This window comes from Bos indicus x Bos taurus, chromosome 17 (genome assembly GCF_003369695.1).
Source record: "Bos indicus x Bos taurus breed Angus x Brahman F1 hybrid chromosome 17, Bos_hybrid_MaternalHap_v2.0, whole genome shotgun sequence".
NCBI classification, from domain to species: domain Eukaryota; kingdom Metazoa; phylum Chordata; class Mammalia; order Artiodactyla; family Bovidae; genus Bos; species Bos indicus x Bos taurus.
The window spans coordinates 9,878,402-9,931,835 of NC_040092.1; the positions used below are offsets into that span (position 1 = coordinate 9,878,402).

The window sequence follows — 53,434 nt, forward strand, 5'->3', positions numbered from 1 at the left end:
CAAGATCATGGGAGCAGGTGGCAGATACCTCCAGAGGGGTGAAGGGATATCCTGGCCCCTCAGCCTAAGCCGCAAGCACAGCCAAGAGCATCAGGACCGCTTCGCAGGTCCACACCATGCAGACTGTCACTGCCTGGTCATAGAGCCAGATCCCAGACTTCCGCTGTGATTAGCTTGTCACTGTCAACGAGAGGTTCAGCCACAGCCATTAAGGCATGCCAAGGCTAGTTCTCCATTCCCCTTTCCTTGAGAGGGAATCACGGAGGCATGAAGACACATGGGAGAGAGGGATAGGGGAAAAAGGAATAACAACACAATAGTAACAAAAATAGCATAAACATGTACCAGACTTCCTGTGTGCCAGGCACTGTTCCAAGGGCTTCGAGTACAGTAGCGTGTTTTATCTTCAGAACAACACTGTAACATCATCCCCATTTTGCAGATGAGGAAACTGTGGCCCAGCGTGGGTTTTTTTTTCAGCCACATCTTGAGGCCTGTGGGATCTTAGTTCCCTCATCAGGGATGGAACCCATGTCCCCTGCAGTGGAAGTGCAAATTTATTCTTTTTTTTTTTTTAATTTATTCAGATTCATTCTTAACCACTGGACCACCGGGGAAATCCCCAGAGGATCTTATAACTTACCCAAAATGACACAGCTTGTAAGTGGCAGAGCTGAGATTTGAAAACTAGTGGCTGACTTCTGAGCTCATACTTAAAAAAAAACACCAAACTTTTATCGTAAAATAAGAAAAACTGAAAAATACCCTGGCATAAATGTACAACTAAGTGAGAGACAAACAACCTTGTAACTACCATATGGATCAAGAAATAGAACTTTGCAGACTTCTCTGGTGGTCCGTGGCTGAGACTCCTTGTGCCCAATGCGTGTCCGGGTTTGATCCCTGGTCAGGGAACTAGATCCCTCATGCTGCAGCTAGGACCCAGAGCAACCAAATAAATAAATAAGTATTTTTGAAAAAACAGAAGTTTGTCAGACTCCCCAGAAGCCCCTCTCTGTGCGTTGTCCCAATCACAGTCCCTTCCCTCTCTCTCGCTAAGTGTGTTAATTGGGCAATTGTGTCCGAATCTTTGCGACCCCATGGACTCTGCTAGGACCCCTCTAGGCTCCTCTGCCCATGGAATTTCCCAGGCAAGAATACTGGAGTGGGTTGCCATTTCCTTTTCCGAGGGATCTTCCCCACCTAGGGATTGAACCCACATCTCCTGCATTGCAGGCGGATTCTTCACTGTCTGACCCACCAAGGAAGCTCGATCACAGTCCCCTCCCTCTCTCTCTTCCTAAAAGGAACCACTATTCAGACTTTTACAAGAATAATTCTCTTCTATTTATGTTTTTTTTTTCCAACTCAAGTGCACATCTCTAAAACTGTCATTTATTTAGGCCCACTTAAAAAAACCAAAAACTTGACACTTTTTAAGTCTCTTTTCATCTACAAGTCCTCCGTCCATCCCTTTCTTTTTCTTGTCATTTATATGTTGAAGCTTTTGAGCCCTTTGACCTGTGAAGCTTCCCAGGTCTGAATTTTGCTGACGGAATACTCACGGTATGTCTCAACGTGTTTTTCCGTACTCCGAATTTCATGCCACTTGCCTGCTGGAGCTAGAGGCACACTCCGGCTCAGCTCGGCTCCGGCTAGGGTTCTTTCCTCTCAGCAACACCCCCAAGGGGTGTGTTCTTCTATTAAGGGCACGGGATGCCTGTTTTTCTCCGTCTTTTGGTCAGAACCAGACTCTCAACCATGCTGCTATAAGGATACTTCCTGGCAGCCTCTGGCTGCCCCCGAGCTGCCCTGTGAATTTGTTCCATGCTCTGGACCTATCTGTTAAATATGGGCCCTTTCTAAGCTAAGCACCAGGTATTCTGTTGCCGTGGGCCTGGCTCACACAAGGATGCTGCCCCTCATAAGTCCCCCCTGAGCCCTGTCCCAATCAAGCTCCACCCTCCAAGGTCTGGGTGGGATCAGGCCTTTCCTCTCTGACCAGCATCATCTCTGCTCCTTCCTCCAGCCCTGTACACCAGCCAAGTGGAATTCTGCTTCATTTCCCGAAGAAGCCACACTCTCTCTTATCCCTGGGCCTTTGCTTCTGCTGTTCCCTTAACTAGAAACACTCCACTCCTCACCTCAATTCCTCTGACTGGGCACAGCTGATTCTTCAGGTCCTAGCACACCTGTCCCTTCCACCCCACCAGATTGGTGGGTAGATTCTAGTACACTCACTCCTCCTAGGCTAACCTCATAAGTAAGCTGGTAAATAGCACTTCTACCAGTACATTAGCCTTGTCTGCCTTCTTATTCGTTTCCTCTACTAGAGTCTGAGCTTCTAGGAGACAGGGACTCAGGCAGAGGACCTGGTGCAGACTAGGTGCTCAATAAAAATCAGTTGAATGCATGCTTGAATGAGTGAATGTATTGGACTTTACAGGTCCAAGGAGGCAAATCCAGGCTCAGTTTCAGACCTCACAGACAATGAGAACTCTTCTAAGATGACAAACCTGCCTGGGAAGAACATATAGAAAGAGTTCCTGCCTGGGATAGGGTTCATCTAGGAAAGTGAGCCTCGGTTCTTGGAAAGGAAGAGAACCTCTTCTTCAAATGATCTTATTAGGAATGCCTAGATATACAACAAGTTCAAGGGGTTTCAGCACTGGAGGAGGCAGAAGCCCCGCCTCTGGGCTTCCCCTGGTCCTGGGCATGAGGGCTCCTCTGAACAGTGGTCTGACACCTTCTCAAGTCCGTTTATCATAGCCGCTGTGTCTGTGACTCTAGCAAACCACAGAACTGAGGACAGTGTCCTCAGTTGACACCCTAACTCTATTTTCTCCCTGTGGTGCCCTCAGTTGACACCCTAACTCTATTTTCTCCCTGTGGTGCCCTCAAGGGCTCATCCCTGTCAGCTGACAGGGATGCCCCCCAGACACGCTCTTTCTACAAGTGGCTCTGGGCCATTGGATTTCTGAAACAGTGTGGATCTGGAGTCTCTGGGCAGAGCTAGGTACAGGAGCAGGCAAGGCTGCAGATCTGCCCACCAGGGCACAAAGCCAAGGGCTTAGTCTCCGAATTGGATTATTCCAGTGAATTTGGAGCTCCCAGCCCCTCTGGCTCTGGGGATTTGGGGATTACCCAAGCCTCTAGGGGGTGGAGCCGGGGTGGGGGGTAGCCCACCATCCTCTAATGGATCTGATAACACGGATCCTCTCTCAGTGGCTACAGAAAGGCAGGGGAGTGTCTACTTACCTCCCGCTTCCAGCCTGCAGCCCACAGCCTCCACTAGCTACGTCCCGTGTGTCTGGGATGTTCAGTTGTGTTATTCCCATTGAGGTCCTGAAAGCATCAGCATCCCCTGGTAGCTTGTGAGAGATGCAAATTCACAAAGTCTGTCCCAAACACTGGATCTGAATCATTGGGATGGGGGTGCCTAATAAACCCTCCAGGTACTCCTGATGCGCAAACTCAAGTTTGAGAACCCCTGGCTTGGAGTCCATGGGTCCATCCCACACACCAATCAGATTATGCCTCAAGCCTATCAAAAGATTCTGGGCAACTTCTGCCCACAAACTTCTCCTTCAGACTTCTTTAAGCCTTCAATTATAGAAATTAATAACAGTGATTACAATGGATCCTGTTTAGTAATGCCACCTTGCACTATTTCGAGGCCTCTGGAGGTGGGCACTGCAATACCCCAAGATCATTTACAGTGGACTTTATTATCCCCTTAATGCACATGAGGAAACTGAGGTTCAGAGAGGGGATGTGGCTGGCCCAAAGTCACACAATGAGCATAATAAATCCAGGACCCAACACTATCCTGCTTCTCGCTCGGCGGAGAGAATGAAGGCTGATTCTACATCTGTCTCTTCACACACTCTGGGATTTCCTCCTGGGCAAAAACCGTGTTATCACTTCCTCAGGAAAGCCTCTCCTGACCTCCCGGGAGAGTAGTCCAGACCTCCTTATTCTACCCCACCGAAGGTCCCCGCATTTTTCCTTAAAAGCAGGATCACAATTTGTAATCACATATGGATGTGATTAACTCCTGTCGGTCTCCCCAACCAGTGTGAAAGCTCCAGGGAGGTGGGAAGTGAGGCAGACCCCGTTCCAGGGCTTGCACAAGCCGTATCCAGTCTCCTTTCCTTACAGAACTTGACTGTTTGGGGCAGCGGTGCATTCAGCTACATCTGTATATGCCCCAGTCTCCCTTTCAGTTAAAGGTACCAGGTTCTGGCTTCTGAGATGAGTGTGGAAGAGGCTGGGGACCTCATGGAACTCAACACAAGGCGAGGGCAGGGAGGTTTTTCAGCCAGTTCCCTGTGTGCAGCTGGTACTCAGGAAATGCATGTACCCATCTAACCAGGCAGGAGAAGCAAAGAACCCCCAGAGCCACCTTCCTCTTGGAAATATTTTTATTGGTTCTGAGATAACAGGGCTGAGGCGAGCTGGAACGGGCACAGAGCTAAGGAAGGTGGTGAGAGGCTCTGCCCTGGGGCAGACATGCTGTGTGGGCCCCCCGACCCCAGCCAGCAGCGGCTTGGTCCCTGGCACTCGGCGCCCGGCCTGACCTCTGCCGGCCTGGCATGGTGGCCTCCTCGTTGGCGGGCGCCACCCCCCTTTCCAGTTGCAAGAGTCGTGAGTCTTTTTCACAGTGCGGAGGGGTGGGGGTCCGGGGTGGGCACCTCCCCGGGGTGCAGGCAGGCCCCGTCCGCCAGTACATCCTGGGCTCTGGGCGGCGGCGGCGGCGGTGGCGGCGGCGGCAGGGTGAGGCGAGCTCAGGCTCTTCTTCTCCCGCCCCGCGGAGTTTGGCGGTCCTGGAGGGGCCCTGGCGGCCTCAGCGGGACATCATCCGGACAAACTCTGCAGTGGGGGCGGGTGGGATGGGCGGGGGTGGGGAGAAAGCAGCAGTCAGGGTCCAGGACACTGCGCCTCACCTTCCTCAGATTGATGCCTCCCTCCCGGTCTGTGGCCACCATCTCTGACCCGTGCTGGTCCCCAGTGTCGATCCGGAATTTTTTCTTTTTGGTCTCACCCACCACGTGGCATGCAGGATCTTAGTTCCCTGACCAGGGATTGAACCCAGGCTCCCTGCAGTGGGAGCATGGAATCCTAGCTGCCCCAACCACCAGGGAGGTCCCCCATCCAGCATCTTCCAATCCCTCTTCTTTGCAGCAGCCAGCAGGATCTTTCTATCTGTACGTGTGACCCTTTCAAACCTCTCATGGTCCCCACAGGACAATGGGCACAACCCCAAGGCCTTCCTGTTCTGGCCCCAGCTGACAGCTCCAGCCTCACCTGTCACTACTCACCTCCCACCACGAAGTTCAACTCCATGGAGGTGGAGCTGACTTCCCCCTCCCCTCCCGTCTTAGCTTTCCTGCAACCTGTCCCGCTCCCTTCTCTTTTAACTAGACTTTGTTTTTTAGAGCAGTTTTAGGTTCACAGCAAAATTGAGCAGGAAGTCCAGATTTTTCCATCTACCCCCTGCCTCTATACACACACACACACACACACACACACATACACAGCCTCCTCCATCACCAACATCCCTGAGCAGAGTAGGATGTTGCTTACAGATGAACCTATCTTGACTCATCATTATTACCCCACGTCCATGGTTACATTAGGATTTATCCTTGGTGTTGGAGACTCTCTGTGCGTATGCATGTGCTAAGTCGCTTCAGTCGTGTCCAACTCTGTATGACCCTATGGACTGTAGTCCCCCAGGCTTCTCTGTCCATGAGGATTCTCCAGGCAAGAATACTGGAGCGGGTTGCCATGCCCTCCTCCAGGGGATCTTCCCCAACCAGGGATCAAACCCGCCTCTCTGAGTCTGCTGCATCAGCAAGCAGGTTCTTTACCACGAGCACCACCTGGGAAGGCCTGGAGGCTCTATGGGTTTGGACAAATGTATAATGACATGTATCCCTATTATAGTATCACACAGAATAGTTTTACTTGCCTAAAAATCCTCTGTGTTCCCCCTATTCATCCCTCCTGCCACGAACAACTCCTGGCAACCACTGATCTTTCCATTGTCTCCGGTCTCCATAGTTCTGCCTTTTCCTGAATGTCATATCGTTGGAATCACAGAGTATGCAACCTTTTCAGATTTTCTTTCGCTAACTGTGCATTTAAGTTTCTTCCATGTCTTTTCATCACTTGATAGCACATTTCTTTTCCAACACTGCATAATATTCCATTGCCTGGGTATACCATAGTTTTATTTATGTATTCACCTAGTGAAGGGCATGTTGGTTGTTTCCAAATTTTGGCAATTATAAGTAAGGCTGCTATAAACAGTAAATCTGTTTGTAGGTTTTTGTGTAGATATGAGTTTTCAATTCCATAAGGCAAATATCTCTTCCTTCTTTTTCACCTGGTGACTCCTACTTGTCTCTTAGGGCTCTGCTTACTTACAGCCTCCTCCAGGAAGCCTTCCTTAATCCTTGCCACTTTGGCAAAGGTGCCCCCACTGTACGCAACAGCCTGCTGTACTTTCCCCCAAATGGCATGGACTGTACTGCCGGCTTCTCTTTTCCTTGCTGGTCATGGGCTCCTCAAGGTGGGGATCAGGTCTTGGCACACAGCTGGTGTACAACACATGCTGGTAGAATGAATGGGAGATACTGGGCTTTCAGGGAAGAGCTGTCATCTATGGCGGTCACTACCTGGACGCAGGGTACCTGAAATGTTCAGCTCTGGTGGTAGCCAAGCCTTTGGTAGCCAAGCCTCTCCATTGCCACACTCTCCTGACCTTGAAGATCAAGATGAAGATCTGGGACCTTGAAGGCCTCAGAAAAGGCCTCCCAGCCTTTGTGTTCTGGACATATTCACAGTCTAGCTCATGTTTATCTTGCCTTTCTGCTCAGCATGCAAGTGCATGGAGTTTAGAATCAGTGTTTTGCTGTGTTTTTTTTCCCCCTGTATCCCATGGTGCCTTGGATGCTGTCATGAACAGTATAATGTATGGAATGGCTGAGATTCCAGGCCTGAGTTCATGACCCAGCTCTGCTTCTCTGTAAGAGAAGCAAGTTATCTTACTTCTTTGAGGCTCAGTTTACTCAATTGTAACATGAGGTAATAATAGTGCAGTCCCTGGAGTCATTGTAAAAATTAAATGGCATAATACATGTAAAGGTACTTAGTACAGTGACTGGTACATAATAAATGTTCAGTTCAGTTCAGTTCAGTCGCTCAGTCGTGTCCGACTCTTTGCAACCCCATGAATCGAAGCACGCCAGGCCTCCCTGTCCATCACCAACTCCCAGAGTTCACTCAAACTCACGTCCATTGAGTCAGTGATGCCATCCAGCCATCTCATCCTCTGTCATCCTTTTCTCCTCCTGCCTTCAACCTTTCCCAACATCAGGATCTTTTCCAATGAGTCAGTTCTTCACATCAGGTGGCCAAAGTATTGGAGTTTCAGCTTCAGCATCAGTACTTCCAATGAATATTCAGGACCGATCTCCTTTAGGATGGACTGGTTGGATCTCCTTGCAGTCCAAGGGACTCTCAAGAGTCTTTTCCAACACCACAGTTCAAAAGCATCAATTCTTTGGCGCTCAGCTTTCTTTATGATCCAACTCTCACATCCATACATGACTACTGGAAAATCCATAGCTTTGAATAGATGGACTTTGGTAGGCAAAGTAATGTCTCTGCTTTTTAATATGCTGTCTAGGTTGGTCATAACTTTCCTTCCAGGGAGCAAGCGTCTCTTAATTTCAAGGCTACAGTAACCATCTGCAGTGATTTTGGAGCCCAAGAAAAGAAAGTCTGTCACTGTTTCCATCGTTTCCCCATCTATTTGCCATGAAGTGATGGGACCGGATGCCATGATCTTCGTTTTTTGAATGTTGAGCTTTAAGCCAACTTTTTCACTCTCCTCTTTCACTTTCATCAAGAGGCTCTTTAGTTTCTGCCATAAGGATGGCATCATCTGCGTATCTGAGGTATTTGATAATTCTCCTGGAAATCTTGATTCCAGCTTGAACTTTATCCAGCCTGGCATTTTGCAATGATGCACTCTGCTTAGAAGTTAAATAAACAGGGTGACAATATACAGCCTTGACGTACTCTTTCCCCAATTTGGAACCAATCTGTTGTTCCATGTCTGGCTCTAACTCTTGCTTGTTGACTTGCATACAGATTTCTCAGGAGGCAGGTCAGGTGGTCTGGTATTCCCATCTCTTTAAGAAATTTTCACAGTTTGTTGTAATCCACACAGTCAAAGCCTTTAGCATAGTCAATAAAGCAGAAATAGATGTTTTTCTGGAATTCTCTTGCTTTTTCCATGATCCAACAGATGTGGGCAATTTGATCTCTGGTTCCTCTGCCTTTTCTAAATCCAGCTTGAACATCTAGAAGTTCATGGTTCATGTATTGTTGAAGCCTGGCTTGGAGAATTTTGAGCATTACTTTGCTAGCGTGTGAGATGAGTGTAATTGTGTGGTAGTTTGAACATTCTTTGGAATTATCTTTCTTTGGGATTGGAATGAAAATTGATCTTTTCCAGTCCTGTGGCCACCGCTGAGTTTTCCAGATTTGCTGGCATGTTGAGTGCAGCACTTTCACAGCATCATCTTTTAGGATTTGGAATAGCTCAGCTGGAATTCCATCACCTCCACTAGTTTTGTTCATAGTGATGCTTCCTAAGGCCAACTTGACTTCACACACCAGGATGTCTGGCTCTAAGTGAATGATCACACCATTGTGGTTATCTGGGTCATGGAGACCTTTTTTATATAGTTCTTCTGTGTATTCTTGCCACCTCTTCTTAATATCTCCTGCTTCTGTTAGATCCATACCATTTCTGTCCTTTATTGTGCCCATCTTTGCATGAAATGTTCCCTTGGGATCTCTAATTTTCTTTAAGAGATCTCTAGTGTTTCCCATTCTATTATTTTCCTCTATTTCTTTGCATTGATCACTGAGAAAGGCTTTCTTATCTCTCCTTGCTATTCTTTGGAACTCTGCATTCAAATGGGTGTATCTTTCCTTTTCTCCTTTGCCTTTTGCTTCTCTTTTCACAGTTATTTGTAAGGCCTCCTCAGACAACTATTTTGCTTTTTTGCATTTCTTTTTCTTGAGAATGGTCTTGATCACTGCCTCCTGTACAATGTCATGAACCTCTGTCCATAGTTCTTCAGGCACTCTATCTGATCTAATCCCTTGAATCTATTTGTCACATCCACTATATAATCGTAAGGGATCTGATTTACATCATACCTGGTCTAGTAGTTTACTCTACTTTCTTCAATGTAAGTCTGAATTTTACAATAAGGAGTTCATGATCTGAGCCACAGTCAGCTCCCAGTCTTGTTTTTGCTGACTGTATAGAGCATGTACAGTTAGGATGATCACTAATTATGATTATTACTATTTTAAAAACACTTTTACTGAGCATTCGCTATGTGTCAGGTACTGAGTTCTGTGGGAATCTCAGAGATAAAGTAAGTAGGGTTCCTCTTTTCTCCAAAAGTTCAGAATTCAGTGGAGATATAACTAGCGCTTAGGGGCCAGTGTGAAGAACGAGGGTAAGCCTGAGGTGCTGTGAAAGCCCAGAAAAGAGGAAGCTCAGTCTGGGGACGGAGGGAAGTGGCCCCACTGCTGGGTCTTAAAGATGGAATAGACTTTAACCCCAGGGAAGAATAGAATACAAGGCATCCTGACAAAAAGAATAGTGTAATCAAATGAGAGCTTGGCAGGCTTTTGGATCACCTGTGGTTTTAAGGTGGAGTGTGAGTGAAGGAATGGTGAAAGCTGTGGCCAGAGAGGTGAGTTGTGGATAGATCTTAAGGGGTCTGAGTGTCAGGTTGAGGAATGTGGTGTTCAGAAAATAACTCCATGGATGGATACAGGAGAAGGTGGGCCAGTAGACATGGAATGAGATGAGTGGGGGCAGAGGGACACAGGAGTGGACAGACGGGTGATTCGATGGATACAGATGGGGAAAGGCCTGTGCACACAACCAACAGGTCCATGGGAGTACGGGTGGAGATACCGGCGGACGGGTAGAGAATAAATGTGTGAATGGACGTTGATGCATGGATAGATGGGAGGAGGTATACGGGTAGATGGAGGCATGGGTGAATGTACAGAATGAATAGATGCCTGGATGGCTAGGTAAGGCCACAGGTAAATGATTCTATGGATAATTATTTGGAGATCCATTAGTGGATAAATAGGCACCTGGACAGAAAAAGAGACAGATGGATGAACACATGGAAAGAGAGATCTGGAAAGATGGATGGATGGATGGATGGGTGTAGGAACAGACAATGGATTAGAGGGGTGGAAGGATGGAAGGGTAAGGGGATGAGAAGTTGGGGCAGATTGATGACTGCATGGTGGACTCACATGTGGAGGGGTGCTCTCTGTGGATGCCCACTCCTGTCTTGGTTCTTCTTTCACTCTCAAGACCCGCCTACCTTCAAAGTCCACTCGTCCATCCCCATTGAGGTCCACGTCCCGGATAATCTCTTCTATGTCTCGATGTCCCACCTGATGACCCAGGAGTTTCCTCATGGCCTCTCGTAACTCACTGGTGCTTATCTCCCCATCACCATTGGTGTCAAACTAGAGAGGGCATGAAGGAGGGAAGAGTTGCTACAACAGAAAGTCTGTCAGAAGCAGATCCCAAGGTTGAACCCCTTCTTCAGCATCATTGTCCCCCCCGACCCTTTCCCCAGAGTGCCTCTCTGTCCAAGCTTCTTCCCCTGGGGTGGGATCCAGAGGTCCAGTCTCCGTTCAGGTTGGGAATTCTAACAAGTCCCCCTGCCCCGCCTGTCCACTGTCCACCACTCACCTCTCGGAAGGCATCTCGCAGTTCCTTTACTCCAATCATATCTGCCGTTTCCGCCAGGAGTTTAGGTCCCATTAGCTCTACAAAGTCATCAAAATCCACGTGGCCACCCACTGGGGACAGAGGAACAGGCTAGGTCATCCATCTAACTACCGCCCACCTCCAACTAGACAACCAGGGGAGCTTTCAGCCCTCCCTGACCTTCCCAGCGACAGGCCCAGGGTAAAAGCAGAGGCCAGATGAGGACAGAGAAGTGACCATGGACAGGGGGGTTATCGCAAAAGAGCTCAGAGGAGTGGCCGGGGGCTAACTAAAGGAACAAGTCAGGAACTGGACAGGGGTACAGAGGGGAGAAAGAAACATGAGGTCACAGAGATAGGCAAAGAATTTCAGAGCAGGAGAGAGACAGAGACAAACACACAGAAAGACTGAGAGGGAAGCAGGAGTCATGAGCGCCTGGCGCACTTGCCCCCCTCTCTCCCTCACTGTGCAAGTGGAACTCACCTTCCAACCAGCCTTCAGAGGGTGGAAATACAGGAGACCTGCCCCTGGGGCCTGCTCACAACACTTGCAGCCGGTGACTGAGCTTGGGGGATAAATACCCAGCCCGAGAGACAGCTCCATGTGGGCCTTCGACACCAGCACCCTGAGCTCGATCACCCACAGTGGCAGCTCCTCGAGTGCCTTCTGCCTTGGTGCCCTGTCTTCACCCTCCTGCCTCCCTACTCTCTATCGACTCTGTCCTGCCCCTACTAAGTAAACTGCACACTCAAACCCTTGTCTCCTGGTCTGCTCCTGGGAGAACCCAAAGGGAGACAGAGAAAAACACAATAATGATAGCGTCCTCTGTTCAAGTCTTACTGAGTGCCAGGTATTGATTATTGGGCTGTTTAGAATATTACAGCTCAACAGTGTCTAGGGACTTCTTTCCTGGTGGTCCAGTGGTTGGGAGTCCCACCGGCCAATCCAGGGGACATGATCCCTGGTCTGGGAAGGTCCCACCTGCCATGGGGCAGCTGAGCCCGTGCACCACAACTACTGAAGCTCGCGCTCTAGAGCCCATGCTCTGCAACAAGAAAAGCCACCGCAACGAGAAGCCCACACACGGCAACCAGAAAGTAGCCCCTGCTCAACGCACTAGAGAGAGTCTGCAAGTAGCAACAAAGACCCAACACAGCCAAGATAAATAAATAATTTTTTAAAAAATAAAATATGTCCCCTAAAGAGAAACAGGCTCACAGATACAGAAAACAAACCAGCAGTCACCAGTGAGAAAGGGGGGTTGGGGGAGGGGCAACATAGAGGCTGGGGATTAAGAGATGTCAACTACTCTGTGGAAAATAAAAAAGCCATAGGAGTATATTGTACAGCACAGGGAATAGAGCCAATATTCTACAATAGCTTTAAATACAGTATAATCTATAAAAATTTGGAATCACTATGCTGTACACCTGAATGTAATACTGTAAATCAACCACACTTCAACTCAAAAAAAGAAATGCCCGGAATAGGCAAATCTGCTTAGTGCTTGCCCAGGGCTGGGGAGGGACTTGGGGGTGATGGCAGAGTGGTATAGGACTTCTTTGGTGGAGGGGGCATGAAAATATTTTAAAGTTGATTGGGGTGATGGTTGCACAACTCTGAATATACTAAAAGACACTGAATTCTATACTTTAATTCCCCAACCAGGGATCAAACCCATGCCCCCTGCAGTGAGAATAAGGAGTCCTAACCACTGGACCACCACAGAAGTCCCTGAAGGGAAGGCTTTAAGTGAGTCAACTGTATGATATATGAATATCTCGATAAAGCTGTTTCCCAAAAAAATGAATGAATAAATAAGCCAAGAAAAAACAATAAATAAATAAACATACCCCCAGTTAACTCCCCATTCCACCCCTCATTTTACAGGTGAAGAAACTGAGGCAGGCACAGGGAGGGTAAGTGGTTTGCCTGCAGGTCACAGAGCTAGGAAGAAGGGGGAGCTCAGAACTTGAACCCAGGCAGAGGACAGCAAGGGCGAGGCCAGGGAGGGAAGGGGGTGCCTGGCGGAGGGACTCACGGTTCATGTTGATCTGCTGAGACAGCTCGATGAGCTCCATCTCGGTGGGCATGTAGCCCATGGTGCGCATACAGTTACCCAGGTCTCGGCAGTTGATGTAGCCATCTTTGTCCTTGTCAAATTCTCTGAAGGCCTCCCTGAGCTCTGGGGAAGAGAAGGAAGGTGAACGTGGTGCAGGGGGAGGACCCGCAGAGTCTCCAGGGCAGAGGCGGCCCCGAGGGACCCATCGACTCATGCATTCCTCCAACGCCCGGCTCCCCAGAGGATGCCTGGCCCTGCACCAGACCCTGTTCACAGGAAGCCAAGACGTCTCTGCCCCTCTTCCCACCCACCTCCCTCCCCTCATCTTCCTGGATGGCTGAGCAACACCCTCCTCTAAGAGGCCAGGTCTCACCTTCAATCTCCTCTGGCCGCAGAGATCTGTCCTGAAACAAAAGAACATGTGCCATTAGCAGCTGGGAGGGGCCCGGAAGTCATCCAGTGCCCAGCTGAGGGCCATCCCAGTGGCAGCAGGCACTGGCTGGGAGGTGATGGGCAGCAGCGGAGGTGTGCCTGGACCATGTCCTGGAGGGGAAAAGTGCAGCCCCACTTGTCCAACACACATGGGAGAGGCCAGGGAGCCAGAAGCCCCTTCCACGGCCCAGAACCTCTGCACCCCTAACCCCTTATTCCAGACACAAGCATGTGGTCAAGGAACAGAGCTGATCTGGAGGCCAAAACCTGTAAATAAAATAGGGTTATTGGAAGGATTCCAACAGGCAGAAGAGGGCTCTACCCAATAAAACCAAAGGCTTCCCCAGTGGCTCAGTTGGTAAAGAACCCGCCTGCCAGTGCAGGGACACGAGACGCTGGTTCAATCCTTGGGTTGGGAAGATCCCCTGGAGAAGGAAATGGCAACCCACTCCAGTATTCTTGCCTGGAAAATTCTATAGTCAGAGGACCTTGAGGGCTACAGTCCATGGGGTCGCAAAGAGTCGGACATGATTGAGCATGCACACACACATGCCCAGTGAAACCAGGAAGAGTGGGGGAGAAGAGGGGCTGAGGGGGCGCAATGGGAGAAGCAAGAGGCTGGGAGAGGGAGAGTGGGGTCCAGACAGGCGCACAAGAGGGAGGAAGAGAAGGAGCAGGAGTGGAGGCAGGATTAGGGCTGCGCCCTGCTTCCTGGGCACCGCCCCACCTTCTCCAGTTGGGCTCCCATCGCAGACCTTGCCCCGTCACAGGACACAGCATAGGACCCTGGGGGCTGCCAGTGCCTCTGGCGGCTGCCAGGGTCCAAAGTACACGTCTCCAGCCTCAAGCAGTGCCCAGGTCTCCTTGGGGAGTCAAGGAAGCCCCAGGGTGAGGCATCCGAACAGATGGCAGAGAAGTCTCCAAAGAGTGGGCCCGGAGGGAGCAGAGGGCAGGCTCCGGCTGGTGACGTGCCAGCTGCCTCAGGCCTGCCCAGGAGAGAAACAGACTGGCATGAAATGGATGCGGTGCCCAGCTGGACATGCCTAGCAGGCTCCAAAACTGGTCCACAGTGCTCATCCTGCCCATATGTCATAGCTCCCTGCCCAAAGGGGCAGGGTGTGCCCGTCCTGAGGAAGCGCACACCAGGTGTGGGTAAACCATTCAGGGAAACAGACATGTGGGCGTGCCATAGCTGTGCACACAGGTTGTTCTAGCCCACTGGGCCAGGGCAGGTGAGAAGTTGCTGCCCACCTGCTCCAAACTGGCCCCAGGGCAAGGGATCCCAATGCCAGAAAACCCGGGAATCTTCTAGAAAGGGGCTGTTGAGCAACATTTTGCAGGACCACCAGCTGCACAGGAAGGACTCGGCTCTTGGAAGGGGCCATACATGGCAGGACCATGCTGAGAGTGTACATGAACTTGGCATGAGTAGTCTGCAGGCTCCCAGGTCCTGCCAGCAGCATTTCTAGCTGAAGCTGTGTGTCTCTGTGAGATGACTGAAAGGACTTCCACTTAAAAAGCCTGTCACCATGCACAGGGAGGGGTTGTCACTCTCTCTAACACCTACCCATTCCTACCTCTATCCCTACTAGCTGTTCTTAGTCAGACTGGGATCTTGAGTGACCACCCCTGGCATTTTCTCAATGCCTGGTACCCCCCATAAGTGAAAGCATCAGCGAGAATATGCATGTACACACACATGCAGGGTATGCTCACTAGGAGAGGCGACAAGTCCCTTCCCACCCTGCAGCCTCTCACATCTCCAGGATCAGCTCTGCAGCCCCCTCTCTGCTTCTTATAAACCCAGAACCAGGGTGCAGAAAAGCCAGTACCCCTTTGCCATGTGCCTGTGGCCAGAGCTGGTCCGGCTGAGTCCTGGTGGCTGGTCCCTGAATCACACGCTCCCCAGGGCAGAGTGGCGGGGGATGTGGAACAGAGCCAGGGATGCTCACTGACATGACAGGGAAACCATGAACACCGATTCAGGGGGTCAGGTGGGAACAGAGCCCACCACGGCCCTCACTCCCCAACTTATGCAGTCGAGGGATGAGTTTGGCCTCTAAAGTCAGATGGACTCAAGGACAAAGCCCGGATCTGCTGCTTCCTAGATGTAGGACGTTGGACAGGTCATTTCCACTGTATGAGCCACAGATTCCTCATCTGTAAAATGGGTTAATACCAGAAACCACCTTACAGGGTCTTTGTTAGCATCTGTGAGGCAAGATACGTAAAGTGTTTAGCAGGTGGCATTCAATAAACCCCGGAGAAGGAAATGACAACTCACTCCAACATTCTTCCCTGGGAAATTCCATGGACAGAGGAGCCTGGTGGGCTACAGTCCATCAGGTCGCAAGAGTCGGACACAACTTAGCAACTCAACCACCACCATTCAATAAACCTACCGATGTTTGAATCTATAACATCATCAATACCCTCCTCTCTGTGACTGTTCAGATACGTACGAGAGGCCGTTCAAGGCAGTGGCCACGTGTGACAATTTAAATTGGAATTGGAATCAAAGAAAATTAATAATCTACTTCCTCAGTTGCACTAGCCACATTTCAAGAGCTAGTGGCTACTGTAGAGGGCCGTACTAATTAGGAAAATGTTTCTATCATCATAGAAAGTTCTAGTGGTTGGTGCCGTGCATTCAGTACTGTTGTTCAGAAGACAGGGGGCCCTTGAGGCAGGCTCCCTGAGTCTGAATCCTACCGCTAATGCCCACCAGCTGTTACTTTGAGCATGTTACACTCTCCAACTCAATTTCTTCATCTGCAGATGGGGAAGATAATAGTACCTACCTCCTGGGGTTGCTCTGAGGCTTAAGCACCAAAGCACTGAGCACAGTGCCTGGCACATATTAAGTGCTCAAAAAAAAAAAAAAAAAAAAACCCAAACCCCAACTATAGCTTCTACTATTATTTTTTTGCTGGTGGATGTGGACTCACCAGGGCTCTGCAGCCATGAGTGGGAAACTCTGGGGGTCAGGTTCACAAGTTGAGGGTGTGAGGTGCGTCTGCCGGGGGATGCACACCACTGTGTACAGAGCCCCTCTTCTTCTCAGCACCTCCTTCCTCATGCCCCGTGAAGCCAAGTCGAACACGGCTCCACCGGGGCCAACTTACGTACAGGCTGCCTGTTCTCCGCGAAGCCCTTACGCAGGAAGATGCAGGCCGGGCCCAGCAGGTTGTGCATGACCGCGCAGTTCTGAGCCAGCATCAGGAGTGGTCCAGGGAGCTCGCCGCTGGCCGCCAGGCCCTCCTCGCTTGTCTGCACCACCGTGTAGCTGGTCTCCTCCTGGCGCATCTTCAGCCAGCACCAAGCAAATACAAAACAGAGGCAAGGTGTCACCTCTCTGGCCTAGCTGAGTCCTCCAGGCCCCAGCCTGGCTCCCAGTCCTAGAAGGGGCCCTTCTCAAGAGAAGACCTTGAGAGGCAAACACCAGGGTGCAAAGAGCCCTCAGGATGCACGGGGGGCAGGCGGCAAACTGGTCCGACAGACGGAGTCCCGGATCTTTGGCCAAAATAGATGCTCCAGGAAGAGCTGGGTGTGATACCCACTGTGTGGCACACCTGCAGACACACACACACACACACATACTCACACATGCATAGAAACACACCCTTGTGTGCAAACAGAAGCTCAGAGAGAGGAGCAGGCAGAGGGAGGCTTCTGTTCATTCAGGGAATAATGTCCTTTCCTAAGATACTCCCAACATCCCAGCACAATCCTCAGGGCTAAGCTCCCCAATGGACCTCTGATCCTACCCCTGCTGGAACCCACTGGAGGGTAGCGAGGACCATCAGAGCTGGCAGCAGAGCGTGACAGCTGGACACAGGGGCCATGGCAAACAGAAATAAAGCAGGCAGGTGTGAGAGGCGGGGCCTGGGGTAAGATGGATGCTCTGCATCCCCTCTGAAGGGACAGCATGACGTAACTCCAGCCTGGTTTTGCCAGACCTTCCGATTTAAAGCACTGGGTGGGGTAAACAAAGCACTTCTGTCGGTCAGCTTCCACCCAGCTTGTGGCCTCAAGACTAGACGCTGTCTCCCATCAGCAATCCTCCTCGTCCCTCCCTCCTTTGCTGGCTCCGTGCCTGGTCCAGAGACCTCTGGAGGCTGAGGCAGAGGCCCTCTGTGCTGACCAAATATAGCCGTGCTCCCTGGCCCCGGCCAACCCATCCTCCTCCCTGATGGTTCCCATGCAGCTATAAAAAGTCAGCACTGCCCACAGACCGTCCCCTTAGGACAACAGCAGCGTCCAGACACAACATTCTCTCCTAGCCCAGCCTCCCCGCCAGGATGCCCAGCATCCCCCTAGGTCGGGGTGGTCTGCCTTCAGCCCCCAGCTCGCATGCCTCCACCCCCAGAGTAAGGAGCTGGAGCCAAACCTTCCAAGGAAAGAGCAGTGAAAACTTAGAGGGCTGCCTCTGTCCAGGGACCCCAGAGTTGCATGTCCCACACATCCATTCTGCTGCATCCTCTTCCTGTCAGTTTCCTCCAGCTCCAAGAAGGTCACACTCAGGAGAAGACGCTAAGACCCAAGGGGTAACCTGCCCTCCCAGGTGGACAAGCAGAGCAGTCTCCCACATCTCGCCCTGTCCTCATGCTCCTTCTCCTCAAAGCCCCACAGTGTGGGACTACAGTCTAGACTCGTGTCCAACTTCTAAACTTCTTCCAGGCCTAGAGAGGAAGGAGCCATTTTCTGGTTCCTCTAAGGGCAAGCAGCCACACAGACCCAAGGTACGGGACCTCAGTGCAAGGCCCGAGTTCAGGGAGTGCAATAAGGGTCACCCTGGGTAGTCTTAGAACTTGAGGGGTGATCAGGGTCCATTCTGGTTTGATGACCAAAAGAGGTTCAGAGCCTCGGCCACTCTCACAGGCTACAGGGACCTGGCTAGAATGAGGGCAGGACCAGAGAGACCTTCTGGACAGAGGGAGCCAGGGAGTCAACTGTGGTTAAGCCCCAGTTATAATCTCAGAAGAGATTTTTGCAGAGAATCAGCCTTTTTGTTTCTGGCTCACTCTCACTCACTTGGCTCAGAGGAGCACACCCAGGAGGAGGAGGCAGCAGGCCGCAGGGAACTCAGAGAGGAGATTGAGTATAACTGGCTTTGGACTCAGACAGTCTTGGGGACAAATTCTGGCTCTGCCACTTGCTCCTGTGTGACCTTGGGCAGGTCACTTCACCTCTCTGGGCTCTGGTTTCCTTCTCTGTCCAGCGGGGGATGATCAGGGCCACTCACAGGATTCTGTGAGAGGCAACTGAGCCGTTGCGCAGTGCCTAGAGCATGGCAAGAGCCGAATATGTGGAGTTGCCATGGTGATGACAATGATGATGACAATGATGATGACGACGATGATGATGATGCAACTTGAGAGATGCTAGGCGCCAGAAGGCATTTACTTCTGGCTACAGAAGAAGTGGGAGAATATTTGCCAATCAGGAAAGAAGTGAGGAGGACAGAGAAAAATTTGCTCCCACGAAGCAAGAACCAGCGATGGCTGGGGAATTTCCACTGAATCTCTTGATCTTAACCCAGTCTGGCACCCAGTTGCCCCGGAAGGCAGCTGTTCTTCCCTGGCCAGTGATGGTACCTGACAGCCCAGTTCTGCCCAGCTCAGAGCCTGGAGGAGGCCACCTCTCTCCATCACCAATTCCCAGTCACCACACAGGAAGCCAACTGGGCAGCAGCCTATGGGATGACAATGTTTCCTGGCACCAGGGGGACATGTCCTGAGTGTGGCAGGGCAACAGGAGGAACCAGCGGGCCTCCTGACCTAACAGCTTTCTAACAACACAAGCTAGCCAAGACTGTGCTCCCTCTCATCGAAGGTATTCACAGGAGGAGGAGATGAGTAAGGAAGCACTTGATGTGGTGGGAGAGGGCATTGCCCAGCGAGTGGGAATTTGGACTAAGATGATCTGTACGGTCAGGTTCACGAATCTATGAATAACATCTCTGACAGCAGGAGAAAAAGAGAGAGGCAAAATTAAAAACAAAACCCCGCCTCTAGATTCACACAGATCAGGGTTTACATCTCAGCCCTGCTTCCAGTCAGCGATGGCATCTCAGGAACACTCTTATCTTTGAGTCTCGTTCCTTTCTCTAGAAAATAGGCAAGAGAACCACTCGGTGGAAAAGAGCAAATGAGATAACAGATGTTGGAGATCTTGTAGATATTCAGGAAAAAGCAATGTTTACTATTATTTTTTTAATGAAATTGAATGTAATATCTACTATGATCTTGTGCCTTATTCCATGGACTCAAAACCTCTCCTATTTCCTTTTCCTCATCTCCCTTCTCAGAAAATTTATGATTATGATTGTGATGATATGATTTTATGATTATGAATCATAAAATTATGATTCTAATGCTATTAACACCAGCTAACATATACTGAGTACTGCATCCCAGACAGTGATCCCAGCTCTTTCTTTAGGCCCCATAATCACCTTAGGAGGTAGATGTTAGTATTTCCACTTGATAGACCAGGGAACTGAGACCCAGCAGGGGTCAAATAACTTACCCAAGGTCACATGGCTAGAAAGAGGAGACCTAAGAAGTCTGAGTCATGGGTGGGGTAGGACAGAAGGACAGCTCTTGTTCTTTGAGTTCACCTCTTGAAGGTCTGGACAGAACTCAGGGAAAGGGCATTCGCCCGATGGTCCTCTAGACTAATTCAGATCCATTTCTACTTCTCTGCAACAGTGTGGAGGCCACGTCTGATGCAATGGACTCTCCTTTAAGATGACAGATGACTGGGGGTGGGGGGTGTGCACAGAAGAAACAGTCAACCCTCGGAAAGATCCAAGGAACAGCGAAGATTAAAAGGAATTTGATGTGAGCAGCTTAGCTAAATGAGGAAGAAGATGAGCAGAAAAGCCTGAAATGTCCTAAATTGAGAGGCTGTCAAACTAACAGAGGGGGTAGGAACGGGTTGGGGGTGGAGGAGCCATTAGCAAACCTGAGACCTTGGATAAGTCACTTAACCTGAGTGGCAATCAAGTTCCTTCTCTGCAAAATGAAAGAATTGGAGGAAACCATCCCTCATATTTCTTGTTCCTTTACGAAATATCTGTGGATTTCTTCTACGGCCTGACTACAGAGGGCCAGAAATACAGGCAGAGCCCACCTAAAGCAAGATCCTTCAGACGTAAGCCCAGGCTTGCAGGAAGATGATTATTTGCTTTCCAAAAGGGATTCTTGCAAAAGGATATTATCCTGGTGTATAAGCAATGCATCCACTGCAGAACGCAATTGACAGACACCTTTGCTGTATACTCCATTTCTCGATGGAAACAACCCTGGGGCCCTGAGCCAGACTGGCCCTATTTGTGAGTCTCTGACCTGACTCAAGAATTCTCAAGGGTAGAAGGGGATGTCCAGCTTGTTTCCTCTCAGTAACAATGGGATCTACTTCAAAACCCACAACTCTGAAGACCTTAGAGACCACCAGAGAGGGTCAGAGTCTCTCAGAGGAGATGAACGAACCCCTCCTCCACCGCTGGGAAAGAACCACCAGCAGCAGAGTCAAAGTCCAGCTTAACCCTCTTCTCATCCTGTGTATCCCGAGGCATTCTGTCCATGCACATCCTAAGGACCCTACATGGTTTCTTTCCTAAATCTTATGCAAATTCCCAATCACAGGCCCCCATGCATCTCTAAGTCCCAACTTCAGCTCAGAGCCCCGGGACACAGACAACTGTGATAGGAAGGAATGCAGAGGCAGGAACAGGGAAGCGGCCCAAGACAGAACCACCCTCTCCGCCCCCAACCTCTGGGACAGGTGGCAGGATGCCCCAATCTCCCACCCCAGGTCTTAAGAACTCCAGAAACATACCTTCCTTGAGAGATTTCTCAGTGGAGACTTGACACAGTTGCCCATCCTAAGCTGAGGCAGCCCCTTTCAGGATCCCTGGGTCCATGAAGGAGGCTCCCGGGGGCTAAGAGACCTGAGTCCCGGTCCCTGCCAACCCCAGCCTCCCTCTGCCTGCGCCGTGCTTCCTCCAAGACCGGCTGAGCCCTCTCTCCTGCGCGCGTGCTCTCTTACTCGTCTGCCTGTTCCTGCTCCCTGATTTTTTTTTTTTTTGGTGGATTGTGTGTGTGTTCGTGTGTGTGGGTTTAACTTTCTGGACACTTTCTTAAGGAGATGAAGGCAGGAGGGGAGAGTGCAGGCACAGAGAAAACCGCCTGAAGAGCTGATGGCAGAGGGCAGCCGAGCTGGAGAAGGCTGCGGGATCAGCTACATGAGATTACAGCCGAGTCCTCTCCCGGTTCACTCCCCTTCCCTCGGCCCCTCCCCTCCCGCTGTCAAATCTGCGGGGAGATTGCCTCGGGGAGGGGAGCCCAGAATGGCAGCTGCAGCTGGGAATTAGGCCAGCAGACCCAGAAGGGGAAGCAGGCTAGTTTGGGCCCCCAAATCCACGGGGCTTCGCAGCTCCCAACCTTGTGTGTGCAGTCTCTCTCTCTCTCCCTCTCTCTCTCTCTCTCTCTCTCTCTCTCTCTCTCTCTCTCACACACACACAAACACACACGCACCCAGGGACGAACAGGCATCTTAATCACCCCCGGCCATCGCAGCTAGATCGAGAGATGGCGGCTCCAGTCGAGGCCCTGGAGATCTTGTGACGACTCTCCATCACGCTCCATTTTTCACACTTGCCTCCTCACTGAAATGGGATGAGGCTTCGGGGCTGGAAGCACAGTTGAGCCAAAAGCAGCTCCTTCCGCTGGCTCCCTTCACCGTGTGCGGTCTTTCCGACCCAGGGGAAATCAAGAGCCGGCCCTGAGGGGGTCCTGACGGAGGCAGTGCTGGCCCAGCAGGCGTGAGCGAGCAAGGGCGACGAACCTTCTCCCAAACCCTCTGCCTGACCCTGACAGAGCATCTTTCATCGGCTTCCTCGGGGCGCAAAGCAGAGAGGCCGCCCTTTGCAAAGGGATCGTCACAGTCCCATGAATGGAACTTCTTAGGTAGCCGGCAAGTCCTCGTCCCTCCGGGTTCCAGCTTTGATGTGAATTCATCTCAAGCCTCAGATGTCACCATCGAGACCTACAGCCCGGAGCCAGATGACCCAGGAGAGTCTGTATCCACGTTTCCCTGCACCCCTGCTTTTCTCAGCAGGGGGCACCAGAGACAGGCTGGAACTTCAAGCTCCTTCCGGGCCCTGATGGAAAAACCCTTCCGCGCACTGCTCTGAGTTTCAGTCCGGAGAGGGTCCTTTCGCAGGAATTTTTTTTTTTTTTTGGTCCAGTTTTGGGTGGCTGATCAGAGCTCCCGTTAGGGATAGATGGGTGGGGACGCTGACCAGAAGCTGCCACAGGCCAGCTCCCAGGAAACTGGGAAGGCAGGTCCCTGGGTGGCTCTTGACAACCGAGCAGTGACGGCAATGGAATGGCTTAATCAGGGGAGTCATTCAGCAGCCTGGTTTGGCCTCCGGAGAGGGATGTGGAGGAGGAGGGGCACCCCCTGGGGACACAAGGAGAAGCCTGGGGTGGGGGAGAGGTTGTTGACGTCTAAAGGGTAGGAAAGGGGAGTGAAGATACTTGGAGGGTGGGGCGTGGAGAGCTGGTATGGGAAGAGCCAACAAAAATGCCTTCTTCAAAGACCTGTTTCTTGGAAGCAAAGCGTGAAGGCAGGGTTGTGAGAAGAGCAATGAACTCAGATGAAAGGGAAGGGTCTGGAGGCCTAGGATGAGTCCTGGCTCTGCCGGCTTCTGAACATTCACCTGGCAGGGCTCAGTTCCCTCACCTGGTTATAAGACGTGTGTGACGCAGAACAGGTACTGGAATGAGGAATTATTAACATGGAAGGAGGAAGTATCATTTGTCCCATGTGCTTGGCTCTTGGAATGTTGTAGGAACAAGATACACACAGTCCCTGTTTTTAGATTTGATTCCTGGGTCAAGAAGTTCCCCTGGAGAAGGGAATGGCAACTCACTCCAGTATTCTTACCTGGCGAATTCCATGGACAGAGCAGCCTGGAGGGTTACAGTCTGTGGGGTCACAAAGAGTCAGGACACGGCTGAGCAACTAACACTTTCACTTTCACTGCTTGCAGGGAGCTTACATTCTAGCAGGGGGGCAGGAGATACTAAAGAGCTATCAACTTACTGAATCACAGTTCAGGTCAATGCCATGAAGGGGAAACACAAACACTCTGAGAATGAGCCAGAGGGATCTTAGTGTAGGGGGATCAGGAAAAAAAAGACTTGCACACAAAATCTAGAGTCTTGCAGACTCTTTTGAAAAGCTAGGGGCTTACCACAGACCCCAGAGGGGAGATGAGTTAGGCTCCAGGTAAGGTACAAACCCAATTTGTATGAGCTAAATGGATGGATATATGAAAAGACCGGACAGGGTGAACCAGGCGCGTTCTCAGTGCTGGCTGCAGACTAGAATCACCGGGGAACTTCCCCGAAGATGCTGATGGAATAGGTGTAGGTGAGTCCCGGGCACCGGTGTTGTTTAATACTCCAGGTAATTCTAACCTCCAGCCAGTGTTGAGAACCACTGATCTAGAGGTAAAGAGTTCAGCATGTGGAGTTGGACAGACCTGAGTTCAAATCTTGCCCTGCTGCCTACCAACCATGTGACCTTGAGGACTTGTTCATCTTTCTGAGCCTCGGTTTCTTTATTTATAAAACGGGTACTCTAATAACCCTTCCCTGTAAGACTTATGAGGAGTTAATGACATCACACCTGCAAATGGCTTGGCACAGTGCCCAGCACCTGGAAGGTGCCCTGTCCCCTGCCCAGCAGCCTTGGTCTAGCAGGACCCCCACTAGGTCAGACCTGGTGACTCCTGCCCCCTGCAGTCCAGTCCAGGACACAGCACCCATTTGTCAACCTTGGGATTTGCTTCTGTCCTTGGAGACAGGAGACAGGACTTTTCCCCCTATGGAAAAATCTGCCTACTTTGAAGAAATCCCATCCTTCTTTAGCAGAGGGGGTGCCGACAGTAGCCTGGGGGCTTAACAGAAGAAAGGGATTTGGGATTCAAACCCAGAGCTCGCTTAAGCTATTTTAGGTTGGACAGATGGGGTGGTGGTGGTTCTGCATGACAGGAGTAGCTACTGATCTTGACGAGGAAGATGGCTTGACCTTCAGCAGAAAATTTTATAAAGGGCTGAATGGTGGAGGCTTCCTTAAGGAGCAAAGCACATTGCATGGCCCCCACCTTCCCATCCCTGTGCACTGTGGCAGCAGGCCTGGGCCTTCGGAAGCCACACTTAGAGTTCTGGAATGGGATAATAGGATCAGAGGGATGAGAAGGATAAACCCGTTGCTGATTATTCCTGATTAGGAGGGAGGCTGGCTTTGGGCCCTGAGCAGTCCTAACGCCAGCATTTGAACTTGGGATGGCAGCCCAGTGTTAAGACACTTGGGGAAAGCTGGGTTGTAACCTGAGAGGTGCTTTGTGGACGCTTCTGACAAACAGGAAACACACTTCTGTGACTTTCTACCAGCCAGTATGGTGTGGCACTGGCAGACTGGAGAGACACAGCATGTCACAATCCTGCCTTTTACTTACTCTGGGACCTTTGGTCAACCTACTTCTCCTCTCTTGAGCCTGTCTCTTCATCTCTAAAATGGGGGGAGATGATGCTACATTTCACAGTTTGCTATGGAGATAAGATAATGAGAAGATGCTTATAATGAGAAGATGCTTATAATGAGAAGAGGCTTTGTCCATTTTTTACTGGGCTCTAGACAGAGATCTAAAGTGCCAGTGTTGCTTCTGCAAAACCTACGAACTGACACCAAGACACTAGTATCATCTATAATCTATGTCAACCACAAACGGGCCTTCTCTTCCCCTTTCCCAGGCCCCAGAGAAAGGCCACAGGGGCTCCCAGCCCTCTAAGAGAGCAGTAGGAAGTGACCTGACCGGGAAGGAGTAAGTAATACACCCGAGCCGTCATCCTAGGCACACAGGCCTAGTGCACTTGAATCTGTTAGGACCCAAATTGTCATGGTCTGTCTCCCTCATCTTAACTATGGGAACTAAGAAACTCTAAAGTCCAGAGGCTGGAGATACCCATCATTCATTCATTCATACATTAAGTATCTTTGATCCTGTTATGCACAAAGCAGTTTAGGAATTGTTCTGGCCTACTCAAATCAGAAGAGATGTCCCTATAGTTAGAGAAAGGGGAAGGATGGGACGGATCTATGGGTTTTATTCATATTTGCCTCCTCTAAAGAGGTTTCTCTTCCCAAACTTAAAATAAGGAACAGAAAGACTATCCTTTGGGTAGTTTTCTGGACTTCCCTGATGGTTCAGTGGTTAAGATGGTGTGCTTCCTATTGCAGGGGTGCAGGCTCAATCCCTGGTGAAGGAACTAAAATCTCATATGCTGCGCAGCCGAAAAAATTTTTAATTAGTTTTCCAGGACCCAATGCCAAGAGTTGCCTGGTACCACATCTTCCCTCTAGGCAGTTGGGTGGTGCGCCATTAGCTGGCCACAAAGAGGATACCAGGGAAGGTCCTTGGTTGTTCAGCTCCTTCCTTTAGTGGCCTTCCTCACTTGGCTCAGAGACAGCTTTCAGACTACCTTATGCAGGCCCTCATTTTGACAATCACTCTATTAATAATAATAATAACATGAATGAAGCCTGAGCCCTCTTCCAGCACCCACTCTGAGCCAGGCCATTTGGCATCCTTAACCTTGTATAACCCTCATGAGAGTTCTGCAAGGTAGCTTTTTGTTGTTGTTGTTAGTCTCATTTCTGGATGAAGAAACCCAGACCAGAGAGAGAAAATAACAGGCCCAAGGTCACAGCAGTGGGAAGTGACATTGCTGGAATAGGAATCTTCAGCTCTATCTCCCAACCCACCATTCCACGCCTTAGCCTCAAAACCACATGCTCTCCCTGCAGGCAGTAAGGATGCTCTGTGAGGTCACTGGGAGAACCCTAATTCCCATTCCCCCTCGTGAGGGAGTCTATCTTGATACCCTCAGTGTCACTTTGGGCCCTGGCCCTCCCTGACTCTGTTACAAATGGAAACAGGTTCTGACACAGCCCTTGGTAGTGAGTCAACAACAACAATAATAACATCCATAGACCCTTGCTCTAGGCCAAGCTCTGTGTATATCTTCATATCCCCTTTAATTCCGCCCCAAACCCATTGAGATACTCTGTGTGTGTATGCTCAGTCACGTCTGACTCTTTGGGACCCTATGGATTGTAACCTGCCAGACTCCTCTGTTCATGGAATTTTCCAGGCAAGAATACCGGAGTAGGTTATCATTTCCTTCTCCAGGGGATCTTCCCGACCCAGAGATTGGACCCGAGTCTCCTGCATTGGCAGACAGGTTCTTTACCACTGCACCACCTGAGATACTATGATTATCCCAAATATGCAGATAAGGAAACATAGGTTTACTGAGGTTGAGCGATTCACCAAAGGTTAAAAAAAAGAAGAACTTGGGAGACATGAAAAATATATTTCCCTAGGGCTATATTTTGCCCAAAGCAGATCCTATCTGAAAGTTTCTATATTCAGAACCTCATTTCCCTTCTCTTGGTTCTGACCTAAGGACAGAAATCTCCATGCAGAGAGAAGGGACAGAAAGACTAATTTTTGCGGGAGACTGGAGACTCTGACCCAAAGTCCCAGGCTGGGTTTTATTGTTGTCGTTGTCGTTGGAGCAGATGTCTTAGAGCCATCAGCAGGAAGCCCAGACTGGATGTGCCCAGCTTTAAAGAGAAAGTCGGCAGCTCCAGAGGCAAGAGCTTCCAGGGGGAGGTAGTAAATATTTGATGGGACCTTCCAGCTTCTCCTGACTCAGGTGACCCTGGTGACATTTCAGAACACTGGACGGAGAACAGCCTTCATTTCATGACTGAGAAAGTAGAAGAAAGAAAAGCACATGAGCTGAAATGCTCTGTGCTCACAAAGGGCCCAGGCAGACAAATTCTGCAAGGCTGGAAAGAAAGGGCTCCTTTTCTAGGAACGAAGTCGGATCACTGGCAAACTAAATAACCAGAAAGTGTGTGATCCTCAATGACCTACGCTTCCAAGCTTCTAGACTGCTAATCTCCAAAACAGTCAGGACCCCACTACCCTCTCTATTTTCATCTCCATAGTGCCCAGCAAACGCCTGGACAAAGCAGGTGATCAAAAAATATTTGATAAGTGCAACCGATAGTTGTCACCGATTCAACTGGCACGGTATCCCTTTCGCAAGCCAGCCCACTCCTGCCCTAACACCTGACACCCCCTCAGTCATACAGAAGCCACCGCAGTCAACACAGCGCTGCACTGTCACAGCTCTGCATCCACATCTCTACTCTGGAGAAACTGTTTCCAACTGCCTCAACTAACGAGGGCTCCTGGCAGGAACAAAGCCAGACTGCTGCCCTATCACACCACCACCACAGCCCCGCGCAACCCGAGCCTACGTGCAGCCGCCTTCATGTCAGACCTCCACCGGCATCAGCCGCAGCGGAGTAGTATTTTGAAAAGGAACTGTGCACATCTGAAGCAAAACACACACGGCCTCCTTGGAGTTCTGATCCAGCCTGGCAAGCCAGGAGCTTGAAACGGCTTCTTTACGCTACATCCCAGCACAGAAACGCACAGGCCCGCCCCCACCCTCCATCCCCCACACACCATGCAAACACTCTGATCACATCTATGCACTACACCCCTCCTCGGCTGCCGCAGAACAGTGTCCACGCCGTGCCAACGAGTTCAACTTAATTATGGACTTGGAACTAGACAAAATCCTGGCTTCGCTCGGGAGTTCACAGGTCCGTTTCTGCTGAGCTTCTCTCCCCAGCAGCACGGCCTCAAACTGTAGATCTGGATTATGACTACGGGGCCATTTCTAAAGGGCAGGTGCCCAGCTGCTTGGGGCTCTTCAGAGAAAAGAAACAAAATGAGCCACTCGAGACCCCTTAGCGACCTTTCTGACCCTAGAATGCACACTAACTCAGACCAGGGATCTCTGGGTGTTCTTCCACGTCTCACAACTCGACAACTGCCCGCGGCCATCCTTGTGGCATTCCTAGATGACAACCTCCTTGAAATACCCTCAAAGTTCCAGTTTGAGCCATAGTTCTTACAGCCCTCCATGTCTACCCACACACTTCTCTTTTCTCATATTTTTTAGTTCTCCTAACTTTTCCCAGGTCTTTGGGGCCACCACAAGCAATGGCTAGGGTCCCTCATCGCCTGACAAGGCTGTGTACCCCAAAGTCCCCTCTCTTGACCCCCAGACTCCATGCTCATTCATTGGTCTTCTCGGTCAGAGGCCAAAAGAGTGGGTTTGGCGCCACCTGCTCGGAGCACCCCTCCTTGACCCCTGCAAATTTCCAAGCGGTTTGTGGAGGTCGCTCCTTTCCAAGACTGGCCCGTTCTGGCAGGTGGAGGGAGTCTAAGCGGTGGTGCCTGGCCCGGAAGAGGCCCGGAGCGTGGACAGCGCACAGGGTGCTGAATCAGGCACGGGGGAGGAGGCGGCGCGCGGACTAGGGCGCCAGGCGGCGGGAGGACCAGAGGAGCGTGACCTGGGGGGCCGCGGGCAGCGGGAGGAGGGCTGTGGGCGCGCAGTCGCGGCAGGGTCCCGAGCGCCTCTCCAGGGAGCGGGTGGGAGGCGCGGCCCTTACCTGGCCGAAGGCGGAGCTGAGCATGGGGCGCAGCTGGTGGAGGAACGGGTCTGCCTCGGACGCGGCGGCTGGAGCGGAGTCCCCGCGACCCGGGGCTCGCAGTGAGCCCCGGAGGCCGAGCGCCGGGGACAGACCCCGTTCCTCCCCATCCCGCCCGCGGGCCGGCGGCAGCGGCGACGGCGGCGAAGGTCGGGACGCCGCGGCCGGCGGCGCCTCCCGGGGCCTGCAGTGCGCCTGGGGGAGCCCGCGCCGGCTCCCCCGCGCGCCCTCCTCTCGCGGCGCCGGCCGGCACAGGGGCCTCCGCGAACTGGGGTCCCCGGACGGCGACGGCGTGCCAGGGCAGGGGCCGGGCAGCCGGCGACTGGGCAGCACTGGCTCCCGGGCAGGGCCGTGGCGGGGAGCCCGGCTGCCCCCGCTCGCCGCCGCCGCCGCCGCCTTCAGCAGAGACGTCTTGGACTCGCTTTTGGCGATGTGCGAGCTCATCGCGGCGGGGCCCGCGCTCGCATGGCCCGGCGGGGGCGGCGCGGTGCGGCGCGGCGCTGGGCCCCCGGCGGGTAGAGAGCGGGGCGCCCGGCGGGAGCCGAGCCCGAGGACGCGCTGGAGGCGGGCGCCGTCCCCCGGCCGCTTAAATGCGGCCCCGTCGCCGCCGCCCATGTGACAGCGCAGCCTCTACGCCCGGAGCCCCGAGCTCCCCGGCGGCTGGCGGTGCGAATCTGGGGGGGCCGCCGGCTGTCCCCGAAGAGTCCACCCCCGGCTCCCCGGCGGCCCAGGTACCGCCGCGCCCCGCCCCTTGCCCCGCCCCGCGCTCGAGGAGCCCCGCTTCCGGGCGGCCCCTGGCGGCGGAGGGGGCGCTGCGGCGGAGTCGCACGCGCGAGGGAAGGGGCTCGGCGAAGGGCCCCGAAGACGCCCAGACCTTGGTGGCGCCGGCAGTGCCCGGGAGCACACCCGGAGGTTCCCAAATAACCCACAACCGCCGGAACCTCCAGAAATGCTGGCGGGGTGCACTGTCCAGGGGATACAACTTTCGAAAAGATGACGAGAGAAGTGAAGGAAGTAAACTCCATACGCAAGGAGGGTGAAGGCAGGCTGTGTATGACACCGTCACCCTGAACCCCGGAGCCAGAATGGCGTGGAAGGATACTGCTGGAAGGAACGGCTCCCCTCTATGGGGGCTTCACCCATTCCCAGTACCCTGGAATGGAACCAGGATGACAGTTCTCAGAACCGAAGAGAAGCCAGGTGGCACCCGCATAACCTGGACTTTGCAGGGTCTGGTGATGCTCAAGTCTCAGGTAGGACCCATCTGCTGCCTCTCCAGCTCTTGTCCTCCTCCTGCCCTCTTGCCCGTATAGATGGTAAAGAAATTTCTGCTCTTGGTAGGCAGGCAGGAAGTCCCGTAGGCCTGGTTTGAATCTCAGACCCCAGCTCTGCCACTTACCATCTGGGTATCTTGGGCAAATGTCATCAGCCTCTCTGAACCTTCTTTTCCTGTTCTGTAAAATGCAGATAATAATCATAACTAATTTCTCGGTAACATCTGATGACACTATCACATAAAGGCCTAGCCCAGTGTTCACAGCAGGACCGCAAGTGCAGTTCAGGAAGTTCCCTTCCCTCTGCACCTTATGAGGCCCCATCCCCCACTCTTGTTTAGTAATGGGATACCAGAGACTTGAAAGGATGGGGTGTGAACCTCCCAGGCTCTCCCTGTTCTGGTCTCTCCAAATCACATGGATGATGCCATCCATGCAGGAAAGTGTGAAAGTCTCTCAGTCGTGTCCAACTGTTTGCGACTGTATAGTCCATGGAATTCTCTAGGCCAGAATACTGGAGTGGGTAGCCTTTCCCTTCTCCAAGGGATCTTCCCAACCCAGGGATCAAACCCAGGTCTCCCACATTACAGGCAGATTCTTTACCAGCTGAGCCACCAGGGAAACCCATCCATGCAGGCGAACAGGGCAAGTCTGATCACAGCTTCGACTCCACAGAAGGACAGATGGACAGATTGCCAATAAGCTACACTTCACCCCTGCTGAGGGTTCACCCCTCTCTGTACTGTCTGCCTATGCAAACATCTCATTCCATACGCAAGGTTTTAAGAAAAACAGGATGGGAGAAACCGCTGCCCAGAAGCCAAAGTGAACAAGGGAAATTCCTTTTGTTCCCCGCAGCCAATCCCACTGACAGAGGAACCTGGCAGGGTTCCATGGGGTCGCAGAGTGGGACATGACTGGGCGACTAGCACTTTCACTCTTCACTTTCGCCTACTCTCAGGGCCTGAATTGCCACATCAAAGCCATCAGGTTCCTGGAGCACAAATGCTGAGGCAGGCTTGGGTGCCTCATTGCCAAGTCCACTCTCTCGGAGTCCCAGGTCAGTCCGTGTCTTACCTGTTCCAGCCCTCAGAGTAATCAGTGTTGGGCAGGATTAAAAACCAATGTCCATTCTGGATAAATCACAGGAGATAAAGTACCTTATCCGAATCCTTCCAGAGCTCCTGAAAGCAGTGGGCTGAAGGGTCTTCTAAATCCCCACTGTGCCCCCTCTTGATGAGCTTTCTGATATTCCCTCAATATTCTTGGGCAAGACCTCTGTTAGTGACCAGTTTCTGAAAAAGTGAAGAATCTGGTTGCATCACTTATGATCTTAAATAAAACAAATTAAGATTATGTTCACAGGACAGATGGATGAAACACTTGCCCTCAGATCCTAGATTATCCTGGATATAGACCAAGATGCCATTTCATCTGTAAAATTTGTTAATTTGGACATTCACTTGACAAATCCTTCTAGAACCAGGTGCTGTGTTAGTCACCTGGGATATAAAGTTCATCCACTCATTCCACAAACACTTGAGTGCCTGCTGTTTGCCAGGCACCATGTTAGGTACCAGGGACATGGTGGTAAACAAAAACTCTGTATCCCTAGCAACAGATAGACAACTGGAGATGCACAGATAATTAATGGTGACCAACTGGTGGCATTTAGTGCAGTGAAGAGATATAAAGCGGGTAGGAGAGGAAGACTTAATGGAGGGTGTTACCTTTGACTGTAGTTAGGAAGGCAGTTTCTAAGGAGGGGACGTTTGAGCAGAGATCAAAGTGAAGTAAGGGAGTAAGCCAGGCATATATCCAGAGCCGGCAGTTTTCTGGCAGAGAGGAGACAGGTTGAAGGTCCCAAGAAGGGAGACTTCCCTGGTTGTCCAGTGGTTAAGATTCAAGCTTCCAATGCAGGGGTGAGAGTTCGATCCCTGGTCAGAGAACTAAGATCTTACATGCCTCATGATGTGGCCAAAAAGTTAAAAAGAAAGAAAGAAAGAAAGTCCCAAAGAGGGAATGACTTGGCACATTCCCGGAGAAGAAGAGACAAGTGGGGCTGGGGTGAGCAAGCAGGAGAGTGATAGAGATGAAACTGGAGAGGAAGGCAGGGGCCAGAGAGTCCAGGGCTTTGGGAGTTTTTAAATATCAAGGGGAAACCACTAGCAGGTCTGTGGTAGAGACGAGGCACCTGGTTGCTCGAGGAGCATTGGTGGCTTCACAGCAAGTCTGTCGCCCGGATGGAGACATGGCAGTGTGAGCTGGCCAGGTGCTGTTTCGTGGAGCAGGTGAGGGAGCAGGGTGGCTTGGACTAGGCCAAAAATGGGGGAGGCAGGAAGGGACGGTCAGAGTCAGGAGATTCGTAAAGAATCACGGTAAGCTTCTGTTCCTGCTGTCCAGGAATTTGCACACACACAAAAGCAAAAACAAAAAGAAAGGATAAACCCTGCTATAATATCATGGGAAATGTGCAATAAGGGCAGGACAAGCTAGGTTATGTGGGAGCACCAAGCAGAACCCTTAAGGGAGCTGGAGAAGCATCAGAGAAGGTGACATTTGAGCTGCGTTTTGAAGAAGTGAAATTCCACCAGGTGAATAAGGAAGGTAAAAGGAAGGTCATTCCAAGGAAGGGGGACAGCTTCTGTGAAGGCTTGAGAGTGTGAACCTGCAGAGGGATTTTGGGAACTATCTATGGTTTGTGGGGAGGAGGAGTAAGGGCTGGAAGACAGGCCTGGAAAGGTGATTGGACGAAACTGTGAAGGCTCTGGAATGTGATATAGTCAAGAATCTGTCCTTTAGTCTACAGACAAGACAGATGCCTTGACGGTTGTGTTTTTGAAGAAAATGATGATGCATTGTGGAATAGATTAAAAGGACACTGAAGGCAGGACCAACCAGGAAATTAGGTCCATTTCTTTAACATAAATGCTCAAGTCCCCACCATGTGCTAGGCATTGGAAACAGAGCAGTAATAATGGGAACACTGTGCCTTTCTTTATGGATTGTAAGTCTGATGGGGAGGTAATAAGGACTAAAAGTAGACTCTGGGTCAGATTCAGGAAATATTTCAGAAATGTCACTGTTAAGCCATGGGAAGTTCTGGATATAGAAAATAAGAATGGCTTGCCTCTCTGTTTTTTGCCATTAATGGGGGTATAGTTACTGCAAAGTATCCTGCCATGTAGAAATAATTTTTTAAATAATCCTTTTGGATTATACATATTTTTATAGCTTTAAAAGCATTAAAAGCATTGTCACATAAAGCCTCTCACTTGCCTTTAAATGTTATACAAATTGCAATTATTAACTAATTATATGTTGTGTTATTTGACTGCATAACCCTTGATGGAAGTTATCAAAATAAGAGCTGTTGTGGAGTGCTGGAAAGACAAAAGGACAGTTAAAAAGAGAAGATGGGTCTGGGACCACATCAGTCTAGAGAGAACAGTGTGTTTAGCTGTCTTGGTGTCTCATTTCTAGCAGCATGCATTCAGAGGAGCAAAGCAGGATTAAGGGCAAAGTTTTTAAAATGTACACGGATCTCTCATTTAAAATGCCTCAGTCTGATGATGTCATGTCCCTGTAGCAAACTCCTTTAAAAACTGTTGTGTCCTGACCAGAACTTATGTCATGTTCAGAGTCATGAAAAAGGTGGACAGCGGTGCTCGGATTAAGTCTCGTGACGTTTCCTGCCGAGCTGGCTCCTTTCTGCCACTGTCAGAACCAAATTTGTACTTAATCTCTCCCTTGTTTTCAGATGACAAAATCTCTCTGTTAGGTTTCAGAAAGCTGGGATTACAAAATGTTCTTATGGCTTTAAGTCCTCTGTGGTGATTGGGGAACTCGAGAAAGGATTAGATGAGAATTTTTTTTTCAAGTGGTTGGGCGGCAGGGAGGGGACAGTCAGTGAACTGAATAGGGGGTTCCTTTTCAGATATCTGCCTTTGGACCCAAATGTTCATCACTTAAGAGGATTCCAAGATTTTTAAAATAAAATGAAAAGGGATGTGGATTATAAGAATATATATGCAGATGTCAACACTGAACTGTACGTTTGAAACTAGACCTCCTGCTGTGTATAAATTATAACTCAATACAAAGAAAAATCAAGCAAGTAGGACAGACAGAACAAAAATAATTAACACTGACAAGTAGAACCAACTACCAGACTGTCTTAGGGACATGAATTATGATTCTCAAAATAGTGGGGACTGAATTCCATTGGAAGAGGCTCTGATGGTGGGGCCAGGGTTTTCACCAACTGATTCCTATGTAGGCCATTAGCCATCCATGGTTTTGGGGGTGCAGTTTGTACCCCTCCTCCTAGCTAGCAAATTCTTTGTTTACTTGTTCACTTGTTTCAAGGGCAAAGGAGATAAAAAGCATAGATGAGGGAAATTCATGGGGTCGCAAAGAGTCTGACACGACTGAGCAACTGAACTGAACTGAACAGATGACTGGTCAGAGGTTACCATTTTCTTTTAAGGACAGCCTATCTGATCTCCAGGTATTAAATATATCATCACCATCATTCTTATTCAGAGCATTCCTCTTTGTCTTCCCCTAACCCAAAGCAGTTCTCAGCCTCTCTCAGATCTTGGCTGGATACAGGAAGTGATCTCACCCCCTACCCTCGCCCTGCCATGTGTTATTCCTTTAATACGATTGCCACACACCCCTGGCACACCCCTACACTGCGTAGACACATACACTCCATATACAACACACCGGAAATCACCATTACATCCATACAGTTTCCATCAGCTGAAATGCAACCCATGTTGAGACAACCTAAGGACATTCCAACCATGCTGGCCTCCTTTATAATCTATCTCCCCCACTCGACTGTGTGTTCCATGAAAGCAGAGACAGGCTTTTATTCACTACTGGAGATCCAGCATCTAGCAAGGTGACCGACACAGAATAGCACAGTAGGTGCTCACCTGACGTTGAGTGAACGAGTCACAAATTGAAAGCAGCAAAACATTTGTTGTTTTTAGAGAAATTAGTTCCCTCTGTTTGGACTCAGTGGTGGGGAAATGGAACTGAAGAACATTCCACGTGGTTTGCTTTGTTTTCCCCCAGCAGACAGATCGTGTCTATCCTCTGTATGTGCAGCCCGGATCCTGAGTGACCAGCCAGCGTAAAGGTACTTGTGACCTTTTAAGGACCAGGCATGTTTTTGCCACAGGCAGGAGGGTTCTATGTTTTAATTGCCTGGAGGTTCCATCCAAAATTCGAGTCAGCCAACAGTGCAGTCTGTGAGCAGGGCGGTTACATCTGCGGCACTTGGAGTCGAGCCTGGCTCGGCACCCGAGCAGACCTCCAGGTTCTGCACAGTTGAAAACTAAGTAGCAATGGCCACTCACAGTGCTGCATGGAAAGGTAGAGCTTGCTCATGCGATCACCTAAAATAACAGCCTCTCAACAGACTTAAAAATTAGCAGAAGGATGTGAGGCACTTGGAAGCGCAAAGGTAGAACTGTTTACCAATTGATATGGAAGTATTTCAGTATTTTCACAACTGGAGCATATCAGCTCATTTCCGGTCCTAAGTATTAATATCAGTAGAACTGCCTCCACCACAGGTTGCTGGAGAAGCCTTTGTTACCTTTTAGATGAGTTACATAGGCAGCATCTTTGCCTGGACACCTAAACACCGTGGTTTCGCTGACAGGGCCTTGCTGGGAAGCTCCTTCCCTTACAGAGTGCTGAGATAATTTTCCTTAAGCAAAGATGACATCACTGACCTGAAGGCGGATCCAGGCAACTGCCCTATCTGGGGAACAATCATTCCTGCAGGTATGTGACTCACACGAGCAAGAGAGAAAGAGAAAGAAATTCAGAGACCTTAACAAGCAGATCTCTGCTCTCCCCACTCTGACACAGCCAGCGCCATCCCCAGGCTATGTGTAACCCGGCAACAAGGATGGTCCCGGGGACCGGGCTGGGTGAGGAAGGTCTGGAGCTAAAATTGCCAAAGATGCTTCAGACTTTAACAGAGGAGGGCGTTTAGAAGAGATGCGGCAAATTCTCTGCCCTGGCAACTTCACTTTCTGTTCTCTTTTTATCTGCTTTCAGTATTTCCAATTAATCTTGGAATGAGAGCCCCAGGCAAGAAGCCAGCGGTGCCTGAGGAATGCTAAAGAGCAGACTGAGCCAGGGAAATAAATGCCAGCGAGGGACCCCACAGCAAAGAGACAGACACCGTGAGCAACTCTCCCATTACCATGAGGCTCGCGAGGCGTGTGTGCGGGTCTCCGCGTTGGCACCATCTGCCAATTCCTCAGGAGGACAGAACAAACCAGCGAGGCATGAAGATTAGATTATGTAATGCTAGAGGATTGCTGTTTTCAAAGAGGAAACAAATGGAACGAATTGATTTGCTTGTCAGAGTCATGTCAGTAAAGGAGACCCATTCCCTCCTCTTCTAAGAGGACTTCATTAAAGAGGGGGATGATTTCACAGAATCAGAAAATGTGAGACCACGATGCACTCCATTCACAAGAGCAAGTCCAGTTTCCGGAACTGCACTGACAAACCCACTTCTGGTCCTCTGGCCTGAAAAATGACTATTCAGCCACTACCTAAGAGGTACCAACACACAAGGAACATAATTGCCAATTGCCAGCCACGAGATTCAGATCCTGGGCGCTTTGCCTGAACTGAACTCGCTCGCTTCTGGGGAGGGAAGCAGCATCTACTTTTGAGTCCAGTAGGGTCATAGGTATATTCCAAGCTCTAAACAAGTGCTTCTTTGATAGGGTGGGCAGGTGTTCTGAAAAATACGTGCATCGGGAAGAAGAATTCCTTGCATTTCTGGGATTCTTTTGTCAAAGCTGGGCTTCTATCAAAATGTCCAGCTTAATTCTTTTTATAGAATGTTCAGTAGATCCAAAGAATAAACACATGATAACCTTGAACCTCCTGCCACGGGGCCATCCCTAAAGGTTTCATTGTCTAAGACATCAAGATTTAAACGTCAGGTATTTATTCAGCTTGGAAATGAAGCCTGCTGTACCAGATATTTTTCCATTTGCCCTTCCTGTTCTACTGTCTGACCTGGGATGCTCCCCTGTACAGACTCCATAGACTTGACACTCTAGCTTCCATTTGGGTACAGCCAGTGGGAGGTGGCAGCGGCAGACCGGAGGGCAGGAGGACACTGAGGGTGATGTATTTATTTCCCTGGTTCCCTCTCTGCCAGGTGGCCTCAGGTTGGTTATGTCTTTTGATAAAAGGTCACTGCTCCCTCTCAAGGCAGCCCTTTCCACACAGCTCTCTTTCTGGGTTCTGGAATTTCTCCCTCCCTTTCAACTTTTAGCTCTAGGAATGGTAAAGACCCCAGTTATTCCTAGCCCCCTGGATACTGCACTCAGTTCAGTACTGTCCAACTCTTTGCGACCCCATGGACTGCAGCATGCCAGGCTTCCCTGTCCATCACCAACTCCCGGAGCTTGCTCAAACTTGTGTCCATTGAGTCGGTGATGCCACCCAACCATCTCATCCTCTGTTGTCCCCTTCTCCTCCTGCCCTCAGTCTTTCCCAGCATCAGGGTCTTTTCAAATGAGTCAGTTCTTCACATCAGGTAGCCAAAGTATTAGAGTTTCAGCTTCAGCATCAGTCCTTCCAATGAATATTCAGGACTGATCTCCTTTAGGATGGACTAGTTGGATCTCCTTGCAGTCCAAGGGACTCTCAAGAGTCTTCTCCAACACCACAGTTCTAAAGGATCAGTTTTTTGGTGCTCAGCTTTATGGACACTGCACTACCCCTATGATTTCCCTACACTTTACCCAAACCTTTGTAAATAGTCCCTGTGTTAAGCCCTCCTCTAATTTCTAATTGAGCATGCCATCCGCTCCTTATACAGAGCCTGACTGATAAACCTACACGCGTGTCGGTCTCTTCCAGGCCCTGCACCACAGTTGTTTCTTTTTTTAAGAGTATCCAAATGAATAATACAATATGCTACTACTTTATAGTTATTCTCAATGTTCACCTTTCCACAACGCTATAATAACAACTTAAAGATAAAACCTAATTCCTCCTTACAACATAATTGTGCAGTAGTGTTTGTATGAGCTAAATATAAATCGAGAACAAGATTTTTCATGCCATCAAAATTCATGTGAACAACTATAAAGAGAGAGCTATAGAACTGATGCCCCCAACTTGAGATTTAGCAGATTTTTTCCAGTATTTAAATCAACCACGCAAGTACTCAAATGTCTACTACATGGCCAGAAAGATGGAAATCTCACAGTGAGGAATAACATCGCCATGGGCTCTGACATGGTGAAATGTGGTCTTGTTTTATGCAACAAATGTGTTCCTAAAAAGTTGAATAGGGACTGTATTTCCATAAATCAAGTAATAAGTTGGATCAGGGGGACCTCACTATTTGAATAACAATTTTGTAAAATAATCACCCTTTGATCTTATGAACCAATTCCACTTTTTTCATCCATCCAGAATACTTCAAATGAAATTTATCTTTAGTCTGTAGGGAGACTTGGTCTCCTTCCGTGCTCTCCGAATAGCAGGATTTGTGAAATGGAATTCAGAAGAAAGATAAGGGAACTACCATTTATAGACCACATAGAATGCTAGGCAATTTGCATCTGTTAGCACATTTAATCCTGGAGGTAAATGCATATTCTATCATTCCCTTATTTTCTCCTTCTGAAAAAAAAATTATTTTGGCAGGTATGGAATTGAAAAATCCACTTTTTTTTTTTAAATGAGAAAACAAGGCAAAAATATTGTCCAGTGCAGGGCCATAACACTGCGTTATTCCCCAACCTGAATGGCTTCCCACTGCTCATAGGATCAAGCCCAAAATTCTTCAGCGTGCCACTGTTCCGCCTCAGTTCTTTCAACCATCCCGGCTTCTCCCCACTCGAAGGCCCTGCTCTGTTCCCATATCTGTCAGCAGCCCCCCTCTCCCCTCTTCTCCAGACTGAGACGCATCCGTCCGGTTTCCACTCGGCTGACACTTGCCAGGAAATGTGTGTCTCCCCAGCTGGGGGTGTCACTGCACCCCCAGATCGGAACACCAGTGAAGAGCTGAATGCTCAGTTGTTGCCTAACTGAACCCAGGAGGCCTGCCCTGCCTGGTGATGGCCATTTCTCTACCAATTTTTTGGACCCAGGTTTCCTTTGGTCCCCGGGGCCTGGCAAAGCATCCCTCAATAATGAAAAAGGTCAAAAGCACCTCTAGGTTCTACAAGGCGTCTGCTTTCTCTCTTCCCCTCAGGCGTATACCCAGGCACTCCGAGATCTGAGATGAGGGGAGAACACGACAGTGCCCAGTGTCCCAGGGGGAGCATAACGTGCCTCCCGCTTGGCGCCTTGGACTCGTCTGGCTTCCGGCCCCATGGCTTGTGGATGCTGCGCGTGCGCGAGAGGATGATTTATCGTGTTATCTCTCCACCCTCGGCCAGTTGTTGGAGCTGCACATTTCAGCCTGGTCCGACTGAAAACAGGAGGCAGTGTTGGAATGGGAGACAGATTCAGAAGGTCACTGAGGCGGGCTTGGGCTGTAGTGAGCATCACCCAGTGACAGGCATTGGACTAAATGACCTCAAGGACTTTGTGTAGTAGGGACCAATGTGTCCATTTTACAGATAGAGAAAATGAGGCTCCTGTGGCTTGGGGGACTTGTCCACAGCCACCGGTAATGACAGTCCTGGGATTTGAACCCAAGTTTCTCTAGATCCCCAACACCCAAGCTCTCTTAGGCCCTTGTTCCTCCTTCAAAAGTAAAGTTTGTTTTTCTGAAGTGTGGTCATCACTGGACAGGAGTTCCTGCTCTCCTTCCCTAGTAACGCAGAGCCGCCTGCCTGCCTTGGTTCATGTCTTACCTGTATGACTTTGAACTAGTCATGTCACCACTGAGCCTCATCATTGTTATAAAATGACACTCCTGCCTGCCTTCCACTACTCAGAAAAATGAATTCTACCCACCAGATGCCAGGTACTGTGTTAGGTAATTTCGGGGTGTGCAAAAACGGAAGCAATCGTGTGAGTAAATGAGATAGTGTATGAACAAGCTAATAAACTCCAAAGCCCTTTCGTAATGTATGTAATGGGCTCTGGGACTTCCTCGGCTGTCTAGTGATCAAGACTCTGTGCTTCCATGGCAGGGAATGCAGGTTTCATCCCTAGTTAAGAAACAGATTCCTGAATGCCCCTTGGTGTAATATTTTTGGAAGGACTGATGCTGAAGCTGAAACTCCAATACTTTGGCCACCTGATGGGAAGAACTAACTCATTTGAAAAGACCCTGATGCTGGGAAAGATTGAAGGTGGGAAGAGAAGGGAACGACAGAGGATGAAATGGTTGAATGGCATCACCAACACGATGGACATGAGTTTGAGTAGGCTCGGGGATTGGTGATGGACAGGGAAGCCTGACATGCTGCAGTCCATGGGGTCGCAAAGAGTCGGACACAACTGAGTGAACTGAATTGTAGCCAAAAAAAAATGGGAGGGGGCTTTCCTGGTGAATGAAGAATCCACCTGCCAATGCAGGAGACACAGGTTTGATCCCTGATCTGGGAAGATCCCACATGCCACAGAGCAACTAAGCCCATATGCACAACTACTGCTGAGTCAGTGCTCTAGAACCCGGGAGCCGCAACTACTGAAGCCTGTGTGCCCTAGAGTCTGAGCTCCACAGCAAGAGAAGCCACCTCAGTGAGAAGCCTGCACACCACAACTAGAGCGGCCCCTGCTTGCTGCAACTAGAGCAAAAGCCCGTGCAAAAGTGGAGACCCAGAACAACCAAAAATAAAATTTTTTAAAAAAGGGTTCTGCCAGTATATGTAGTGAGTTAGATGATAGCAAGTACCATGCAGAAAAATGAAGCAAGGAGAGGGAATAAGGAGTGTGTTGCATGGGTAAGATTTTAAGTAGAAGGGTCAGGGCTAGGTCTCTCCTGAGATGTCAGGATTTGAGGAAAAAAAAAAAAACCTGAGGAGATGAGGGAAGAAAACTGGGCAAGTTTGGATCCATTTCCCCTTAAGAACAGATGAGATCTAAATGGGGCCTGGCGTCCCCGTGAAGCCTGCCGTGCGCCAGTGGGCCTCCGTCATCCAACAGTGGGCAGCGCTGCAGTGGGTTCCTCTCAGGAACTACCCACAGCCTGTTACAGGTATGAGGATTCACAGCCAACAAGCTCTTCCCTTGCATCTCCAGAGAAGTGGGTGTTCCCATCAGTGAATTGCAGAAGGGTCTGCCATGCCCTTGGAAATGTCTGATTTTTGCTCCATTGAGAACAAAGAAGCAGGAAGATGTCAGCGTGTGCTGACATTTTGCTGCCATGTCCCATCTCTGCCTGAACACATGTAGAGGCTCATTCACACAGATGCATCTGCTCAAAGTCCCTAATGTAGGTTCAAGAGTGTTGGTATATGCCTGCTTCCAGGCCCCAGAGCTCTTCAGAGAGAAGCCTAGTCTGGGAGAAAAATATCAAGCCGGCCTTGGCCAGCTCTCCTTTCGGCACACATGTTTTTTAAAAAAGTATATCACAGGAACCAGGATGATGGGATAGAGCCCAATGACTATCCAAACTGGGAGCCCACTGAGGCCTAGAGGGGTGAAATTAGCTGTCCAAGGTCACACAGCAAGTCTGTGAAAAATCCCAGTGAATTCATGCTGCCAACGAATACTCTTTGAGTGCCATATATGTGCCAGGCACTAGGGTTACGGCAGTAATCAAAATGGACAAAAATTTCTGTTCCCCTGAAGCTGATGTTCTAATGGAAGGAAACAGACAATAAAATGATAAATTAGTAATGTATGTAATGTGTTGGATGATGGCAGCCACCATGGAGAGAAATGAAACAGGAGAGGGGATCAGGAGTATTCTGTGTAGGTGCAGTTTGAAGTCGAAGGGTCAAGGAAAGCAGCACTAAGAAGCTGGCATTGAAGCAAAGACCTGAAGGAGGTGAGGGAGGAAGACGGGCCAGGATCTAGGGAAGAGGGTCCCAGGAGGAGGAAGCAGAGCGAGACCCCAAGACAGGGATGTTCCACCCGCGCTCCCAGGAGAAGGAAAGGAGCCACGTCAGGTAGGAGCTTTGTAGGCTGCTGGTAAGGACTATGGCTTTTACTCCAGACGAGATGGAAAATCACTGGAGAGTCTGGGGCAGAGAAATGACGTCATCAGGCCCAAGAAAAAAGTCTGAAGCGATGATCGCTCATTTGTTAATTCATTCATTCAAGCTTCTTAGGTACCAGGTACTCTGCTGATGACAAGCCAGACACCCCCAGAGTGAACCACAGGGCACTTGAGGGTGTATTTTGTGCTGACTGGAGAGTCCAGAGCAAGGAGAAGGGAGGCCGGGCCATGGCCTTCCCCGACCACTTGCCTTCCCTCTCTGCCCTGCAGGCCAGGGCCAAGGGCCCCAGGTAGCTGCAGGGCTCCGTGATCTGGAGGCTGCTAGAACCTGCAGGTTATAAATAGTATCTCCTGTGGCTGGGAGTCAAGATGCTCAGTCTGAATGAGTCAGAGACTCAGAGCCAGAGCCCCCCAAACTGCAGCATCACTACTGAATCCCACCATTCCATCCCGGGCTCCCCTGCTGACCTCCTAATCAAGGCCTGGCCTCTGCTTTTTACCATGACTCTCTCTGACCCTGTCACTCTCCCCTGACCCCAGGCTCAACCCCCCTGGAGCACCAGAAGACCCACTGGTTCATTAGTTCTGGGAGGCAGGATTGTATAATATTTAAAAGCTCAAGATCTGCACTTGGGCTTACCTGGATTCCAGGCCCAACTCAGCTACTTCCTGGCTGTGTGACCTTTGGCAAGTCACTTCACTCTGGGAGCCCCATATTCCTCATTCAATAATGAGGAATAATAACAGTAATAGTATGATGGTAATAATACTACTGTGATATTAGATGATAATAACGGCACCTACTTCATGGAACTGATATGGGGAATTCACAAGATACTCCACATAGAGTGCTTAGCCCAGAGCCTGGCATGTAGTGGCCATCAATTAATGGAGTGACTGTCGCTGTGCTCAATTAGATTCTAATCTGGAGAAGGGTAATAATAAGTTAGAAAATGACAGCTTTCATCTAGTCTACAGAGCATCTTCCAGGTGTTTGTAGTATGGGTTCCTGACATATAATGCTGTATCTCTCATCTTCATAACCAAGCAAATTTCACCATCTCCATTCACACAGGAAGAAACCGAGACTCAGAGAGAGCTGGATGACTTGTCCAAGCCCCACGGGCCCTGGTGAGGCAACATCTGACGTCAGCAGAAAGGCTTAGCCAGCCCCCTCTGACTCTGGGGACGTGTGCAGACACTCTCTCCTAGCCCACCCCACACGTGATGTGCCAGTGAGCGGAAGTGGAGGGGTCAAGGGAAAGAAGGGAGGCAGGTGGGCAGGGGTGCAAGATATCTCTGCTTCTCTAACCATCCCTCCCACCTCCTGAGATGAGAAGCCCTCTCTGTGCCACCTCCCTAAAGTCTGGACTAGCTCTCCTTTGGGTGATACTGAATAAAACTCTCTCTGCCTAACGGCTGCCAAAAGATTGTCTGCTTAATAATTTTTATATGTTACATACATTAAGGATGAAGGTGATGGTGACATTCCGACTTCCCTGACACCATCCCCCAGCTTTGATCCTCCAGGATTTTTTGTCTGGTCATCCTCCAAAACTTCCAAGTTCCAGAAAAATCTCCGTAAGTCCCTGTTCCCCTGCCCCCACCATGCTAGGAGCCTTATAAAATAGTAGAAAGGGCACACATTTGGCAGTGAGGTAAATCTGGGCTCCCTCCTGTCTCTGTCACTTCCTAGCTGTGTGACCTTGGGCAAGTCACTTCACCTCTCTGAGCCTCAATCATTTAGCTAATGCATATTTAGCAATGTGGTCAGACAGGAAGCGACATTTATTCTGAGACCTGAATGATGAGAAGACCTAGAGACCTGACTAGCTGAGAGATCTAGAGGCAAGGAAAGAGGAGGCAGGGAGACCTCGAGAAGGGAATAAGCTTGATGTGTGAAGCTTGTGTGGTGGGACTGGAGTGAGCCAGGGTGGGGAGAGAGGGAGGTGAGGTCAGACAGGTAGGCAGGGGCTAGTCTGCAGAGCTCCCAGTGATGAGCGTCCCAACTCCTCATGCTTGTCTGCATTTGGGGAGATGATGCATAGATCTAGCACAGAGCCTGGCATATAGTGGGCGCTCAATATGCAGTCACTATCACGATGATGAGTGTTCCTCGCCCTCCTCCTCCTCCTCCCAGGGACCCTCATGTCCTTCCCCTGCGTCTTACCCACCTCTGCCCCACCGTCTCTTCCTGGTCCCGGGAAAAGGACCGGGAGTTGGCAAGTGTCACAGCAGGAAGGAGGAAGCATTCCCCGTTCTCTTTCTCAATCCCTCCCCCCACAAAAAACCCTCCCACCGCAGCCCAGTGATTTTCCTGCCTCTCACAAGGCGATTTTATTAAACATCTTGAAAAAATATTCTCTCACTCCCTCTCTCTTTATTTATAAAAATCAACTTAACACCCTGCTCCTTTGTTCTATTTGGAAACTGGAACAGCCTGGTTTATATTTAGCTGAAATCCTGCTCCTTTCCCCACAGATTCCGGCACAGCCCGATGAGCTAGAGGGGCTAAGGAAGGAGGAGGACAGGGGTAGGAGAGGAAAGAGCCATGGGAGGGACAGACAGTGCCGTCTCCCGGGGGCCTGGGTCTCCACCAAGTCCGAAGGACCTGGAAGGGTAGGAGCTGAACTCTTCCCAGGACTTGGGGTGATCCAAGTCCAGGCTTTGCCCATCATCCTCTCACTCTCTAGTCCCGTCCAGGTATCCCTGAAGAAAAGATGAGGGGACGGAATATGGAGAAGAAAGACCCCAGCGTTAATCTGGAGCCAGGCTTGGAAAGACCGTGTAAGGCATTTATTAAGAGTGGGGGTCTGGGTTCACATCCAGTCTCTCCTCTGCCCCTCAGGAGCTGGCTGTCCCCCGGGAGGTTGATGTGCTCATTACCATGCCCGGCACACAAATAGTGGCTGTCATTATCAGTCACTGTGGGCTGAAGGAAACCTCTCAACTCCTCAAACTTTAAGACTCCCCGCAAAAGCTGCTTCCTCCATGAAGCCTTCCCAGATTAAAACTTGTCTTTTCAGGTGACAGCACTGGGTTAGACACTGGGGCTATGGAGACAAATGAGCAAGAACACTTGGGGCCCCCAGTGTGATCAAAGATGGACACACATAATTGCCACAGAGAGGACTAAGTTCCAGAAGATTCTTTTTTGTTGTTTTAGTTCCAAAAAATTCTTAAGCTCCCTTTGGGCAAAGGTAGTTTTCACTTTCATGCATTGGAGAAGGAAATGGCAACCCACTCCAGTGTTCTTGCCTGGAGAATCCCAGGGACGGGGGAGCCTGGTGGGCTGCTGTCTATGGGGTCGCACAGAGTTGGACACGACTGAAGCGACTTAGCAGCAGCAGCAGCAGTTTTCCTTGGTTTCCCACTATATCTGTAGAGCTAAAGACACCACCTGGCACACTGAGAGATAGCATAGAATAGTGGTTAAGGATCTACCTGGGAGGAGCTTCCCTGATGGTCCAGTGGTTAAGAATCCACCCTGCAATGCAGGGGACATGGGTTAAACCCCTGGTCAGAGATCTAAGATCCAACATGCCACGAAGCAACAGAGACTTGTACACCATAACTAGACAGTCTATGCACTACAGTGAAAGATCCCTCACGACCCAACGGAGATCCTGATTGCTGCAACTAAGACTCGATGCGGCCACGCAACCCTAGGTTTACAGAAACACTGCTCACAATAGCCAAGACATAGAAACAACTTGAATGTCCATTGACAAGTGAATGGGTAAAGAAGGTGTAGTGCATATATACAGTGGAATACTACTCAGCCATAAAAAGAACAAAATAATAGCATTTGCAGCAACAAGGATGGCCCCAGAGATTATCATACTAAGTGAAGTGAGTCAGAAAGAAAAAGACAAATATCATATGATGTCACATATATGCAGAATCTAAATATGACACAAATGAGCCTGTCTATGAAACAGGGACAGAATCATGGACTTAGAGAGCAGACTGGTAGTTGCCAAGGGGGAAGATACTAGGGGAGGGCTGGAGTGGGAAGATGGGGTTAGCGGGTGTAAGCTTTTATATATAGAATGGATAAACAACAAGACCCTACTATACACTGGAGTGGGTTGCCATTTATTTCTCCAATGCATGAAAGTGAAAAGTGAAAGTGAAGTCGCCCTGTCGTGCCCGACTCTAAGCGACCCCATGGACTGCAGCCTTCCAGGCTCCTCCGTCCATGGGACTTTCCAGGCAAGAGTACTGGAGTGGGGTGCCATTGCCTTCTCCAATTATACAGCCCAGGAAACTATATTCAATATCCTATGATAAACCATAATGGAAGGAATATAAAAAAGAATGTATATATAACTCAATCCCTTTGCTATACAGAAGCAATTAACACAGTATTATAAATCAGCTATACTTCAATTTAAAAAAATTGTGGTGGTCCATATAATGGAATATTATTCATCCATGAAAAGGGATGAAGTACTGACCATGCTACAATGTGGATAGACCTCAAAAATATACTAAGTGGAAAGAAGCCAGACATGAAAGGTCGAACATTCCATTTATATGAAGTTCCAGAATAGGCAAACCCGTAGAGACAGAATGCAAATTGATGGTTACCACATCCTTGGGGAGACGGAATGGGGCATAATAATCACTTACTGGGTGCAGGATTTCCTTTTGTATTGACTAAAGATATTTTGTCTTTATAGACTGGAGAGAGATGGTGGTCATGCAATGCCACTGAATTGTTTGCTTTAAAATTATTAATTGTATGGGACTTCCCTGGCAGTCCAGTGGTTAGGACTCCATGCTTCCACTGCAGGGGCCACAGGTTTGATACCGGTTGGGGAACAAAGATCTGGAATGCTGTGTGGTGCAGCCAAAAATATAAATAAAAGATTAATTGTGTGTTAATCTTATGTTCATCTCAATTTACATATATACACACACATAGTGGCTGACTACATGGTATTGATATGAAAAGCATTTGATAAAAGTTAATGCCTAGTCATTATTTAAAAACAAACAAACTTGAGCAGTGTCAGAAGAGAACTTCCTTAACCTATTGCAAAATACCTCACATATATAATGCTGAAAATCTACACACTTTCCTCCCTGAGGGCCTCCCTGGTGGCTCAGCTGGTAAAGAATCCGCCTGCCATGCAGGAAACCTGGGTTCGATCTCTGGGTTGGGAAGATCCCCTGGAGAAGGGAAAGGCTACCCACTGCAGTATTCTGGCCTGGAGAATTCCATAGACCGTATAGTCCATGGGGTCACAAAGAGTTAGACACCACTGAGTGACTTTCACTTTCATTTTTCCTCCCTGAGATTGGGAACAAGGCAAGAATATCTGCTCTTACCACTTCATGCAACACTGGGAGGTCCTAGCCAAGACAATAAGAAAAAAAAGGGAGAAGGGGTAAAGTGAAATGATCTTTATTTGCAGATGACATGATGATGTGTGTAGAAAACCCTAAAGAACTTACAAAACAAAACTAGAATTAATCATTTTATTTAATAAGATCAAAGGATATAAGGTAACTATAGAAAAATGTAATTCTCTATATAGTCATCCCTTGGTATCCATGGGGGATTGGATCTGGGAACCACCTGCCCATGGATACTGAAATCCACAGATGCTCAGGTCCCTTATACAAAAATGAGATAATACAGCCAGCTCTCCCTATTTGCAGCTGCAGAACATGCAGATATAGGAGGGCAGACTATACTAGTAACAAACAATTGAGAAGTTAAATATATAAAAACATTTCCAATAGCATGAAAAAATGTAGAATATTTAGGGATACATTTAACATAACATGTAAGATCTGCAGTCTGAAAAGTACAAAACCTTCCTGAGAGAAATTAAAGAGCTAAATAAATGGAGAGATATACCACGTTCATGTGTAAACTGTCATTCTCTCCATATTGATCTACAGATTCAATACAATCCTGATCAAAATTCCAGCAGAGTTTTTTTTTTTTGTAGAAATTATCAAGTAGATTATAAAATACATATGAAAATAAAGAGTAGCCAAAGCAATTTTTGAAAACAGGAATGAATTTGCAGCAGTTAATGCTACTTGATTTTGAGAATTACTATAAATCTGTAGTAACCAAGACAATGTAGTATTAATATAAGAATACACATATAGATCAACAAAACAGAATAAAGTCCAAAAGTAAATCCACATACATACAATCAATTGATTATTTTACTGAAATGCCACGATGATTCAGTGGAAAAAGGAAGCTAGTTTTGAAATATATCAACACAGAAGGAAAAACAGAGCTATGACCCCTGCATCATATCATACATAAAAACTTTTAGGAGAAAACATAAGAAAAAACTTGTGACCTAGGGGTAGGCAAAAATTGCTTAGGACACAAAAAAGAGTAAACAATAAAAGTAATTGATTGATAAGTAGAATTTAATCAAAATTTCAAACTTCTGTTCTTCAAAAAAAGACTATTAAAAAATGAAACTGTAAGCCACAGACTAAGCAAAAATATTAATTATGTGTGTGTCTCTCACAAGGACTTCTCTATCCAGAAATATAAAGAAATCTTACAACTAAATAACAAGAAGACAAATAACCCAATAAAACATAGGCAAAAGAATTAAACAAACACTTTCTGAAAGAAGACAAACAAATGGCCAATATGCGTGTGAAAAGATGCTCAGTGGTTGACAGGGAAGTACAAACTTAAGCCACAATAAGGAACACTGCACACAGACGGAAGGGCTAAAATTAACATGACCGATGGTACAAAATGTTGGTGAGAATATGGAGTAACTGGAACTCCAATATACTTCTGGTGGGAGTATAAGATGGTAGAATTACGTTGGAAAAGTTCGGCAGCTTCTTATGACATTAAATATAAACTTACCATATGGTTTGGCTATAGGAGTAGACTCCTACCTATTTACCTGAAATAAACAAAAAACATATGTCCATATAAAGACATTTACATGAAGTTCATAGCGCCTTTATTCATAATAGCCCCAAACTGGAAACAACCCAAATGCCATTGAACAGGAGAATTGGATAAAATATTTACATCATATCTATGCAGTGGAATACTACTCAGCAATTTAAAAAAGAATTACCAATACATGTAACAAGGTAGATGTATCTCATAAACATTTAGTTCAACAAAAGAAGCAAGTTGGACTTCCTTGTTGTCCAGTGGTTAAGAATCCACCTGCCAATGCGGCGGACATGGGTTCCATCCCTAGTTTGGGAAGATTTCACATGCCGCAGAGCAACTAAGCCTGTGTGCCCTAGAGAGCCTGTGCTCTTCAGCAAGAGAAACCACCGCAGTGAGAAGCCTGCCCATCACAATGAAGAGTAGTAGCACCCGGCTCACTGCAACCAGAGAAAGCCTGCATACGGCAACAAAGACCCAGTGCAGCAAAAAATAAAAATAAACAAAAAAGAAGCAAGTTACAAAAAAGGACATACTGTATGGTTTTATTTATATGAAGTCCTAGAACAGACAAAGCAAAAATCTATAGTCACAGAAATCAGATCAGAGATTGCCTGGAGCAGGGCCCAGGAGGATTAACTGCAAAGGGAGTTAATTTCTGCAAGAGACAAAATTTGGGGGAACAAAAATGCTTATATCTATATTGGAGTGTTTTTACTGTAGCCCAACAATCATTGGAAGGCCTGATGCTGAAGCTGAAACTCCAATACTTTGGCCACTTGATGCAAAGAACTGACTTATTGGAAAAGACCCTGATGTTGGGAAAGATTGAAGGCAGGAGGGGAAGGGGACGACAGAGGCTGAGATGGTTGGATGGCATCACCGACTTGATGGACATGAATTTGAGCAAGCTTCGGGAGTTGGTGATGGACAGGGAAGCCTGGCGTGCTGCAGTCCACGGGGTCACAAAGAGTCAGACACGACTGAGCGACTGAACTGAACTGAATAAAATTGATTGAAAAAAAATACTCCATGTGGGTTTGGTTCCTGGCTTGGCTGTATAATTAGCTGTATAATTCTGGACAAGTTATTTCACTTTTCTGTGCCTGTGTTTCCTCAACAGAAAAGTGACAATAATAATAATATTCAGAGGGTTTCTGTTTCATTTTCTTTGGATAACCTCCTAGGACTTTTGTTGTTGTTGTTCAGTCACTCAGTCGTGTCCAACCTTTGCAACCCCATAGACTATACACTTCCCTGTCCTTCACCATCTCCTGGAGCTTGCTCAAACTCATGACCATCAAGTCGGTAATGCCGTCCATCCTCTGTTGTCCTCTTCTCTTCCTGCCTTCTATCTTTCCCAGCATTAGGGTCTTTTCCAATGAGTCGGCTCTTCACATCAGGGATTTGGAAGGGATTAAATGAGTGAATGTATTGCGAACTGTGGTGGCCAACCTCCAAGAAGGCTTGCAATGATTCCTGCCTCCTGGCATTCCTTCCTGCTTGCCCCTCCCTGGCACCCCACCCCTGTCCATATTGAATAGGCTGACCTGTAAAACCTACAGGGTATTGTTGAAATGATGATCTGTGGATTTCCAGACAAGGTCAAAAAACATCTTGAGGATTGTGCTCTTGGCTCATTCTTTCTGAGGGAAGCAAGCCACCCACCACACCATGAGGACTCTCAAGCAGCCCTGTGGAGAAATCTGGATGGCAAAGAAGTTGAAGCCTCCTGCCAACAGCCAGCACCGCCTCGCCAGCCTCAGGAGTGAACTGCTTGAGATGAGTGGCCGACAGCTTGGCTGTAACCTCAGGAGAGACAGAGTCAGGACCGTCCAGCGAAGCTGTTCCAGCTGACCCATAGGAACTATGTGAGGTAATATGTATTCGTTTTAAGCCACTAAGTTCTTCAGTAACTTGGAGGTTTGTGTGGGACAAAAATGCACATGTATAAATTATCAGACAACGTTTTGGGTTTGTTTTTTGTTTTTTTTTTTTGGCCACACCACACTGTGCAGCCTGTAGGATCTTAGCTCCCTGATCAGGAATCGAACCCAGGGCCTCAGCAGTGGAAATCGTGGAGTCCTAACCACTGGACCACCAGGGACTCCTCTGGGGTAACTTGTTACACAATAGTAAATAACTAAATATGAGCACTAATAATAGTAGCTGACATTTATTGAGCATGTGTCATGAGATCTACTGTGACTCCTACTGTTTACTACCAGATGGTGATCAAGTTGATGACCCTCCGTCCGTCCGTCCATCCAGGAGCAGGCTCCACTTTCCCCCAACCTGCTTTGTGCCCAGGGAGACCGACCACTTCAGACTCAACAATCTCCCATGTCCTTTGGCTTCTAATCAGGTTTGGCCAATGGGGAGCCCTCAGGAGGAGGTGGAGATGGGAAGGGAAAAGGAAGTCAGGATGCTTATTCCTCTGTACCTCCAACTGCAGGACACCTCAGGCTGGCTGCTCCTGCAAAAGAAGGTCACAGCTTCTCTGAAAGGTGGCCCTCTGCACACAACTCCTTCTGGGAAGAACTGCTCCTAGCAAGGTGGCAGCAATTTCCCTACCCTCTGCTCACACCTAAACTGTCCTTTATTCGGTCTTTCTCAAGTTGCCCAATTTTGAGCACGCCATCTGTTTCCTTGTGGGACGACTGGCCACCCTAATTAAGATCCCCTACTTTAGAGAAGGAAGTGGGAATTCAAAGAGAGGCAAAAACAAAGGAGGGAAGAATAGAGGCCACCCAGAGGTGAGTTCTGCAGCCAGCGGGCACTAATGATGCTTGTTGAATGAATGAATGAATGACCTGGTGGGCACCAGGGAGGACCCTGCTTCCTTGAAGGTAAAAGATGCTAGACCCGGATGCTGGCATCTGAACTACTTCAGACAGACCACCGAAGACCTTCCCCCCAACCGGCCCAACCTGAGCTGGCTTCTTGCCTTGAAAGGATTAACTCACAGCCTGGGACACCAAGGAAGAGGCCCCCCACCTCAGGAAGAGACTCCGGAGTTATTTTTGAAAAGCAAGCAAGGCCTGCGGGCAGCCCTGGCAGAGCTCAGAGGTGGAAAGGAGAGCAAGAAGCAGAGAGGACAGACAGCGACAGCAGAACCACACCACGCCCCTGTGACGCCGACCCGGCGCTCTGCCACATAACATGGGCAACCCCCTCCCCCATCCTGCATCCCTTTGGGGATTTTTTAAATTGTGGCAAAATATACATACCATACAATTTAGCCTTGGAAATTTCTGAGCTATTCCCACCACGTGCTGAACGACACTGGGGACTCAATAGGGAGAAAATTATTTGCATCCAAATGGTGTGTGAGGTTTGGCTGGAAAAACCCTGAAGTTGGAGGGAGGGTCACCGCTCTGAGGCAAAGTCTTGGGGGGCCAAGGATTAGGAGAGAGTTGACTTCCATCACCCCTACCAAATAGAAGTGGCTGTGGGGCGGGAGAGGGGAGCAGAGAGCAGGTGTTGGGCTAGAGTCTGAGCCGCAGGGGCAGAAAGTGAGCGGCGGGGAGGCAGCTAATGAACCCTAAACGAACTGACAGAGGTGTTTGCAACTGTCGGGGGGTGGTGAGGGGAGGTCAGAGGCAGCCAGAGGGAGCCATCAAGTCCCCAAAATAACTTGTGCCTCTGCTGGGAGACTCTGAAACTAATCAAGGAAGGGATAATCCGAAAATCTCATCAGAGAGAGGTTGTGAGAGCCCTCCAAGTGGGGATTGGAGGGGAGGAAAATGAAGGAAAGATGTGGTTTGCAGTGCTCTTGTCCTCGAAGATGGTGCCAGCCTCAAACGAGGTCTTCCTAGGAGCGCAATCAGGGGGTACCTACCTGTAACTACCCTCTGTTGGATGTCTACCATCTGCCTAGGATGGAGTGCCCAGCTGAGAACGGGAGCTCTGTAGTCAGCCTGCTGGATTTGAATCCCTGCGCTCTTTCTTGCTGGCTCTGGCATCTTGGACAAGTCATTTTGCCCCCATTCTGAGCCTTGGTTTCCTTATCCAGAAGCTGGGCATAAAATTCATTCCTGCCCCAAGGAGTAGTTGCGAATACGTGCTCAATGCATGAGGGCTTTTAATGCAAATATTCCCAGCGACTCCAGAAGGTGGGTTTCCATCTCCTCAT

The 53,434-nt window shown here is 49.2% G+C and overlaps 1 protein-coding gene and 1 long non-coding RNA gene across 4 annotated transcripts; one reads left to right on the forward strand and one right to left on the reverse strand.

The window, feature by feature from the left end:
- Nucleotides 1-4,406: 4,406 nt before the first annotated feature.
- On the reverse strand, nt 4,407-29,606 carry CABP1 (calcium binding protein 1). Of its 3 annotated transcripts, none has more exons than XM_027566564.1 (7): nt 21,905-22,553; nt 16,464-16,640; nt 13,276-13,306; nt 12,882-13,025; nt 10,823-10,932; nt 10,446-10,593; nt 4,847-4,872 (listed from the first exon to the last, which is right to left on the reverse strand). In XM_027566564.1, the coding sequence occupies exons 2-7, from the start codon at nt 16,638-16,640 to the stop codon at nt 4,847-4,849; spliced, it is 636 nt and encodes a 211-aa protein (XP_027422365.1). In that variant the 5' UTR covers nt 21,905-22,553. The 3 variants fall into 3 exon arrangements, with proteins under 3 accessions (XP_027422362.1, XP_027422365.1, XP_027422363.1); XM_027566562.1 differs by lacking the exon at nt 21,905-22,553 and adding an exon at nt 21,180-21,814; XM_027566561.1 differs by lacking the exons at nt 16,464-16,640; nt 21,905-22,553 and adding an exon at nt 28,953-29,606 and having other exon boundaries at nt 4,407-4,872.
- A 164-nt stretch (nt 29,607-29,770) lies between these two features.
- LOC113907420 lies at nt 29,771-37,191 on the forward strand. The gene is made up of 2 exons (XR_003515191.1): nt 29,771-30,244; nt 36,350-37,191. It is a non-coding gene; the product is annotated as an uncharacterized LOC113907420 (long non-coding RNA).
- Nucleotides 37,192-53,434: the final 16,243 nt, after the last annotated feature.

Excerpts from the sequence above, each read along its gene's own strand:
- CABP1 (XM_027566561.1), bottom strand. The coding sequence starts at position 29,606 with ATGGGCGGCGGCGACGGGGCCGCATTTAAGCGGCCGGGGGACGGCGCC. Across the intron at positions 13,026-13,275 it reads GCGGCCAGAGGAGATTGAAG|AGCTCAGGGAGGCCTTCAGA; the intron begins GTGAGACCTGGC and ends TCTCTTCCCCAG. Across the intron at positions 4,873-10,445 it reads TGGACGAGTGGACTTTGAAG|AGTTTGTCCGGATGATGTCC; the intron begins GTAGGCGGGTCT and ends CCCCCACTGCAG.